Source organism: Stegodyphus dumicola, chromosome 11 (assembly GCF_044657685.1).
Source record: "Stegodyphus dumicola isolate Sdum_Otavi_A_Nest chromosome 11, ASM4465768v1".
Lineage (NCBI taxonomy): Eukaryota > Metazoa > Arthropoda > Arachnida > Araneae > Eresidae > Stegodyphus > Stegodyphus dumicola.
Window position 1 is genome coordinate 52765101 of NC_140778.1, and position 72089 is coordinate 52837189.

General features: G+C 36.7%; 1 long non-coding RNA gene across 1 annotated transcript; it reads right to left on the bottom strand.

The window, feature by feature from the left end:
• Positions 1-18073: 18073 nt before the first annotated feature.
• LOC118205358 (uncharacterized) lies at positions 18074-22844 on the bottom strand. Its single transcript, XR_004760980.2, has 2 exons — positions 20662-22844; positions 18074-18816 (listed from the first exon to the last, which is right to left on the bottom strand). It is a non-coding gene; the product is annotated as an uncharacterized LOC118205358 (long non-coding RNA).
• Positions 22845-72089: the final 49245 nt, after the last annotated feature.

The following is a 72089-nucleotide window of genomic DNA, read 5'->3' on the forward strand; positions in this document are numbered from 1 at the left end:
AATTCATTAATGTGTTTAGCTACTGTATTTTCAATGCAAATGACTGCCAAACTGTTAAATCTTGGCACATTGTTGATCAAAGAAGATAGCTTTTAATCCACTTCAACTTCGAAAAGCTTCTCTAGCATGGAGCAACTGAAACATATGTTGTCAAATCTTTAGTGCCAAATTTAAGTTAGGGACCGATTCTCCCAATACAGACCACATTTTAGCTTCGTCCTTTCTAATAAAGACTTAAAAACTTAAGGTTATTTGGAGGCCTCTCCTCTTAATCAGTGGCTGTTCTGCTCCCCCACTTACACCTCTGCCTAGCCAAAATATGAAAAAGGGGCAGTACGCTAACCGAATTTTCAATTGCTAGCACAACTTATTTCCTATTACACCACGAAGGCATGCAGTAATAAAGGAGAAAATTCCTTACATTCTCCTCCACTTAAAGGGCGACTAGGAAGGTAGGGACCCAGTTGCTAAATCCTGATAGTGACAAATTATAGTCTACCACATTTTACTTCGGGCGTCTATACACCGGAAAAATATACATTGCCCTCGCTGAGTTTCAAACTCCTAACCTCATGATTGCTAGTCAGGCATGCTTCAGACAATACCAGGAAGGATCGCTTTAAAGAGGAAGAAATACCTTACCTTCCTATTAATAATGATTATTTTTTCCCAGCCTTGTTTTTCAGTACATTAAATTAATATGGTATCATGTTTTATAGTTTTATTATATGGTATTAAAAACATTTTTTCTTTTGTTATGACATAAATACAAATTACTTTGGATAGTTAAGTTCCCCACATTAAAGGTAACCTCTCATGTGCATCGACAAAGTACAATTCATCTTTCTGTTATATATGCAATCTGATTCAGAACTTTAACAAAAGTCAAATGAAATAAACCTTATTTATATAGGGCAACAAGGCCAGAAATGGAAAATAGATAAATCTGTATTCTGTGCCAGCACTCTTGGTAGGCACCTAGAGAGCTTTCTGATTACAAGCACAGAGTATATACCATTTTATGAATTCAGAGTTTGCAGACACATTCACTTCATGTATCAAACAGCTGATGGTAAAGGCTGTAAGAATATATAGGAAAAGATGCCCAACCACATGCGTATCATAACATTAATGTTTGCACATTTGATTCAGAACCTGTGTGAATGAACATGGTTTTTTTAGGGTAAGAATGTAGAATGTCAAATGGTAAAGATCAACCCAAACACTCGGCATGTAAGAGGATGGGTCACATGTTATGGAAGCTGTAAACATGCTTACGACAAAATTGAGATGCAGAGACATACATGCAATTATGGCTCCAACAGGAGTATCTAGAATCAATGTATACTATGCAGCTCACCTTACCTTTCCTTTCCTTAATTTCATCTGCAAATGTGCCAAGTTATTGCGAAGATAATATGTGATGTATGGTATTTTTTTGCAGTGGTTCTTAGAGACACCTTCATAATGATATCCAGATATAAAGGTGACGGCATTTTTATAAAGGCCCATCACTGTTCGAAACAATAAAATTCTTCATAAAGGTGCCTTAGCATAAAGGTGTGTGTTCCTTACAAAAATCAGTCTCTAATTTAAAAAAATGCAACCTCTATAAGGATACGGACACTTGATGCCAAGGCTCTTTATGCGAATGTAGTTTTCATTTGCAATACAGATTAATTGATGCAGGAGATGAAATTAATTATCTACACCTTTATGAATAACAAGATCTTTCTACGAAAGCAGCCATTGCACATTTCTGCAGAGGGTACATTTATACAAAGTCCAGTGGAGTGAATTTGCATTAAGGTGCCGAAGATTTATTTGATCGCCTGCTTAATTAACTCATCAGTAATGAAAATGAAAATTGAACTTGCATAAGGATGCACATTTACGAAGGGTGCTTTTCTGAAGATAGAAAATGATACTCATCAGGGATCTACATCTTCAAGCAGGTGCATTCCTAACAAGGTTTCTGCCTTTTCAAACAGCCCCCCCCCACTGATTTGCACATGGGTTCAAGTGTGTTTAAAATGCAGGGTGTTCCTAGTGAGGGTGCACGCGGCTTCGAAAATCAGACATGGCTGGACTTTTGTGATACCATGCCTAAATATTTTAAATTCACTGTAAATCTTTGTCATATGCAAGTACCTGTTATACAATTTGTCATACGTAAGTACTTAGTGATGACAAAATATAAATTTTATTGATCATTGAGCATTTGTTTTAAATTTGGGGGCGGCAATCTTAGAAAAGTACTTGGGCGTACAACGGCCTAGAAAACGACCCTGTTATGATGTACTCCTTATTAAACCATCTTGATTCAAGGCCAACTAGATATTTAGTTGGCTTGCTTGATTCTTTTAAAACAGCTTTGTGATCTAGAATTTCTAAGCTGTATTTATGGATGAAGTGTCCTTTTCTTATAAAAAGGTTTTCGAGATCTCAGCACAGACTATGGGTCTAGACTCAGTCACATGCTGCTTAACATGACTTCACCATTAATATGTAAGTGGATGACTGCTTAATGAACCTATACCTACTACTACCCAAACTGAGTGCTTAAAAAAATAAGATTTTTATGGGCAAGATTTAGATGATTTCTGAAGATGATCCCATGACTCTGAGCTACTGTTTGCGATTCCAACCCAAGGGGCCATTATGTCATTCATGCATGTGAGCATTTAGTGAAACTTTTGTGAAGCGATGGACTGGGGCATGATGAACCGGTGTCGAAGCTCTCATATTATTTAGCATTATTTAGCATGAATTTTTTTCTGGGTAAAAATTTGAAACCAATGTGCATTTAAAGCATGTTGTTTCTGATGTAGGGCTTGCTGAAATAACTGCAAAAGTTGCTACAGTCAAAAGTCGTTAATCCGGACTCGTCGGGACTTCGATTCCGGATTATACATCATCAGTTTAAATCTGATAAGATGGCATGCAGAAATTATAAAATTTAAAATATGAAACCATAATTTATGAAATAAAGAACAATTATGATCTAAAGGGTATCAAAATTTACAAAAAGGAAAAGCTTAATATTTATTTGTTTACTTTATTAAATATTTCTTTCAATATAAGTTGCTTCATTTCATGTGATAATACTTTCTCTTTAATTCTACTAAACAGACATAATTTCTTGTTTAGTTACAAAGTTCCGCAGTTCAAGTCCTATAATTGCTGTGTCGACAATACCGACTAATTTGTCAATCGAAATTTTTTCGTTTTCAATAACCTCTGCGTCAGTTTCTTCACTATCGGACGTGAATTATAAGGACGAGGAACTTGATTTAAATCATATCAAAGGCGGAGTACATCGAGCTGAAATACTACATTTAGTAAGGAATTATAAGCCAAATAAAATAAAAATATCTGCCCTGAAGATAAGGATAGTGCTGACAGATCAACTTCCAATTCATTGCGCGCCGCGTCGTTTCTCTCCCCTGGCAGAGCAGCGTGAAATTGATAAATATATTTCGGAATGATTAGATAATCGAAGGATATGCCTTTATCCATTTTTTGCAGCAATTCCACTTCTGTTTAATGGACTTTGAAACATACTTTTGCTTTATAGATCCATTACATATTAGTAAATATATATCGGAAATTCTATTTGACATAATGGAAAGGTCAAGCTTACTTTTATAAAATTGCTCTAACAGTCTGCAAAAAATAATAAGCCAGATCCAATTCGAAGATTAAGGAACAACACAATCTGCAACATTAACTGAATTAGATAATTTTAGCTTAGCTTATACCGTCCGTTATACATTAAACGCGCATGCGTAAACGTATTATGCGCATGCGCACACACATATTCACAGCCGTAAAGGTCTTATGCGCATGCGTCAACGCGACGCATGCGCAGAAAGTTTGTAGCTTTGAGGTCCGGATTATGGGTGTCCGAATTAACGACTTTTGACTGTACTATTATGATGCCAAAAAAAAGGTGCATTCGAAAATATTTGGCAATCCACGGGAAGGCATTACTGAAAGTTTAAACATGGTTTTTAAAACCCTATTATGTGACAATAAGTTTTCTTAACTGATCTTCTTACATTTATTTAATTAGGCTAAGACTCTATTTATACAGCGCAATGTCCGAAATCCGGACTTCATCGATTCCGGATTTGGGAGTTTTCTGGATATTAGATCATCAGTTTAAATCTAGTAAGATGGCATGTAGAAATTATAAAACTAAAAATATGAAATCGTGATATATGAAATAATGAAGTATTTATGATCTAAAGGGTATGAAAATTTACAAAAAAAAAAGTTTAATATTTATTCGCTTATCACTAAAAAAAGCTTAAACATTTCTTTCAATGCAAGTTGTTTTGTTTTTTGTGCTAATACTTTCTCTTTACTTCTGTAGACAGATATAATCTCTTGTTTAGTTACATTGTTGAAGTTCTGTAACTGCTGTTTCGAAAAGTCCGACTAACTTGTCATTCGAAATTTTCTCATTTTCAGTAACTTCTCTGTCACTTTGTTCACTGTCGGAAGTGATATTTTCTGGATCTATATTCATAGTAGAGATTTCGCCATTCTTTAATTGACTGATGATTGAGAAGCATTGTCATCACAATGGAAAACTTCTTTTATATCATCTTCATTTATTACCGCTGTTTATCAAAACATGACAATTTGAGTAATGACTCATGTAGTGATGCCAAAACAATTTTTTTATGTTAGTCATTGAATAATAAAGGAGTACGGTAACGTTTTGTGTTGACATTACGCTTGGTGATGATTACAGATTTAAGTTAAATGTGCTAAAAAATGTTGACGAGGAAAAGTTATCAAAAATTTCTTTCGACATGCTAAAAATAGATTTTGTTGATGATACTCATAGATCTGAAGATTACATTTAGGGCTATTTGAATTAAGAATAACTGATTTGCTATTCACATAAACCCAGAACCAGCACCAGGGCTCGTATGGCTGCACCGGCAAAAAATGACACCAGGTCGCACAATTTAGGACCCACAGAGACTGCATGAGGTGATAAAATATCTAGCGCTGGTGCTCAATAAGATTTTAGTATATGTAAGAATTTATTTATTCAGAAGTCTGATAAGCATGTGCAAAAAATCAGCATAAGTCTAATAAATAACTAATGCAATTCAGGCTTAATTGTATCAGTGCACGATAGAAGCAAGATAAAATTTTAACATAACAACTTGTGGTTAATCACCAAGCTCATGATGCATAGCCAAATATGTATAGTGAAGAATAGCTAAATTTGATGATGATAACCACTCATTTTAAAGGTTTTCGAATATCACAAAACAAAGGTGAAATTTTCCAATTAATGAATTTTGTAAAGTAATGCAGAGAAGCAGTAATAAATGAAGATGATATAAAAGAAGTTTTTCATTGTGATGACAATGTTTCTCAATCATTAGTCAATTAATGAATGGTGAAATCTGTACTATGGACATAAATCGAGAAAATACCGCTACCAACAGTGAAGAAAGTGACAGAGAAGTTACTGAAAACGAGAAAATTTCGATTGACAAGTTAGTCGGAATTCTTGAAACAGCAGTTACAGGATTATGTAACAATGTAAATAAACAAGAGATTATGTCTGTCTACAGAAGTAAAGAGAAAGTATTACCACAAAAAATGAAGCAACATTAACATCTTACATTGAAAGAAATGTTTAACAAAGTAAACAAATGAATATTTTTTCTATGTAAATTTCGATATCCTTTAGATCATAAATACTTCATTATTTCAGAAATCACGATTTCATATTTTTAATTTTATAATTTTTACATGCCATCTTACTAGATTTAAACTGACGATCTAATATCCAAAAAAATCCGAAATCGCTGAAGTCCCAACGAGTCCGGATTTTGGACTTTGTACTATATTTCACATTCCGCACATTTCACAAAAATGCAATGAAAAGTGGATTCCAGTGCAAAGTGGGAATGAAATTTCCATTCAAATGAAAGTACTCATTATTTCAAGCTTTTAAACAATTCATATGACATTACCTGGATGCAATGAATGTGATATCCATAACATTTCCTGATCCAGAATCCTATACTCTGTCTCTACATTTTCATTGTACGAATATGCTGTTTTAAACATTTCATTACTAATTAAATACCAAAGATAAGAAAATATTGCTTTAAATCTTTAAAATGACTTACCTCATGACCAATGAGGTTTTTCGGCTGATCTTTGGAATATGGTAACAGGTAGTTTGGCAACATTTTAGCGGCGATAAAGGTTACTACCTAGGACTTTGGGAATAATGTGAGAAGTACGGAGTTCCGATTACGCATTATTTTGTGTGAGGGAAATGCATGTAAAAATGGAAATGTAATGTTGTACGAGATATGTCATGTGACATTAATGGACGAATCACTGTTCTTTAATCGGAAAAGGGTGTAAATTTTTAAAAATATCTGCTGTACAGCATTAGTTTCATTCTATGTTCTGTGAAACAGTGTTGTTTAATATTTGGATCCCATGGCCCTATATAAAGTAAATCCGAAATTTTTATTCCGTTTATGTGTAATTGAAAAGAATTGCTTAATTGCGGATAAGTATGAATGTCCAACATGTGGGTATGAAATGAGATTGTGTGAAAGGAAGAATATTACAGATAGTTTGAATGGCGTTAGATAAGTTTGAATGGCGGTGCAAGAAATCTGGTGAAAATGGACATTTTGTTATCTGCCATGCACTCAAGATTCTGTAGAAGATTAGGTAAGTTAGTATTTTTAATTATTTGAGGATATTATTTTTATGCATTGTTCTAAATGTAAGTAGTAAAATTAATATGGTATTATTGGAAAATTGTTATTAGCAATGATTTAGTTTAAAGTAATTAGGATTGTAAGCTAATTTTTATTAATTTAATGTATGTGCTTATTTATATTTTAAGTAGTGTTTTTTAATTTAATATTTTAATTTAATGATCATGATTTTGAGAGTTATATGTTTGTAGTATTTTGGAATACGTTTGAGTAGAAGTAAATGTGCATGGGAAGAATTTAAGTATTTGACACTAAGTATTTGGAACTATTTTTAATGTTTGCGATAGAAATTGGTCGGTGAGGTTTATAATAGATAATTTAGAGGGAAAAGTTTTTGGATATTTTATTTATTTTATACGTGCAAACGTTCATCCTTGGAAAGGGAATATACTTTTTCGCGATCAGGTAATTTCATATATGTCCGTTTTACCGAATTTAAATATTCACAAAATTTTCATGCATTTTCGTGAAATTTTTCGAATTTATGAGAAAAAAGCAGTGTACATGGATATAGTGAAGAGTGTGCGCAATGCCAATTTTGTGCAATTTTGGGATGTTTTTTTAAGTAAAAATAAGTCGACGTGCACATGGCTTAATTATATTTTAATTAAATGATAGTTATTTTGTGAATTATATGTTTGTAGCAATTTGGTATATGTTTGAGTGGAAGTAAACGAGCATGGAAATAATTTAAATATTTGACACTAAGTATTTGTAACCATTTTTAATGTTTTGTTATGCATTCGTTGGTGACGTTTATAATGGATAATTCAGAGGTAAAAGTTTTTGTATATTTTATTTATATTATACGTGGAAATGTTCGTCCTTGGATAGGGTATAAAATTTTTCACGATCAGGTAATTTCACATGTGTGCTTTTTACCGAGTTTAAAGATTCACAAAATTTTCCTGCATTTTCATGCAAATTTTTGTAATTTACGAGAAAATAGCAGTTTAGATGGATAAAGTCAAGAGTGTGCGCAATGCCATTTTTGTGCAATTCTGGGATGTTTTTTTAAGTAAAAATAAGTTTACGTGTACATGGTTACTGTGTATGTGCGATTTTGAAAAACGCGGCAAGGAAAGTTTGCGATTCTGCACTTTTTCCCAATTTTGCAGTTAATATTTGTCATGATAAAGCAGTTTTGTTCCATAAAATTTGTAGCATAAGTGTAATTCGGCTAGTAGATTGTTGGAAAAAGTGTTGAGTAAATAAAAAGAAAAGAAACATGCCTTTACTAGCGGAAAAAAAAACAACAAAAAAAAAAAAAAAAAACAGAGGGTTGCTGTAGCAGAGTTGGTCGCCAAAAAATCGCCAAGTTACCATAATCCAAAGATCAACCGGTTTTTCTTTTGTGCAAACAAATAAATGATTTATTAAGAATTAAAGTGAAAGGATACGTTGAACACACCTCATATAATGCCATTTTTTTATGGAATGGACATGTCATTAATGTACAGTTACATAAACACTCTTATTAATCTAACTTTTCCACAAAAGATGCAAGCCTTGTATTATCTGTAAAAATGCATCTTTCAATTTTTCTATCATCCAAGTGATTTATTACACATGTAACTCACAGAGTTTTTCTCGGGTGTGAATAAGTATATGCTTTTTTAAATTACATTTTTGCGCAAATGATCTATTACATTTCTCACAAACATGAGGTTTTTCTCCTGTGTGAATAAGTATATGGCTGTTTAAGTTACGCTTGTAAGCAAATGACTTATTACATATCTCACACACATGAGGTTTCTCTCCTGTGTGATTAAGCATATGGTCATTTAAATGGCCCTTTCGAAAAAATGCCTTGTTACATACCTCACACACGTGAGGTTTCTCTCCAGTATGAATAAGTATATGTTTGTCTAAATGACATTTTTGAATAAATGACTTGTTACATATCTTACACACATGAGATTTCCTTCCTGTGTGAATAAGCATATGGATTTTTAAATAAGTTTTTCGATTAAAAGACTTATTGCATATTTTGCACACATGAGGCTTCTCTCCTGTGTGATTAAGCATATGGTCATTTAGGTGACTTTTTCGAACAAATGACTTGTTACATAGCTCACACACATGAGGTTTCTCTCCAGTGTGAATAAGTATATGTTTGTGTAAATGACATCTTTCAGTAAATGACTTGTTACATACCTCACAAACATGAGTTTTCTTTCCTGTGTGAATAAGCATATGGTGTTTTAAATGAGTTTTTTGAGTAAACATCTTGTTGCATACCTCACACACATGAGGTTTCTCTCCAGTGTGAATAAGCATATGGTTGTTTAAATGGCTTTTGTGAGGAAATGACTTGTTACATACTTCACATACATGAGGTTTTTCTCCTGTGTGAAGAAGCATGTGGCTTTTTAAATGACTTAATACATAACTTGCACACATGAGGTTTCTCTCTTGTGTGAATAAGTATATGCGTGTTTAAATAACTCTTTCGAACAAATGACTTGTTACATAGTTCACACACATGAGGTTTTTCACCTGTGTGAAAAATTATATGGTTGTTTAAAGAACCTTTGTGAGTAAATGACATATTATATAGCTAACACATTCCATAGCTACACACTAACATTCTCTCCTGTGTGAATAAGTATAGGTAAGTTTAAATGAGTTTTTTGAGTAAATGATTTGTTACATAGTTCACATATGTAAAGTTTTTCTTTTTTGATCATGAATATGTATGTTTAAAATTCTCTTTTGTCCAAAGGAATTCTTATGCAACTTACACAGAAGTTTTTTCTTCTGTACACATATGCGGATGTTTGTCTAAAGAAACATGCTGTGTAAATGCCATGCCATATACCTCACACATAAGGGTTCTTTCCTCTCTCAATATGTATAGGACTACTGAAATAACCTTTTAGGCTAAATGACTTGTTACACTTCACATGCACAAGATTCTTGTTTTAAATGAATAAGCAGATGGACTTCAAACTTGAGTTACAGATAAACGATTTATTACTTACTTGACATTATGATTACATCACATCCTGCATTTAGAAGTAAATTTAGGTTTAATTCCTGCTTCTTTCTAAATAACTTTTACCTACATCACAAATGTGAGGTTTTCCTGTTGGGTGAGTAGGCATGAGCTCTCACAGAAAGCTTTCTTTCTTTCAATTTTCCCGATATATGTCTTTCACACATTTTCCGATACATGTTGTACTCAAATATAGTGGAAAAACTGAGAGGGTAACTTTGGAAATATAACCAAGAATTTGGGACATATTCATGGCATTTTGGGAGATATTACAATTTCAAGATCAAGCCTGGAAAGCTCAGAGTTAAGAAAAGTAAATGGTGCATGCACATGTGATAGGAAATGCTAATACATATTGCACAGAAGACACATCTAGTGCACTATACTAATGGCATGATTTTCAGCAACACATTTCATGAAAAATAAGTTTTTTGTATTTCGGATCAACATGATTTGTCACTCTAGCACTCATGAAGTTTAGTTTGTTCATTCATTGCTTCAAAATATATGAAAGAGATTAAACCATTTAAAACTACAACGTTTTCTGGAAATACTCACGATATACAGGAGAAGAAACAGGAGCTGTTACGATATTTTCTATGGATGTAGAAATATCTAATATTTATCTCTTCGCCAAGTTATTTGCCATCAACTTTTGGCCTCAAGCTCATTTCAAACGGCGGATTGTTCACGCATTTGTCTAAACGACTTTTTTACAAACCTCACAGACAAAAAGACCCATGATTTTCTTCCTCCGAAAGAACCCAATGTAACGAAATAAAAAAAGCTTTGCGTTTTCAGCGTAGTGTTAAATACGACTTAGCAATTTTTAAATTCTTTGCTTTGATGCTCCCCAAGTGCACTGTTGCCAAATGCTAAAGCTCAATTATACATTTATCAGACTTTAGAACAGAAACTTTTAGACAAATGAGTTGAGAAGAACAGGTAGAATGATCTTGTTTGTTTACGTTAGCTCTATAAAAGTCAGGATAAATCTGGAAGAGCAGCCTTGGCACCAAATAGTGGAGAAACAGCTAAATTATCTCACTATGGTCTTCGTCGCTTGACGTACTTCCTGCAGGCAGACACCCTATTTTCTCACTTGGCTTTCAAGATCCAGTGCTATGAAATTATTTATTTTTTCCTCAAAATAATTGTGGTCCGGTGCTTGCTAGGTGTTTAAACTGACACCCTTTCCTGAAAATAATTTCCTTTTTTAATCTGCCATTCCTTCGCACCTAAACTTGAATTTTCGAGCAGCGGGCAGAAAGACTCATGGGATGCAAAACAAAGCATTATGAAAATGCGAAGATTAGTGAAAACTTCTTACGAATCCCTTTTTTTTTTTTTTTTTTTTTTTTTTTTTTTTTGAGTTGGAACATAAGGCGCCAAAGGAAAGCCAAGCTTCAAGAAGAAGAATCCTTTGAAACTAGCTAATTGATACTGGGTTTATTTTAAAAGATGGAATTGAAATTAATAAAGAGCCACTTATTCATATAATTGAAAAGGATAATAAAGAGTTTAAAGTTTTCCCTAAGTTGACTAAGGAACATATATTGTGTGAACGATCAAGGCGCCAGAATGTTAGGTTAGCAGCAGAGTTACTATCCCATAGTACTGCAACTGCTTTGCAGCAATAATTATCTGGTTTAAATTTAGAAAACTGCAAAATTTATTTTAAAAAAACAAATGACTGGTAAACCGACGTTTTAAGTAGTTATGTACCAGAAGTACCATTTCCATTAAAAATTGTGTGTAACGTGTATACGAGCCAGTTTCCCTTAGAAAGTCCTCCACGAAGGCATCCCTCCCCTTAGGCAGATAGCCCTCGAGGCTTTGCCATAATCACACACACACACACCATTAAAAATTGGTTATGGATTACAACACAAAACAATCCAAAACAGCTCAGTTGATGAAATCCGTGAAACTATTAACTTTATGAGATGTAAAAATTAAACTACTACAGATTTTTCAGACAGGAATTTTAGTAACTAGTAAATCTGTACAGCTGCTGCTTAAAAAAGTTTAGTCTTCATACAATATGAATTACACACACACTTAATCAGATGCATTTGAAAATACATGCTCACAGTTAAGGGCTCAGGGTGGCCCAAATGATCACTCAGCACCTTTAAATGCACTAAGCAGGATAAGAATGATAATCTTGGGAAGAAATAATTTTACAAACCAAAACTGTTCCCAAATACTAAAATAATGATTATTTTATTGCTGACATTTCAAGAAAAACTGACATCTCTGCAAAAAGTGCATCTTGAGATGAAAATTTTTCCATTTAGAAAAATAATTGCGAAAACAGTCAAAATTTAGAGGATTCAGATTGCCAGATAAATTGTACCACACCATTGATACCACATGATATCCCAGTTGATCATGCTGATTACTGCATATCCAATACCAGAACTGAAATGGAAAACAATGTGCATATGTAGCTGGGTCGATTGCCAAAAAGCATAGAAAAAAATCACCCTTGGCTTGGAAACCACACGTATGAAATAATAAATTATCATTCATATAGTATCCCATCATGGATATTCCAGTTTTCATATGGTGGACTTATTCAGCTATAAGAAAAATGGGCAAGAGTTGTTCATGAAATGGAACAGTTCTTCATACTTTATAATGCTAAAAAGTTTCGGAAAGGCAGCAGAGTTATAAAAGACTTCGTTGAAAAATTAAAATTAAACTTTGCAGAGCTTTATGAGAAAATAATCCAGACGTATGTAAAAATCAGGACATTTATACAAATTAAATATTTAAATAATTTAATGAATGTGAAAAGTGTAGATAAAGGTATAAAACACAAAAGTGTATTTGCTACAGATGCATCTCGCAAAGCAGTAAAAAAAAAAAAAAACGAGGAAAGTAATTATGTAATTAAATTAATTTTAACCTGCACATTACTTTCAGTAATAATGAATCTTTATAAAACCTGCTTCTACTATTTATGAATATACCTACTAATATATAATATCGCCATTTTATTTTTTCACTGTATTTCCAATTTTTGCATATTGATAGTAAACTATATATTAAGTTTTAGCAATAAATGCACTTTACATCACCGGTATATTCTAAATATTTCTGTTTTGTTAATGCATGAATTTTGTTATATAGTTTATGTCTTCTATTTTCGTATTAAGTTTATATATACAGTTTTATTGTAATCAAGAATTATATAGCTTATAAGAATATTGCCTGAATCAAAAGTTATATATTTTGTAGTAATAATAAATTTAATGTACATAGCTTATTAAAATATTGCCTGAATCAAAAGTTATATATTTTGTTGTAGTAATAAATTGAATGTACAATTTTTACTTGCATACGTATTTGATATCTACATTCAGGTGTTGCAAGAACTGATTCTGTGTATATGAAACATAATTAAATTGTTCTGTTAATGTTTAAATTGTATCATCATGTTATTTTGTACTTCTAATTTTGCTCTCGGGTTTTTTTTTTTTTTTTTTTTTTTTTTTTTTTTTTTTTTTATATAGTTTAAATGTACTTACAGTCAAAAGTCATTAATCCGGACTCGTCGGGACTTCGGCGATTCCGGATTATCGATCATCAGTTTAAATCTGTTAAGATGGCATGCAGAAATTATAAAATTTAAAATATGAAACCATAATTTATGAAATAAAGAACAATTATGATCTAAAGGGTATCAAAATTTACAAAAAGAAAAAGTTTAATATTTATTTGTTTACTTTATTAAACATTTCTTTCAATGTAAGTTGTTTAAGTTGCTTCATTTCATGTGATAATACTTTCTCTTTAATTCTATTAAACAGACATAATTTCTTGTTTAGTTACAAAGTTCCGCTGTTTAAGTCCTATAATTGCTGTGTCGACAATACCAACTAATTTGTCAATCGAAATTTTTTCGTTTTCAATAACCTCTGCGTCAGTTTCTTCACTATCGGAAGTGAATTATAAGGACGAGGAACTTGATTTAAATCATATCAAAGGCGGAGTACATCGAGCTGAAATACTACATTTAGTAAGGAATTATAAGCCAAATAAAATAAAAATATCTGCCCTGAAGATAAGGATAGTGCCGACAGATCAACTTCCAATTCATTGCGCTATATTCATAAATAATAGAGTTGTTTGTAACTCTATAGAGGCATTTTCACTGCGCGACATGTAGCGTTTGATTCTAACGCGAGAAGGGCTACTCGATATTACTTAATAATAATGACAGTAGTCGTGCTTGGATAAATGTTAAGCATTTAAATGTAGTCAATAAAGAACTTTTTTTTTTTTTTACTTTTGTATTTATACTGTATATGTTAAAATATGAAAAAAATAACAGCACATGTAAATAAACTTTTGAACTTAAACAATAGACAGTGCTTAAATTGCACCGGAGCCGAGCTCTGGTACTTCACAATTTTTAAGATAAATTACTATTCCAGCCGGAGCCCTAAATAAGAAGGCTGCTACTTTTATGTAATTGAAAAACAATTTCAGTAGAAATTTTATCTCGAAAATTTTATTTTTAGCAATAAAATTATATTAAAAATCGCTTATTAAATTTTAATTTATATCTTTACATTTAATTTTATTTATTTATTTAATTACTTTAATCTTTAATTATTTCAATAAATAATTATCTAATAATTACCAATTATAATTAATTATATAATTGTTATTGATTAAATAACAATTAAATAGCTATTAATTAATTTGATAATAATTAATTATTTAATTTTAAAATTATTAGTAAGTTTAATAGTCCTTTTATTTATTTATTTACTCTTGTTCCTCTTTGCTGATGGTCTTAGGGCCCTGGCACTTCTAATATTAGAAATTAAGCCCTGCAAAGAAAATAATACAAAAAAAAAAAAAAAAAAAAAAAATTATGTGACTGAAATCTTATTAATTGCAACAACATAAACTTTTATGACATTTTGAATTGCACAAGAGCTCCTTGCTTTTACAACTGCATTTAGTTGTGGAACACTTCCTTTTGCAGTGACAGCATGTACAGTCTTGCCCTCTACTTCTCGAATTAGTTGCAGCTGCTTCTCTCAGCGACATTATTTGAGATGGAATCTCATCTACACAAAGTAACTTTTCTTTACAAATTACGAACTGATTATTGGTATAAAGCTGCTTGAAGGTGTCATTTTTATTTGCTAGTTTATAAAAGCCGGAGTCTTATTCCAACAACTGTCAACACATTTCGGCCATCTGTACGACCATAGTCAACATCAGGGACTTGTATTCGTACGGTATCACCAATTTGAACAGGAGAAAAATTTTTTTGAGGTTTGTAACATTTTCGTTGCTTGCAGTAAAAGATTCTTTTTTGTGATCAATCTTTTTATAGAAATTAACTCGTGTTGTTCAGTCCAGGCTTTTCTGGTGGCTGTTCTTCAGTTTCAAAAGTATTAGCAATTTCTTAACAGTTTTTCTTTGGTTTCAATATATGCTAGAATATTTGTTCGCCAGGCAAAAAAGATGATGGTATGCCTCTTCTTGGTTTAATGCCAAACATAGCTTCATAAGGAATAATCAATCCAGGTGAAGCGAGATGTGTTTGAAAAATAAAAACAATTGTCTTCTCATTTACTTGCAATTAATGCATTTAACTTCTCAAAGAAAAGTTCATGATTTACTGCAGTATCCATTCAACATAAATTACGGTATTTGATTTAAAAAAAAAAAAGAAAAAATGTTGCACGTAACATCAAACCTAGCATAACACTGACAATAACTTGTGTTCCAGAATATAACAAATACATGCTACATAACTTCAATCACAGCAGAGCGAAGGATTTGGCGACAGACTCTCGCCTTTCTGTTCAACTTGACTTCTCTTTTCGACCTCCACCACAGTATATCCGTGATTGTCGACATACACTGGTGATGGTCCGAATGTATAAGAATATAACCAAATATTCGGTCTTTCACCGACGTATTTGGTACATGTTAACATTCACCGGTGAATGTCGACATTCTCCAATTTCGATCTTTCACAGTAACATTATATATATATTGCATCATGAATAAATCAAAGGCTAAGAGACATTTTACATTGTGTTATTTATTTTTACATATGTATATAGTCATCATTTTAACAGTAAAGACATAAAGTAAGAAATACAAGCTATAAAATAATAATATTTTAGATATGTAGCTGCAGCTGCTTTATTGGAAAAGATAATATTATTTTTAAATAGATTTTGTTTTGACCTAAGTATTTAAGAACATGTACTTAATCATGAAATTTAATTCTTTTAAATGTTATTGATATATTTTTTAATCTGGTATATGTTACTTACTATCTTTAATAATGGAAACTCCACTAATATTTCACTAAATAAAAAAATTCTATGTAGTTAAATTGTTTAATTATCTTAGCGTGCACAATATCAGCATCATTTAAAATATTTCTTACTACATTACTAAGAAAATTATGTTAAGTTTATCAGATAAAATTAGTCATACATATTTATAGAGAATAACTTCCAAGGTGATAGCTTGCATTTACAAATAAATTGGATCTTACATGAAGATATCCATTTTAAAGAAGTGATGCTCTGTATCATTATTTATATTCACAGAAATACTTACAGTTTTAGGGGTAGGTATCTTAGGGTAATGGTTGATCAACTATCAGAAATGCACTTGCTTTAGAAGGTAAATGGCAACATGCAGTTTTTGTCCTCCAAATTATGGATAAAGATTGTGATTTGCACAAGAAAATAAACATACTGATTTCAAACTTACAATTTACTTTCACTTTGTATTTATTTCTCTTAACCTTTTAACTGTCATGCCCGAGATCATCTCGGGCACAGCACTGGTGTTCGAAATTGTCACGCCCGAGTATTACTCTGGGTAATTTTTTTTTTTTTTTGAGTGCATCGTATTGTTATACCCGAATATATATCGGGAGACGTTTATTTCGGCTTCATCTCTTTGTCAAACCCGACTATATCTCGGGAAAAGTTAATGTGCGCTCAATTCTATAGATGACAGCACTTTACTGAAGATTTCAAAGGTTTAAGTTCTTTGGTTCAAAGTGCATGGGATCTTTTTGTTGTAAAATGGCGTCCAGTTCTTTGAAACGTTATATAGATGATTTAGATTCTTCAACCGAAGATAAAGGATGTGTGTTTGATGAGCAGTATTCATGATACTTCCATGGTCAGCCTCAAAAATAAAAAATGGAGATATACTCAAGCCGAAGATTGTTTCTAATTGCAGTCTAACTATAGGTGGTGTAGATCGCTGTGATTAAGAAATATCCTTTCATCCAACAATCCGAAAACGTCAGAAAAAATATTATAAAAAGATATTTTTACATTTACTAGACAAGGTACTCTGGAACTCATATTTGCTCTATAAAAATGTAGTTGGGAAACGTATTACATTTTTAGAATTTCGAATCCACGTTGTAGAAGAGCGTTTACATATATATGATGATGCAGCTTCTGGACAAAAGAATATTGGCAGACCACCTACAATAGATAACCCTGCCCATCTTGCTGAACGACATTTTATATCCCATATTCCTCCTCCTCCTGCGAAACGTGAACCTGCAAGACAGTGCAAAGAGTGTTGTTCGAAAAAGGATAAAAATGGGGAAAAGATAAGGAAGGAAACACGTTTCTGGTGTAGTGATTGTGGAGTTGGTTTGTGCTTGGAAAATTGTTTCCAGTTGCACCACACAAGACTGAATTACTGTACTAATAGGTATTCACTTATATTTTTTTTTAATTTTTTAGAAAATAATTAATTATTTTCATTTTTAGAAAATAATGCTCCACTAGAAGTGAACTTTACAACTGCCATGTTGAGTGGCAGCCGCCTTAGGCAAATATGCAGTGGCTACAAAACTTTACAAATTTTACCCATCTACTTCAAAATATCAATTTTTAACTATTTAAGTATATTTTATTTTGTACTAAACATTTGATTTTTGCAATAAAAAAATTTAACAATTTGTGCACCCAAATCATCAAAATAAGTTGACAGTTAAAGGGTTAATACTCTCCTAAAGAAATGGAATTTTTAAGAAAGTTGTACTAGATGCAATCATACAAACAAGGCAGATATAAACTAATCTGAATTTGAAAAGAGTTAAGTTTTCTTAAACATCTTAATTTAAAAAAAGCAAAGGTATTTCTATTAGATAGTATCATATTTTACAGAAAATCACATAGCTCAATTTATAGCTATTACTTAAATTAGATTAATGCTGGCAAAGGCCAACTTGTAAAAACTTATATTCAATAAATTCACACTGCAAAGAGTATATGGAAGCATTGTTAAGCAGTTTTAATTTAATAAAATTCTAGCACAGAATCTCTCTTGTGTTAAAAATAATAAAAGAGACAATAAAGTACAAAATTTTACAGATTCTTTTTTATTCTAAAGTTGCATTATAAAAGAAATGCTATCTCCATAAATTTCAAAAAAAATTTAGGCTCCCATTTCTCATAATGTTGATTTGCATAAACACTTCCAAACAAAACATGAATTATATGATAAATATGAGATTCTGCTTTGGTACATAAGTGTTAATGGACACAGAAAGCCAGTGGGTGTCCTTGAAATTGAAAAATCATGTTTTCATTTGGCACTTTAAACAAATAAAACAAAAAAACTGTTTTTTAAAGACACATTTAGCAAATAACCGTTTCTTACATTTATGAAAAATATATTTTCCAAATGCCTTTTTATATATTTAGGCAGATGGGATTTTTTTACAGCATGGATATATGCAAAAATTGATTGAAAGCTTATTGAAATTGAAAAACGTATTTTCATGTCTCATCACAGAACTATAAATAATTTTTGTGTCAACATAAGAACAGCCAAGTTTAATACAATGTAATTACAAGCTACAGCATGAACATGGTGATGGAATATTTAAACATTCTTCAGAAACTCAGAATAAAGAATTTGAAGGTGGCAACATGACAGTCAGCAGATTCCACAGGAACCAGATGTCAAAACTGAACACTTAATAATAGACGACGAACAGGACCTGAAAAGCTAAAAATTACACATCAGGAGCAAGATGGCAATTTTGGAACATATATTTTAAAAAGATTCCCAAACTATCAATATTTATTGTAAGTTTATAAACAGCATCAATATAAAAAAATGTAATTGAAAATACAAATTTGAATTAATTAATAGGGATCAAGCGATGCATTAAAAATGAAACACATTTTGTTTCAAATCTTGCTGTTATTATTTTACACTTTTCTCATCCTCAAGTACACAGCTATCTGTTTTCACCTAAAAAAAAAAAATGGGAGAATTCCTGGATAGTTAAGTGCTACACGAACCCAATTCTGTACGAGTTCAGGATTCGGTTCATGCAGCACTTAATTATCGAGCAAAAGCATTTCCTCGCTGTCGCAATTTAGAAAATTCTGAGCAAAATTGTGTACTTGCAAAAATGTTACCACAATAATTTCCATTGCTCGCAAATTCTGCATTTGAGTATATTTAAAACTAAGTTTAAGGCAAAAAACAACACGATTTCTTTATAAATCTGTTGTACTTTGGAATACAACAAAAAGAAATGCACAGAAAATGGCGGAATTGCTTGACTGAAGAATAATTAGAAGTATGGTTGCTGGAAGTATAGTTATGGACATGGTTGCCAGATTTTGGGTTTAGTCTATATTTTAGGGTGCCTCTTGGATTATTGCCAAGTTGTTTCATTTATGGTAACCTGAGAAGTTGAATGTTATGAAAACCTTGGTATGATACGATTGCAGTGAATATGACTGACAGGAAAATATTTTTAAGGGCTTATTTATGTGTTCGATGTCAGTTATGAAGTACGTTGTTTATCTTGCACTTTATACCATAAAATGGCTGTGTGATTAGATTAATCTGAAGTTTCTGTACAATCTGCAATGAAAAGAAAAAAAAGCAATAATTGACTAGTGTGTAAATGGAGGTTTACTTGGTAATCATTCTAAGTGTCCTGTTCGTATGAAGAAAATGCATTTAGTCGAACTTAAAAGATCCTTCAGATGGCTTTGAATGGGTTTGTCACAAGAAATGTCACCGACACTCCGGAGGATATTTTTTACTCTTATTTTTGTAAATTTATGTGGTGACAGCAGTATACAGAATTCTAGTCCAAATAATATTAGGAAGGTTTTGGATGCTGTTAAGGAATTTTGTGTGCCACAGACAGAAGACACAAATTTCTAAATAAGGTAAGTTGATGTTTCCTTTTTGCAGGTGTGTTGATGAGATAAATGTATTCCCTTTTATATGTTATTTCATTGTTTGATTTAAAATACAATTTATTGAGATTATACAGTTTTGGTTTTAGTTATGTTTTATTGCAATATGTTTTTGGACGCCATTTTACTAGAGAAAGTGTCAGACAAAAACAGGACTGGCATCAAAAAATTACCAACGAAAATCCCGAAATATATTTTTACAGAATTTGGCATATACCAAAAATATAGCAACTTGTATTAAGGTGTCTGCATTAACACATAAGTACCAGAAAAAAAAAAAAAAAAAAAAAAAAAAAAAACTTACTTCCTCAAGAAATTTTTTTTTTTTTCAACGTCACTACATGTTGCATTTGAGTATCAAAATTAACGTTTTAAACGTACGATACTGAAATATACAAAAATGTAAATTCTAAGCATTCCAACATTAAAAAGGGAGTTCCAAAACTTAATGATTAATTGAAAAATACATAAGTCCTACAGTACTAAAGATATCACAAAACAATATATTTCACATTCTCTACATTTTAGAAAAATGCACTGAAAAAAAGGATTACTGCGTGAAATGTGAATGAAATTTCCATTCATATGAAAAAGTTTAATGTTTCAAACAATTCATGATATTACCTACATGGAAGGAATATGACATCCTTAAAGTTTTCTAATGCAAAACAGTATAATCAGTCTCTTATCTTTTCACTGTTGAATATGCTGCCTTAAATTCTTCATTACTAATTAAATACTAGGGATAAAAAAATGTTCCTTTAAATTAGCAATACTTTAAAATGACTTGTCTGGCGAAAATGAGGTTTTTCTCGTGTGGAAACAAATAAATGATTTATTAAGAACTGAGATGAAATAACAAGGCTAAATGCACCACATAAAAACACTATTATCTGCAGATATGCATCTTTCAATTTTTCTATCATACAAGTGATTTGTTACACATGCAACTCACGGAGTTTCACTTTGCTGTGAATAAGCATATGCTTTTTTAAATTCCAATTTAGAGTAAATGACTTATTACAGATCTCACAGACATGAGCTTTTTCTCCTCTGTGAATGAGCATATGGCGGTTTAAACTGTGTTTGTAAGCAAATGACTTACTACACATCTCACATACATGAGCTTTGTGTTCTGTGTGAAGAAGTATATGGTTGTTTAAACTAAATTTTTCACGAAAAGACTTATTGCATACCTTACACGTATGAGGTTTATCTCCTGTGTGAAGAAGCACATGTCTGTTTAAATTAGACTTTTGAGTAAATGACTTGTTACATACATCACACACATGAGGTTTCTCTCCTGTGTGAAGAAGCATATGTCTGTTTAAAGCACCTTTTAGAGTAAATGACTTATTACATACCTCACACACATGAGGTTTCTCACCAGTGTGAATAAGCATATGTTTGTTTAAATTACCTTTTAGAGTAAATGATTTATTACATACCTCAGACACATGAGGTTTCTCTCCAGTGTGAATAAGTATATGGTTGTTTAAATAATTCTTCTGTACAAATAACTTGTTGCACAATGCACACACAAGATTTTTTTCGCGTGTGAATAAGCATATGGCATTTTAAATTATCCTTTCTTCTAAATGACTTATTTCATACCACACACACATGAGGTTTCTCTCCTGTGTGAATATGCATATGGTTGTTCAAACAACTCTTTCGAAGAAATGACTTGTTACATACCTCACACAAATGATGTTTCTCTCTAGTGTGAATTAGCATGTGTCTTAATGACTTATTACATACTTCAGATATGTGAAATTCCTTTCATGTGTGAATAAGCATATTCCTGCTTAAAGTTTTCTTTTGTCTAAATCAATTCTTACATATCTTACAGACTGCTTTTTTTCTCACCTATATAAATACTCAGATGCTCGTCTAATGAAACACGGTCTAAGTGATGTGCTGCATACCTCACACACTTGGTTTCTTTTCTGTGCGAATAAGTATACCGTGCTTTAAATAACTCTTTCATTTAACTTTCCGCAATAACCAATCGCACAGACGACGTTTCACTTGTGTGTGAATAAGCATACGGACTTTGAAAATAAGAGTTATAAGATATGATTTATTACGTACCTCACATCAGGAATATATATCAAATCTTGCATTTTAAGAAGCAAATAAAGGTTTAATTGACACTTCTGTTTAAATGAGTTTTAAGTACCTCACATACGTAAAGTTTTTTCTGTTGGGTGATTCGGCATAAGATGTTTCTTTCAGTGTATGATATTTTCCAATATACATTGTGCTCAAATATGTTAGAAAAAGTGAGTAAGGGTAACTTTGGAAATATAATCAAGAGTTTATCGTTTATTCATGGCAATTTGGAAGATGTTACAATTTCAGGACCAAACCTGGAATGCTCAGAGTTAAGGAAAGTATCTGGTGCACGCACATGGGGGTGATATAAAACAGGCATATTTGAACAAAGACAAATTTAGTGCGATATACACATGGCATGATTTTTAGGAACACATTTCATGAATAATAAATTTGTTATGTTTGGCACTAATATGATTTCTCACCCTAGGACTCATAAAGCTTGGTTTGTTCATGCTGTAAAGAATAACTACAAACAAAAAGTTAAAGACGACTTTCAGATCACTCAAATGAACTACAAGTTCTCCAGTTGAATGAAACAACTATTTATTCAGTAAAGATGCAGCCTTAAATTAGTATTGCTGAAATAAACAACATCAAAATAAGACGAGAACAGTACGTTCTAAACATTCGTAAAAATGAGAATTGTTGCCATTCAGCAAAAAAGAAAAGTAATAAACAGACAGACAGACAAAGTAGACAGATGTCTTTTCTTGCACCCGCTAAGTCTTTCTACACCGATGGGCGAAAATTCAAGCATAGGTGCGAAGGAAAGGTATATAGAAAGGGGGACAATTTCGTATTTCAGAGGAAAGTAAAAAGGAACTTCGTATATTTTATACGAGTTCGAAAGGCCAGGAAGAAAAGATGGGACAAAATAAAGTAAAAAATAAATGGCCCAAAAGTAATGGAGAGGGAAAAAAACTTTTTATTTATAATTAAAAAAAAAAGGGGGGGGGCTATAGATAGAAAAGGAAAGGAAATAAGAGAATTTTGTTAAAAAAAAAAAAAAAAACATTAAAACTAGGTAACATCATGTATTGCGGTTTCCAACATATTTATATACTCAGTAGTAGTAGTAGTAGTAGTTTTAAGGCGCAAAGCTCAATAGGCCATATGCGCCAAACACAGGATTCTTTTTTTTAACATACAAACTAAAGGAACAAAAAATATAAAGACAACAGCACACTTTTAAAATCGAGGCAAGTAAAAAGATATTTAAATAATGGGATGAAAATGCTGATTATAACTTTGATAATGAGAGATGCAGTATAGATATAAAATCCTAAAACATCTGATTAATTAAAATTCCAACATAAAATCTCAGGACAAAAATCAAATTAAATAATAGAAACCTGTTTCCTTGAGGTAGTGAAACAAATTATTATTGACCTCTCTTCCGATTAAACGGTCGAGAGGCAGGTCGCAGCTATTAAAATACTTTTCACGAAGATTATTAAAATATGAACATTCAATTAAAATGTGATAAACTGAAAGACAAGCATTACAAGTTGCACAAATAGGCTCGTTCTCAGCTTTCAGAAGGTAGTTATGTGTCACTCTACTGTGACCAATTCTAAGGCGAGTCAAAAGAACTTCCTCCCTGCGATTGCTAGTAGTATCCCAATGCTCTATTTTAGGCTTCACCCTTCTCAACTTGTTATGATGTTGAAGGTCCCAAAGTTGTTGCCATTTCTTTCGGATCTTCTCTTTTATGACACAACGGATATCTTTAAAAGGGATGAGGCGGCCGGACATTTCAACAGCAGATTTCGCTGCGATATCCGCCAGCTCATTGCCCTTTATTCCTGTATGTCCGGGGACCCAGCAGTACAGAAGTTCAAATCCACGACATTTCAATTTAATATTCAACTTGAGAACATCCACTATCACAGGATTCTCAGTGCTAGAAAAGGATTCTAAAGCTTTCAATGCACTGTAGGAGTCCGTATATACAATGAATTTTCGATGGTGCAGCGTTGAGATGTACAAAAGCGCATAATATATGGCAGTCAGTTCGGAGGTTAAGACAGAGGAAGCGTCGTGTAAACGTCTGCCTTCCATGTGGTCACCAATTATACATGACATGCCAACATGGCAAGCTGACTTAGAGCCATCCGTATATATGGGAACATAACTCCTGTAACTCTGCCTGTGATCAGCAAAAATTTGTCTGTAGATGCTCTCATCAGTAGTTGTTTTTCCGTAATTGTGGAAAATGTCAAGAAGGTGGATTAGTGCATTTTCCCAAGGTGCAATTTCAAAATGCTGTACTGCCTGTGGGGAAATATCAAACAGGGAGAATTCTTCAATGAGGGGACGAACTCTAACAGGAAAAGAAGGCACACAGGATGGACGTGCCTCAAATAAAAGGTCACAGCTATTTTCACATATACACAAGTTATAAGGATGGTCAGGTTGAGATAAAATATTAAAATAGCGTAAAAGAGACAACTCCTCACGCCTCAAACGGAGTGATGGCTCGTGACAGTCAACATAAAGGCTCTGCACAGGAGATGTCCTGAAGGCTCCAGAACAAATCCGCAGAGCCTGATGATGAACAGGATCTAGTTTTAACAACACTGAAGACCGGGCAGATCCGTAAACAACTGAGCCGTAGTCCAGTTTAGAGCGAATTAGAGCTCTGTAAATGCGAAGCATGGAGCAACTCTCTGCACCCCAGGAGGTGTTCGCCAGGACTTTTAAGATATTTAGAACTTTGGTACACTTTTTTCTCAAGTTTAAGACATGAGGAAGGAAAGTCAATTTTCGGTCGAACATCACCCCTAAAAATTTTACTTCAGGTGCAACTGGAATTACAGACCCATTGAGGTATAATTCCGGCTCAGGATGGAGACCTCGCTTTTTACAAAAATGCACGCACACAGTCTTCTGTTTCGAAAACGTAAATCCTTGTCTTTTTGCCCATTCCTGGATCCTGTTCAAAGCGATTTGGAGCTGTCTCTCTACATGTCTCATATCCACACCTCTACAGCTAATTTGTAGATCATCAACATATAAAGAACCTGAAATGGTGGGAGGAAGTTGTTTTAATACAGAATTTATTTTTAGGCTGAAAAGAGTTACACTGAGCACACAGCCTTGAGGCACACCCTCTTCTTGTTCAAAAACATCAGACAAAACAGAGCCTATCCTTACTTGAAAAGTTCTAGCGTTCAGGAAATTCTGAATGAAATTTGGTAGGTTGCCGCGCAAGCCACTCTCGTGAAGATCGCGAATTATACCGTATCTCCATGCCTTATCATAGGCTTTCTCTATATCGAAGAAAATTGAGACAAGGTGATTTCTTCTTACAAAAGCTTTTCGAATGGATGTCTCTAAGAGGAGCATATTATCTACGGTTGTTCTCCCCTTTCGAAAACCACTTTGATAAGGCGATATAATATTATTCTTTTCCAAGAAGTAGACTAGGCGGCTGTTTACCATCTTTTCAAACAGTTTGCAAACACAGCTGGTAAGGGCAATTGGCCGATAGTTCGAGGGATTCCTCGGGTCTTTCCCTGGCTTCGCAATAGGAATGACAATAGCTCTCCTCCATGCACTGGGAAATGTACGCTCCTTCCACACTCTATTGTAAAGTGTGAGAAGGGCACTCAGTGACTTACAGGACAGATGCTTTAGCATTTCATAATACACGCCATCCAGACCCGGACAAGACCTATGTGTCTGCAACAAAGCTCTCTTTAGTTCAACCATAGTAAAGTCTCTATTGTACGGCTCAAAGTTGGAAGAGTTGAAAGCGATGGGATTTTTCTCAGAGCGTTGCTTGATAGAAAGAAATGCAGGTGAGTAATTTCGGCTGGAAGAAATGGCAGCAAATGTCTCACCAATTGTATTTGCAATTTCTTCTATGGAGCTAATCACTCGGCCATCTTTTTCCAGAAAGGAAAGTGAGTGGTCTTTGTACATTCCGCATGCTTTTCGAACTCTTTCCCAAACCCGCTTACTAGGCGTAGAGGATGTTATTGAGGACACATATGAAATCCAGGAATCCCTCTGGCTCTGCCTTCTTACTTTCCGTGCATTTGCTTTGGCTCTTTTAAAATCTATGAGGTTTCGCAGAGTAGGATATCTACGAAAAATACCCCATGCTTTTTTCTGTTTTTTCAGTGCTTCATGACAGTCGCGATTCCACCACGGTTTCGAATATTTTAGTGTTTTTCCTGATGTTCTAGGAATCGAAAGCATAGCTGCCTGAATAATAGTATTAGTAACAGCTTCAACAGCGTCATCGATATGCACACCTTCTACCATTTCCTCTGTCAGCTCTGCAACGGAAGAGAAGAGTTCCCAGTCTGCCCTGTCCAGGATAAAACGAGGGACTCTCGACACGGGGTTTGCTCCTCTTCGTGCAAGAGACACAAAAATAGGATAATGATCGCTGTTGTAAAGGTCATTTCCGACACTAAAAGTGCTAAATGGCAACAGAGATGGTGAACAGATGGCAAGATCGAGAGCGTGGAATGTCCTTGAAGGCTCATGGAAGTACGTATCTTGCCCATTATTTAGGAGACAAAGGCTATGATCTTCGATCATCTGCTCTATTTGTCTTCCACGGCAATTTGTATCTTTACTTCCCCAGAGTGGACTATGGCCGTTAAAATCTCCTATTATGATAAAAGGCTCAGGCAGCTGCTGTATTAGATTATTTAAATCTTGCTGATAAATGTGCTCATTTGGAGGCAAATACAAAGAAACAAATGAAACAATAATATCAAAATTTATTTGAGTAGCGACAACTTGGAGGGATGTCGTCAAAGGAAGTACATTTGAGGGATAATCCAGTGAGGAGAGGAGACCTACACCTCCACTGGCACGCTCACCTGCAATGTTAACCTTCCTGACGAAAGAAAACCTCCGAAGTTTTGCATGGTGTTCGGGTTTCAAATTTGTTTCCTGTATTGCTAAGCACACAGGATGATACACATTTATTATAGATTTGATGTCAAGGAAATTTCGGTGGAAACCGCGACAGTTCCATGACATGAGGGTGGCCATTATGAATGGTTTTTGTTTTTTCTGTGCTGTTCTTTTGTTTTTCGTGGAAGTAGATGCCTGGGAACTTCTAGACCCTCTTCTACTTCCATAAAGTCTGAATCCGCAGATTCAGAAATCATCTCATCAAAAGAGCTATTGCTGTGACTTCTAATTTTATTGGATATTTTATGTGTAGAAGTTTTGGGCTTACTTTGAATAACTGTTTCTTTCTTTTGTACTATATGGGTTGCATTTTCTTTTTGCTTGTTGGATGTAGACGGATGGGTTTTATTTGCTAGGGTCTGTGTGCCTATTGATGTTTGGGTGGTGACTGTACGAGATGATTTTACAGCCCTGGCGTATGATGTATTTGGTCGAAGCTGTGTGCTCTGGACTAATCTTCTGGCTTCGGCATATGAGATGTTCCTCGTAAACTTTGCAGTCTGCACTTCTTTTTCCAATTTCCATTTTGGGCAGAGGCGTGAAAATGCTGGGTGCTCACCCTTGCAATTTATACAAAGAGGCGCAGCGGTACAATTTTCAGAATCGTGGCCAATCTGTGAGCATCGGGCGCATGTAAGGCTGCCACGACAAGACGTCTTAGAATGGCCTAAACGCTGGCATTGGAAACATCGCATAGGGTTTGGAATATAAGGTCTTACAGGAATATTTAGATATCCGGCCTTAATATTCTTACGCAGATCAGGCGTGTTGAAGGTAAGGATCACGTGTTTCGTGTCTATCAACTTACCTTCTTTACGCATCTTGATCCGCCTTACACCGCAGACATTTTGTTCGGAGAGCTCAGAAGCGATCTCTTCTTCAGAAACATACAGAAGGTCGAATTCTGAGATTACACCCCGACAATAGTTGAGTGACTTATGTGGTGTTACAGTCACATTCGCTTGCCCAAGTTTAGTTATCTGAAGTAAAGAAGCAGACTGGGTGGCTGAGGTTGTATCAATAAGCAAGTCTCCGGAGCGGAGACGCTTTATATTTCTCGGCTCACCAACACAGGACTGGATGTATTTGTTTATTACGAAAGGAGACATCTTATGCATTTCGCCAGAAGGACTAGAGATGACTAGGAAACGGGGAATATTGTTATGATTTTTTTCATTTGTATCTGTACGTAATTTTTTTGCAGTAGACTTTTCAGAAGTAGGTTGAGTGAGTGGTTTAGCAGTAGACGTTTCAGAAATAGGTTGAATGACTGGTTTAACAGTAGATGTTTCAGAACTAGGTTGAGTGACTGGTTTAGGAGTAGAAGTTTGAGAACTAGGTTGAGTGACAGGAGTGATTTGAGTGACTTGAGTGACAGGATTGACTTGAGTGACTGGAGTTACCTCGAAATCTTTTATTAAGTAAATATGAGAAGCCATAGTGAAAGAATAAAGATTCGGGTCCGACGGCCCCGCCCACCACGGAGCCCAACAAGGGAACACAGATTCCTGTGTTAGGGCTAGCCGGACCTATACGCAAACTGAAGCCCCACAGTCGGCTTTCCCGAAAGCAGGTACTCCCGAGAGCTTGACCCCAAGCCACTGACACAAGGACTAGTGACCAGCCGATTGACACCCGTGAGGACGACTAAGGTGCCTCCCGTTTAGCTGAAGCAGAGGCCAAAGCAGTGTGTTGGGGACAGTACCTCGCCCCTCAACTACCAGGATTCTCCTTTCCAGCGACACGGGTCTCCACGCACGGCAAACACGTGGGCAGTTTTCTCCCCACTTGAAAACTAGAAACAAGGTCTGTTCCAGCCTCTCGTGACGAGCCCCAAACTCCGTAGAGAGAAACCACAAGGGAGAAGGGAAGGGAAAAAGATCCAGCCAAGAGGAGAGGAGACGGAAAAGAGGATAGATCACTGGGGCTCCAGGATCGTGACACCCGTCTCACCAAGAAGATGATCCCCTGAAGGGCTAGGGTACCTCGGGATTGCCACACCCGTACTCACAAAAGTGAGCCCCCTGAGGGAATTTATATACTCAGAAAAACCCATCTGATAAAATCATAAATCCAAAACAAGGCGAGAACATATCAGCAAAAATAAATAAGTAAATAAATTACGGAGTTTTTATTTATTTTTTTATTTTAATATTAATTAATTTTTTTTAAAAAATAAGCATTTTATTTATTTATTAAGTTAATGGTCATAATTTATTATATGTGTACTATTTTATCAATTTGAGGCACACTGTATTAATATATGCTTTTAATTTAAATAGATAGGAAATATAGATTAAAGGAGCAAAAACTACAACTCTATACATTCATTGAGGCCCGAGATCGTGTTTTTCCCTCTCGAGAAATTCCTCAAAGGGGCCGCCCCAATGGGTAGTGCTAACACTACTGATAAGGATAGCGTCCCTACGAAATGTTTATCCCTACGAACAAATCCCTACGAACAAAAAAAAACCACATTATTTAAAGCAATTACTAAGTATTTAATTCCAGAACATAATAAAATGAGCATAATAATAATAATGATCATAATAAATAAATACATTTAAAGGTACTTTAGTGACAGATATTTGATATAGCTTAGAGAAAAGAAGTTCTACTTATCTGAACGCTCCGTCTTAGTGCTGCAAAAGATTGCAAGGAAGACAAGACCCCCCAGGTAGAGAAGAACTCCCGGCCTTGAGAACGAGACAATGCAGAGGATATTCGCGAAAATTTTCTTAAATAAATGAAGATTTTCTGGAAAACACCTTTGAAAATTCAGGAGCTCTTCCAAGATCCTGCCTCCATCGTACGTGATCACAGCGCCCTCCGGAACATGCGAACCGCAACCGATGTTTTTCAAAAGTAATAGACAGACAGAAAGATATCAAAATTTCTCATATGGGCACAGTTCAGAGCTTTCGTGAAGAATTTCTTGTTGATCTTATTCAGGTGCTCTTCTAGAGTGTCCAGTTTTAAGTCACAGTGCAGTGTAGCATTGCTCACAAAAAGTGAGCATGGGTGATAAGCCTTAAGACTTTGTTTTGCATGATTTGAAGTCTTTTTATATCCTCCTTGGTAGCCGTGCACCAGGCCGGCGACGCATTAGTCATCAATGGCCACAAAGTAGACAGCTAAATCTTTCTGCACGGATGGGCGAAAAATCAAGCTGTGCCAAGGAAAGGTATATAGAAAGCAGGCAATTTTGTATTTGAGAGGAGAGTAAAAAGGAAATTCGTACATTTTGTACGAGTTCGAAAGGCCAGGAAGAAAAGATGGGACAAAGTAAAATTTAAAATAAATGGCCCAAAAATAAATAGAGGAGGGGGAAAGGACCTATAGAAAGAAAAGGAAAAGAAGTTGAAAATATCCTAAAATACGATTGTGTCCATGAGTGTAGTTAAAAGAAGAAGAAGTTGTCTTCATTTCCAATAAATAGTGTCTCACAGGTGTGTGTGGCTGTAGTGAATGTGTTTGATAATGCTGAACAGATGTGATACTGGAAAAAAAAGTGACAGTGTTAAAATGCTTCGTATCAAGGTATTTAGCATGGAATACAAAGTAATGTATGCTTGCATCCTGAAACACAATAGCAAAAAACCCATAACATCGGACAAAAGTATATGTTAATTTAACTAAACTAACTTATGCTATTTTCGTTCAAAACATTTTCATACCTAGCCATTTACTTTTGCCCCAGTCCTTTTTCCTAAAACTACTATGACTGACGCCATTTTGAACATTTTCCACGTCTTTCACCCCCCTTTTGCTGTAGTCAGATTCCCGCCAACGGACAGTCACTTGACATACTTGACATTGGCTATTGTTTCCCCCTTTCTACGTCATACGACAAGTTGGAGGGCATTGAAAAGCGTAAGGGGAAATGCAAGCCCTTTTCGAGTTTCCTCGTCACCAGAGAAGACAGCATTGTTACAGGTCTGATTTTTATAATTTTTCTCTAAACGTTTTTTCTGGGTCTTAATAAGACCCATATTGCTAGTCGTCCTGTTTATTTTTTCCTTTTTGATTTAAATTTAATTTACGGTTCGTTTGTAAAGTTTTAATTCTTTAATCTCGCAGGTCCAGCCCTTAAGTTATTGTATATTTTGACTAATAGCATACCGCTATTTATTTATTTTTGCTGTACATCGGAATTGCCTTTACATTTTTTACACCTTAATGTGTCAAAATATGTGGGCGCGTCGGGAAATTGGAACAGAGAATTGAGACTAAAGCTTTTAGACAGTTTATTTAATTCATTAAAAAATTTGTAGCGCAAAGATTCAATTGTCTGTTTCAGCGAAACGCGTAATGGAGTTAGCTTGGTTCGAAATTCATTTTTAAAAATTTCCCTTGAAAAGCCAAAATGAACTTCGAATTGGGCTAATTAACCATTTTCCGCTTCTTAATTTTAATAATTTTTGCATTTTACCTTGTTCAATCGATTAGTACTTTACTGTGTTTTTTAATTTATTTTTTATTTAGCATATAGCCTATTATTTTACCTCATTCAATTGATTTGTTTTTTTACTGTGTTAAAATTTCTGAAAATGTTTAGCACATAGCTTTTATTAATTTAACTTGTAAATATACAAAGATTGTTTCCATTTTCACACTTTTCATAGCAACTGAATATGCTTATGTTGGAGTTTTCTTGGAAACACAGCTCTTGGTAACTTTTTGGCGAGCTTACTAAAATTTATCTTCTAATTTCCTTAATTTTGCAGCACAATGCGCTAAAAATTTTGACCTAAATTGGTCTTTTTAGTTTTGTTCTTAAAACCTTTCTTATAATATATATATATAGGAGCGGTACTTTCGCAAAATCAGCAGCCCGTGGCATTTTTTAGTAGAACTTTAAATCAAACACAAAGAAATTATTCCGCGACTGAGAGAGAGGCACTTGCAGTTCTGTTAGCAGTGCAAAAGTTTTGAGTCTATTTTGGAAGGGCGCCAATAACAGTGTATTCTGATCATGAGGCGGTAACTAGATTGTACTCAGGGAAAAACTTATCCCCAAGGTTAATAAGATGGGCACTCAAGTTACAAGAGTATAATCTGGTAATCAAACACCCCCCGGAAAGCAAAATATCGTAGCAGATGCCCTATCCAGAATAAAAATAGATGAAGGTAATACTGTAAAGGTGGCAATGCTCACAGCATGTACGATACATTCCCGAGAAACTGTAATAACCGAACTGGGTAAGGATCCTGAATTTAAAAACATTTATGAGTATTTAAAGGATCCTGAAAATTTTAGCCACCAAGATATTGTGGCGATAAGAAATAGGGCGGCCCATTACGAACTAATAGATGGTCTATTATTTTATACAAAAACTACAAATTCACACAACGAATTTCGACCTGTTATCCCAGCTAGTCTTAGATTAAATATACTGCGGGAGTTACACGATTGCCCTTTAGCTTCTCATGCTGGTATTCGAAAAACCATCCAACGCTTACGCGAAGCAGTTTATATTCCTGAGCTGCAAAAGTTAACAAGGGCGTATGTCCAGTCCTGCCCAACATGTCAAGCAGTTAATTATATTAATTTCCGCCCGGCCGGGTTTCTAAATAGCATTAAATCGGAATTTCCAAATGAAATAATTGGCATCGATTTATTGGGCCCTTTCCCCAAAAGGCAGTTAAATAAAAGTCGGTATCTCCTTGTTACGGTTGATCATTTTAGTAAGTGGACCGAAATTGTTCCCTCAAAACGAGCCTCCGCGATATTAGTTACTGATTCTATTTTAAATAAATATATTTTAAAATACGGGGCGCCCCTAAAATTTATATCAGATAATGGTCCTCAATTTTTAAGTAATAAATTTGAAGACATGTGCCAAAAACTGGGCATACGTCATTTAAAAATGGTCCCGTATCGGCCGCAATCAAATATAGCGGAACGGGTCAATAGAAATATAGTGAAAATTATCCGTAGTTATGTTAAAAATTTTCATAAAGCTGGGATAACTATGTCAATGAATTTGCTTTCGCCCTTAGGACCGCAAAACATGATACAACGGGCAAAACTCCTGCTTAGTTATTTTTAGGCAGAAAGATTATAACGCCGTTAGATAAATTATTTTATAATCAACAAAGACCCCAGAATTTAAAATGGGCGATATAGAAAAATTAATTAAAGAAGCAAAAAAGAACACTGAAGTAGCACAGAGAAAACAGAAGCTTTATTATGATATGTAACGACGGGGAGTAACTTATAAAGTAGGGGATGAAGTGTTAAAAATTAAGCATTCACTTTCCTCAGCACCAGAAGATAAAACTGCCAAATTTTATCCACGATTTGAAGGACCATATGTCATAGAAAAAATAACTCGGGCTATAGTGGTGTTAAAAGCCAGGAATGGTGAAACATGCACCACAAACGTTGACCAGATAAAACCATTTTATAATCGTAATAAAATGCCAATATTTCAAGATCTTTTGCAGGATCCGGCACGGCAGGCACAAGCTCCAGAGGTGGAACAACGACAATCACAAGGGCAAGCCATGAGTAGACAGGAGCAATTGAAAAGAAAGTTCCCCCGTTGGAAAACTGAAGGTAACAAGAAAAGAAGCCGTTCCACCGACCAGAAAAGAGAGGGCACGACCACCCCCAGAATGAAGAAGGGAGAAGTACAACTAATGCAAAGAGAGCCAGGAGAAATGACAGCAACTATAACACGGCTCCAAAACGGAAGATCTACCCATCGGATAGGAGTCTACGAAGCAAATGTCGACGAATTGATGAAGGAAGACCAGCTGCAGAGGCAAAGAAGCAAGAACAATTTGAACAGCCAGCAACGAGATCCAGGCAACAACAAGAGAGAAGTGTCCCGGTTCCGCCAAGACCAGCTGCCATCAAACGGCCGAGACCACAAGCTGATGCTAAAAAGAAGGTCTTCAAGGGTGACCGAACTGGAAGGAAAAGAAAGCTCATGAAGGAAGGACCCGAAGGGCGAACCCGTACAAGACGGAAGATCAACCAGACTAGTCTTCGCCACTTTCCAAGCCTGGGCAGAAAAAAGGATGTCTGAATATCACAAAGATAAGTAAAACTTTATGTTACTCTGAAACCTTAAGTTAATTTTTCATTCTTACTGCAAGTGGCAGAATTCAAGAAGTTTTACCTCGTGTGAAGCCTACCTTTATCGCCAAAAAGGCGAGAAATGATTGTTACCTATTTTGGTATTGTGTTTCAATTACTCGCGAGTAAAACTAAAATTAATGTATAATAGGAATGTGTAAATACTTGAATAGTGTAAAAGCATTGATAATCTTTGAGAAAGGTACCTTAAGAAAATTGTAAAAAAATATTGTATAAAATTTTATTTAAAAGATTCTGGCAAGAAAGAAGTTTTAATCTGAAAGACTTTTGAAATGTAGTATTTCAATGTAGAATTGGCACTTGCTTGGAAAAGAATAGAAGTTAACAGTGTACTACTAATGTATGTTTTAAAATGCGTAAAATGAACGGAATGTTAATATGTCCTTATATACAATGTGAACTGTTATCTTAAAAGTAAGAAATACTGTGATATGTTAAAAGTGAAAGTGATGCCAAAAATTTTAACTTATTCGTGTGACTAAAAAGAGCAAATTATTGTGAATATGTGTTAAAGGTTGAATGAATGTAGTTAGGCTCTCTGACGCTACACTTCAGAGTTAGCCACTTTTCAGAATAGTACCTCAGGGTTTAGAGATGAATATAAGGTGTGTTATGAGGTCTTGTTATGTTGAAATTTAACACGTTAGTGTTTTGATTGCAGGCGGTAGTGTTGAACACTTGTACATAGACACGCTCGTGTTTATTGTTTTCCTTTACAACACATGTCAGAGAGCACGGGGAGATAATTAAATAACGTCATGAATGAAATAAGAATGTTAAAAGAGAAATATAAGTATTCATGTTACTTGCCATTTAATTGTGTAACATTTCAGTAAACTAGTTTTCCTTCCAGATCTCTGGAAGGAACCAGATTGCAACTAAGAAACTCCTGTTTATAGATGCAGTACAGATGAAAAATCTTGTCCATGGAGTTGATAATGTAAAAACTACTTTTTTTAATTTCTAGTTTCTAGTGAGAAATGTTTGTAAAAGATTGGCCTCGCGTTAGATTCTAGAGCTAAAAGTTTTCAACAAGGTCGTTTTAGACCTCAGTTTCAAACTAATTAACTTTGGCGGGAAGTATGTAAGGATCCTAAGTTTTACTAACGTTTATTTTGTTTTAAATCTTTACTATCACTTCTTATTTTCTACTTCCGGCCAGAATTAAAAGCTTTAACTTATTTATGCAAATTTGTCTTGCTAACGCCAAGTATTCAAGTTGTGGCTTTTTGCCAAGCAAGAGAGAGAGGAAGGAGTTATTAGAAGCAGGCCGCTTGCCATAGTAGTTTTACTCGGTTGCTGGTTGCCTTCAAGGCCAGAGGTTTAATCCTCTTGATAGTTCAAACGTATCGTAGTTTTAGCAGCTCTCTGTACTACATACGGATTTTGTTAAATAACGGCCAATCTTGAAGTTAGGTACTTGTTTATTAATCCAAAGTTAGTTTAGTTAGAGTTTTAGTTAATATTTTTATATTCTTACGTTCAGACCACAAGTGGTTGGTCTCTGTATTCCGAAGTTCCGGAAATCGCTGTAAAGATAGAAAAATAAAGGGTTTCGTATACCCTTCCTGTGTGTATTGTCTACTTCACAATTTATTGAACATAGCTTCAGTAAGCTCCCTGTTCCGAGTCAGGACAGTTCATGTTTCCAAAGCAAGTAAAGAGGAATACAAGTCCTGATAAGTTTTGCGTGAATGAGTCAATTAAGGTTGTGAACCTTATGTGGGGAGGATATCACAAGATGCTGTTGGTAAATTTTGAGACTTCGTGTTCTAAATCTTCTGTATTGTTGATGCATGGGTTACCTTGTATGGAGTTATTCAGAATTTCAGAATATTTGATCCAATTTGTAACTCCTATACTTCTGTCAAGTGAGGGGAGGTATTTATTAATGGGGATTTCAAATACAATGGGGTTGTGGTCGGAAGACAGGGCTGAAATTACAGAGATATTGCATCTGTTAGTAATGTTATTTGAGATGAAGAAGTCAATTGTGGTGGCGCTATTGTACAGTCGGTCACAAAAGTATTCTAACACCGGTACCCTATCAGAAAATGACAAGATGGCGTTTTTTTCCCTCTTTCTCTCTGTGTGTCGTGTTATTCCATCCTAGGTTTTCTTCCCCCCCATCTTGGAAAAAACTGGAAAAAAATTGGTTACGATCTCTTTTTGAATGGGGAGATGCCATTTTGAGAAAAAGCTGACGACCCTATCTTGGAGAATGAACATGACCGCTCTACACACCCTTTCACTCTCTCTCTCTCTGAATTGGGAAGCCATTTTGGAAAAAAACAGACAACCCTATCTTGGAGAATGGAAATGAACGCCTCTCCCTCTCTCTTTGAAATGGAAAGCCATTTTGGACCCTCTATTCTTGGGGAGGGAGAAAACTGAAGTCTGCACTTCGCTGTCTCTGAAAAGCGGACCCTCTTCTTCTGATCTTGAAGAACTGGAAATGAACGCTCTACACGATCTCTCTTTGAATTCAGAAGGTATTTTGGGACCTTCTAATGTTGGAAAACTGAAATGAACGCTCTACGCATTTTCTCTCTCTCTCTCTCTCTTTGAGATGAGTAGCCATTTTGGAGGATTCTCCACCACCATCCTAACCCTGGAAAACTGAAATGAACGCTCTACACCTTCTCTCTCTCTCTCTTTCTCTGAAATGGGTAGTCATTTGAAAATTCCCTAACTTTGGAAAAAACAGAAATGAACGCTCTACACCATCTCTCTTTGAAAATGGGGGGGGGTGTCATTTTGAGACCTCCCTCCCCTAAACTGGAAAAAAAACTGAAATGAACGCTCTACACTTTCTCTCTTTGGACATGGGTAGCCCTTTGGGGACTCTCTCCTCTTGGTAGGAAAAAACAAGAACTGAAGTGAAGGCTCTACACAATCTTTCTTGGAATGGGATCCATATTTCGGGAAACGTGGATCACCTCATGCTGGAAAACTGAAGTGAACCACCAAGATTGGACTCTATATAATATTTTTTTTTAATTGACATCATGACCCTCCTCCAATTTGTTATTAAAAAAGTTTTTTTTTTGTTTTGGTTTTTATCCCATTTTCGATGTGATTTCGGAAATGCAATTCCATAACAGTTCAATTTCATTCGAGGTTAAATGATCTAAACAGTCTTTGACCCACTCATCCGTATGATTATTTTCTTCTCCTTCCTGTTGCACCAAATTTTGTAAGTCCATATAATCATTCCATAAGGGAAGGGCTGGATCCTCACAAGGCTGTCTTGAAACACTTGGAGTCACTTTGGGATGAGTGGAGGGATCTAGGATGTCTGGACCCGGCTGCGATTCTACCTCCATGATTTCTAGACCCGTTGGAACTTGTTTACCCGGCTGAAATTCTGCCTCTACGATTTCTGGACCCGTTGGAACTTGTGAACCCGGCTGTGATTCTGCCTCCATGATTTCTGGACCTGTTGGAACTTGTGGACCCGGCTGACACTCTACCTCTACGATGTCGGGACTTTTTGAAGCTTGTGGACCCGTCTGACATTCTACCTCTACGATGTCGGGACAGGTTAGAGAAGAAGAAGAAGAAGAAGAGGATACTGGAAGAGGTTCTGTCTGTGAGGAGTCCGAAAGAGGCTGCCTGTTTGAACAAGTCGGGGAAGAAGAAGAAGAAGAAGCTTCTGGATTCTGAAGCGGATCTTGCACGCCAGGTAGGTTCCGGTAAGTCGACCGTTTTTTAAGAGGTAATTTTTTTTCTTCCTCCTCATCTTCAATTGTGATGACTTCAATTTCATTCCGTTGCCGGGTCGATTTTGTTTCGGGCCATGACGACGGTTTGGTCCAGCTCCTCTTATCATCTAAGGAAGGGATGGGTAAAGGTGGCGGAGGGTTTTCTTCTTCTTTTTCTTGAAACATCATCGGCGATTGGAAAGAAATCTCCTCTTTCAATTGTTTCCAAAGCGAGTACGAGCACCGATCGACGAGAAAGAGACTCTTCTGGGTCGTGACGATGAGATATTGCGTTTTCGGGGGAACGACATAGTTTTGAAAAGGTCTTAGAATATATTTCTTATATTTCATCCTGTCGCTGACTTTAAAACTTCTTTCCTTCAGATTGGGGGACGATGATTCGTAATAGGCGAGAGGAGCGGCTGTGGTTTGAACAATATGAACTTCGTCCTCAGCCGTCGTTCTCACTCCAAACGTAAAATATCGTTTCGTGAGAAAAATATTCTTCCACCGAAAACTCGTGCGCGGATCCGTATATCGCCGGTCTGTTTGAATGGGCCGTCTCAAAGCTCGATCCATCCGATTCCAAGAGGAGGGAGATTCCTCTTTCGTTTGTTGCGATTCGAATAAATTTCTGTATATATTCTGAACGAGCAGGTTGGAGGATTCGACATCTTGGTTGAAAGAAACGATCGCTTGATGAGGTGGTAAATGCGGAATAAATGTCGCACAATGACACGCCAAAAAAATTTTTAAGTTGGAGATTTGCTTTAGCGTCTTCAAATCCTCCCCGTTCGAAATCCGTTGAGTTGGAAAAACATATAATAGCGACATGGCTCCCAATGGAAAAGAAATGATCTCGCCCAGTACTCTCGCCTTTTTATATATATAGACACACACAGACACATATAGAGGCTCTATGACGTCCGTTTTATTTGTTTTTTTTGTTTCTCTCTCTCTTCTTTCCAAGAAATCTTATCTCCATGACCTCTTTTTCTTTTCTTAAAAAGATGAATGTGTGTGGGAATGAGGAAGTGAAAGTAATAATTTAATAAACAAAAAATTATCCAACCATGACCTTCTTTTTTTTTTCAAAGTCACCCTTTCCAATCCAAGGACGTCCAGAGATAGAGGAAGCAGGGGGAGAGGAGGAGGAGGGAAGGGAAGGTCACACTCTCTTTCTCTCTAAAAATAAAAGGGGAGAGCCCCAAAGTCGTATTTTTGTCCAAGTGGATCATGAGGAGGCATCCCCAGCTCACTACATGTATTCCTTTCAAATATAAATATGTTGATCTTTCCTTTTATATCATCCAAGGAGTCGTTTACCTGAAAGCCTCTGATTTTTCAAAATGTGCGGGTTATCATACCGTGGGGAGTTATCAAAAGATGCGGGACGAATTTTTATCCGACGAAAACGTGTTGATGGCTCGTGACATTCCACCTTTGGATGCACAAATTTTGTTAATGAAACGAGCCAAATATTTTTACACGTCCCACTTTCTAACCGTCTCGCAAATGAATAGGATTATGGATCGTCTTGAGAAGACAAAAGGGATTCTCGTTCATTTTAGTGAATGGTTGCACAAATGTTTGCACGAACCTCTCTCGATCGAGAAGACTGGGAAGAATACCTATTATATTCTTCTCGAGGACTCTCCTCCTTCGTCTCATCTTAAAGAGGCCACGACTTTTGAAAAAATCCTCGAGCAAGAAAAAATAGAATGGTGGAACAACTACCCCATCCCTCTCCCCGAGCATCAAGAGGAGCCTGTTCAGAAGAAAAAGAAAAAACCTTTCCAAAAGCCTATCCTCATCCTCCTCGATAATGATGGGGATGAGGAGAAGCCTGTTCAGATTCCTCTCCGTTTGTCAAAACCCGTCGAGGATGAAAAACCTCTCCCTTCCTCAAAACCCCTTGAGGAAGAGAGACCCCTCGAGAAGGAGAAATCTCTCCCATTGTCAAACCTCCTCGAAGATGAAAAACCTCTCCCTTTCTCAAGACCCCTCGAGAAGGAGGGACCTCTTCCTTTATCAAACCCCCTCGAAGATGAAAAACCTCTCCATTTATCAAGACCCCTCGAAAATGAGGGACCTCTCGATTTGTCAAAACCCCTCGAGGATAAGGGAACCAAAACTTCTCTCTCTTTCGAAGAGGAGGGACCTCTCGATTTGTCAAAACCCCTCGAGGATAAGGGAACCAAAACTTCTCTCTCTTTCAAAGAGGAGGGACCTCTCAATTTGTCAAGACCCCTCGAGAATAAGGGAACCAAAACTTCTCTCTCTTTCGAAGAGGAGGGACCTATCAATTTGTCAAGACGCCTCGAGGATAAGGGAACCAAAACTTCTCTCTCTTTCGAAGAGGAGGGACCTCTCAATTTGTCAAGACCCCTCGAGGATAAGGGAACCAAAACTTCTCTCTCTTTCGAAGAGGAGGGACCTCTCAATTTGTCAAGACCCCTCGAGAATAAGGGAACCGAAAATCCTCTCCCTTTCTCAAGACTTCTCGAGGAGGAGGAGAGACCGCTCCATGTCTCAAGACAGGACCCCCCTCTATCTCTTGAGGATCCGAGGGAAACGATTCCTATTGAAATACCATCTATCGACGATCCCCAGAAAAGGTCTTCGGAGGAGATTAGACTTCCATGTAGAAAACGAATCTGCCACAATCATAATAATAATAATAATAATAATAATAATAATAATAATAATAATATACCCCCTTCTCAACAACAGAATCCTACAACATTTGCAGATAAATGCATTCAAACCAATCCCTTTATAGTAACCCTTTTGATTGGAGAACCCGTGCATTAGCCTCGAAAAAAAAATGAGATTGTAGACTGTTTCTATGACCAGAATGTTAAGCCAATAGATAGGTCTAGCTCAGAATTTTTCTTTTTAAAAGAAAATAAATAAATAATCCAAAGACTATTCGTAAATATAAATGGTAAAGTCTTGAGTCGGCTGGAAAAAAAATTTCAGAGCTGAGAAAAATTCTACAACTCAAAAAAAAACTTTTTGTTAATTTTTATCATGTCTTAGACATGATAAAAATTAACGACCCCCTTCCCTTTTCGTCTGGGAATGTTGTCTCACTCTTTTGAAAAACAAATCGTGATTCATTCATGGAATGATTGCCATTAGCGAAAGGATGAGTCATGGTCTATTTTTAGAAAGGGTGAGACATCCTTCCCAGACAAAAAGGGAGGGTCATTAATTTTTATCATGTCTAAAGACATGATAAAAATTAACCAAAAGTTTTTTTTTTTTTTTAATTTCAGCTCTGAGAAATTTTTTTTCTCCCAGCCGATTCGAGACTTTACCATTTTTTTTAAGAATGATTTCTCCCTGATCTATTATTTCAAAATTCCAAGTTTCGCTTCAGAACGATCTATGCTGTTGAAGAAGTAACGTGATATATGTATTTTTTTTAATGAGTTCTGTCAAGATTGAATTGTGCAGGATCGACCTTGCGAATTTCTTCTCTGTGTCTTTAAATAATAATGATACCGAACCGCTTTTTGTAGAGCGCAATGGAAAAAACCTTTTGTATGGTTAGGACAATTCATGTGTTCGATCCCATTGTATTTGAGAATCTCTTGCGTCGATCCCGAAATGCAATAAATGGATCTTTGCAACCATTTTTCTAAAAACTGCCGTTTCATTTCTCCTCGCACCCAAATCATGGAAAAGGGTTCCGTCAACTTCTTTAACACCCATGGAAAATAACTGTACGGAATTTCTCCTTCGTACCACGACAAGCCGTGATAATAATCACTCGCCCACACAGCGGTTCGTTTTTCTTTCTCGGTGAGCATTTGCCATGGAAACGGGGGTTTAAAAACAAATACCCCTCGAGAAGTACCGTCCAATGTGACGTAAGCCAATTCTTTCACAATAAAGGCTCCTTGAGAATCGTAGAAACCTTCAAAGTCGAGCACGAGTTCCATGTTTTTTATTTCTTTTTCTTTCTAAGGTGACCTTTATTATTATTATGATGGATGTGTATTGAGATACGCACCATATTATTCAAAAAACAAATATATATATATACGAATGTGACCTTTCCCAGAATTCATACGACCTGTTACGTGCAACCTTCTCTCTCTCTCTCTCTATAAAAGAGGAGACGGCGAGAGAACGCTATCCATTTTTTCCTTCAGGACACACAGCGAGAGAGAGAGAATTTTGTTTTCTTATTTTCCTCAATTGAAGAAGATGGACATTTTGAGTGCCAAACCTCTCAAAGATTCCTACATTGTTCTGGACATGGAATACTTTCACTGTTATGATGCAAAGACGGGAGATATATGTTTCATTTTGAAAGAACTGGGCTACATCACTTGTGATTTAACCTTATGCGGATCCATGATTTTTCTCCCTCCTGTCCATTACGATGACTTATCGTCCCGCAATCAAGCTGTGGTCAACCAGACTACAAATAACCGACACGGCCTGCAATGGACCGAGGGTCGTCTTTCCTACGAGCATCTTCCTACGATCCTGAAAATGCTGACCGAAAATGTGGAGGTGATCTACGTCAATGGATACGATAAAGCCGAATTTTTCAGCAAGCTCTGTCAGCGATCCGTTTATGAGTTTTACATCCCAGGGAAAACCGAGTGGCGGAACAAGTCGAAATGCACGCGACACCAATATTTCCAAAAGATGATTCATTGTGCCGAGAACAAGGTGAGAAATTTTCGATACCATTTGATGGAGGGTAGTTACGTTTTCCGGAAATTACATTGTTACCCCTCCGAAAGCAAAGCTGTCGAAGACGAAGAGGAGGCGGAAGAATCTCCCCAGGAGAACTCGTGCGACGATGAGGAGGAGGAGGATGAACTTTCTAATAATAATAATAATAAATGTCTAAGTTGGGATGCTTTAGAGACCCAAGAATATTGGTCTCAACCCTTATCTCACCTAGACCTGAAAGAGGATCCTCAAGTGTACTCTTTGTGGTCCTCTTCTAAAATTTGGTCTTGGAGAGAACGCTTGAATGTTCATGAATGAAATGGTATGTAAATCCCTAGAGAAAAAAAATAAAAAAAGTTCCTTTTTTTTGTAATATGTTGATTTCTTTCCATTCCCATTTCTTTTCCATAACTCCAGCCCAATCGACGAGAAGAAGACGAATTTTCCAAGTTACACAAGACGAATCTTCCAAGTTACACAAGACGTAGAAAGATTTCACAAGGATTTATAAATCACACGCTCCCACATGATATATGTATAGAGAGAAAAAGACCCTCTGTTCTCTAGCCAATACGTCAAGACTTCCCTAAACTAAGAGAGATCATGAGTACCGAGGAAACCTTAGCAGAGCAAGTGGAAAGACTTTCAAAGAGATTAGAAGAGTTAAGACGGGATAGATTTACAGTTCCGCCGACTAAAGAGGAAATTATCATCGATTTCAACAAACCGCTGTACTTTCATCCCCTACCCCAAAGAATGAGACGAGTGGACTCGCCGTTGAACAGTTCCAATGAGAAACAAAATGTCACTTATTTGAATAGTCAATTTCAACACATGAATATTTCATAAGTATTTTTTTGTTTTTTTCCCTAAAGCGTAGGGAGATCGGATCAGTAGTTTTTCCCTTTTCATCGTCGAAAAAGTTTGGGAGGAAAAATCTTTCTCAGCTCTCTCAGAAAAATTTTTCAGCCTTTAAAAAAAAAAAAAAAAAAAAAAAAATTTTTTGTTAATTTTTATCATGTCTTAGACATGATAAAAATTAACTCTACCCCCCTTTTGTCTGGGAATGTTGTCTCACACTTTCTAAAAATAGACCATCACTCCTCCTTTCCTAAAGAATAGAATTCCAAGAATGGGATCTGGTCTATTTTTAGAAACGGTGAGACCTTATTACCAGACAAAAGGCGGGTAGAGTTAATTTTTATCATGTCTAAAGTTCAGGGTCCATCCATCTTCTTATGTGAAACGGTGACCCTGACAAGATCGAGATAAACAAGTCCTGTGAGTTGTTTTGTAATCTTGACGCGATCCAAGAAAGACTTTTTATTTTTTTGAAATAGGCGGGGGCTGGGAGAGAAAATGTTCTCACGATCCTCAGATATCTTTTCATAAATAAATTTTTTATCAAAGTGTTTCTTTCATCCCGATCCTTTTAAGAGGTTGGAATGACCCTGACATTTAGATGGGGTCGCGATCCCGACAGATGTCGCGCGAGTATAAAAGTGTGTATCCTCCGCGAGATTTCTTCAGAGAACAGAAGAATACGTGAACTGAGCTGGTAAGTCCCTTTGGTCCTATGAAGATGGTTTAATCATAACTTCATTTAAAAAGACCTTTGAAACTTTGAAACTTCTTAACCCTTTGAAAAGAAAAATGTCTCTTTCAAGACGACGACTCTAAAACGTTTTATTGTTTTTTTCCCCTTTCTAGATCTTGCCTGTTATACATATATACCTTTTCGATTCTCTTTTTTGCTCCTGTTTGTGGGAGACATCACCGTATTCATCGCCATGGCGTGTTCAGAAAACTTTATCGTGCTCGATCTAGAGGGTTTCCAGTCCTACAACCACAAGAAGGGTGAATTTACCTACGTTTTAAAAGAATTGGGCTATGCGACAAAAGATTTTTTGACCGTGGGATCGTTGACGTTTGCTCCTCCTCACCCCTTCCACCAACTGAATGAAAAAAACCAAAAGACGAATGCCTGGCTGACGAGAAACCGGCACGGACTTCGTTGGAACGAGGGTCATATTCCCTACAACCATTTAGGACGCATTCTCCAATCGCTCACTCACAGCTTCTCCACGATTTATGTGGTGGGATGCCAGAAAGCTAAATTCTTTGCTAAAGCCTTGGATTATCAAAAACCCGTGACGGAAATTTATGTGCCAGATGGAATCATTTGGAAGTATCGGGAAAAATGTGCCCGACATCATCAAAGGAGGAAATATTTCCATTGTGCCGAAAACAAAGTGCGCAACTATCGATGGCATATTACGGAAGGAGATTTTCATATCAATCACGTCTATCCAGACAGAACGGAGAATGAGGAGAGGATTCAGGAGGAAGCAGACAATCCTCTGCAAGCTTTTGATAAGGCCTACGATCAGTTAGAGAAGGATCCGTCCCCAAAAGCGTACGATAACCTCATCCAGAAATGGGATAATCTGTCCTGTTTCCAAGTGATGGAACATCCGGATGAGCATACGCCTTTAAACTTGATGGGCTCTTCTACTTCTTCTTCTTTGTCGTCAACTTCCTCCAATAACTCGAGGAAGACGGAGGGTTGGGGAGACATACCTGAAAATATTCCCCATTACGATCCAGCAGCCTGTTGGGACGAACCTTCCAAAGAATCTCATGAGACCCCCAAAATATCTTCAGAGGATCCAAAGACAAAATCCACTGAGTGTTGGGACAATGAACGGACGACTCATGCTCCAAAATCCACTAAGACTATGTCCACTGAGTGTTGGGACAATGAACAGACGACTCATGCTCCAAAATCTACTGAGACTATGTCCACTGAATGTTGGGACAATGAACGGACGACCCATGCTCCAAAATCTACTGAGACTATGTCCACTGAATGTTGGGACGATGAAACCGAAAAGACGACAGAGAATTGGGATGACCGTTCTCAAAAGTATTTGAATTGATATATACATAAACTCAGGAGAAAAAAAAATAAAGAAAATATTTTTTAGAAATAAGTAGGGAAAGGTGCTCCGCTTTCCCTATATTTATGGAAGTGGACTGAGAAGAGAGAGAGACGAATCAGGAGACCAAAAAAAATGGGTCTTGGAAGGAATGAGTGCAAATGCATTCTATTCCTTCCGAGACCCATTTTTTTGGGTCCGTCTCTCATCCAATCTTGGAAAAGAACTTTGTCCTATTTTTCTAGGTCCATTAAAAAAGAAATGAATCTATCCATAAATTTTCTTAAAAGAAAAAAAAAAAAACAAAAAGATCCATTACCTCTTGACGGTCCAAAGTCGAGAATCTTGGAAAACGTCATCCACTCTCAATCCAGTCAAGCTTCTCTGTAGAAAATCTAGTAGGTGCATCTGCATTCTTGAACACCCGGCAGTTATTATTGGACGCGAAACGTCGAATGCTGAAATAGTTAACAGTGATCCCATTCTTAAAGAAACGGGGATGTTTTATTCATCCAGTCGAGTGCGGAAAAATTTCTGAGAGCCGGAAAAAAATTTCTCTGGCTGAAAAAAAAAAAAAAAAAAAAAAATACCCCCCTTTTGGTCTGAAAATTGATGTCTTCAATTTTTCAAAAATTGAAGACATCAATTTTCAAATTTTCAGACTAAAAAGGGGGGTAATTTATTTTTCAGAAACTTTTCCCAGAAGACTCGATGTGAATAAAACTTTACTTTTTTTTTAAGAATGTTATTTAATGGATCGATTTCAACCTATCGAGTTTCGCTTGAGTTCCGGCCGTGCTGTGGGCCCACCTGGATACAAGTTTTCCCCTTTTGGAATAGAATAAAACATTACTGTTTTTTAAGAATGTTATTTAATGGATCGATTTCAACCTATCGAGTTTCGCTTGAGTTCCGGCCGTCCTGTGGGCCCACCTGGATACAAGTTTTCCCCTTTTGGAATAGAATTTCCGTCAAGTTAGTCTACTTTTCCTCTTTTTGCATTTTTCATGTCATTTCATTTGTATTACAATATACTAAAAACGGGCGTTCGAACTGATTTCTAGGCTATTTCTATACAAATGGAGCTCGATCCAAGAAAGAAATGATGTCTTTTTTTTTATTTTGTGGACTGCCAATTTGTATTGGAATATACTGAAAACGGGTGTTTGAGTCGGTTTTCAGTATATTTCAATACAAATAGAGCTCGATCCAAGAAAGAAATGATGTCTTTTTTTTCTTTTGTGGACTGCCAATTTGTATTGGAATATACTGAAAACGGGTGTTTGAGTCGGTTTTCACTATATTTCAATACAAATGGAGCTCGATCCAAGAAAGAAATGATGTCTTTTTTTTATTTTGTGGACTGCCAATTTGTATTGGAATATACTGAAAACGGGTGTTTGAGTCGGTTTTCAGTATATTTCAATACAAATAGAGCTCGATCCAAGAAAGAAATGATGTCTTTTTTTTATTTTGTGGACTGCCAATTTGTATTGGAATATACTGAAAACGGGTGTTTGAGTCGGTTTTCAGTATATTTCAATACAAATAGAGCTCGATCCAAGAAAGAAATGATGTCTTTTTTTTTTTTTTTTTTTTTTTTTGTGGATTGCCAATTTTGTATTGGAATATACTTGAAAACGGGTGTTCACGTTGGTTTTCAGTATATTACAATACAAGTAGAGCTCGATCCAAGAAAAAAATGATGTCTTTTTTTTATGTTGTGGACAGCCAATTTTGTATTGGAATATACTGAAAACGGGCGTTCACGTCGGTTTTCAGTATATTTCAATACAAATGGAGCTCGATCCAAGAAAGAAATGATGTTTTTTTTTTATTTTGTGGACAGCCAATTTTGTATTGGAATATACTGAAAACGGGCGTTCACGTTGGTTTTCAGTATATTTCAATACAAATGGAGCTCCGTCCAAGAAAAAATGATGTCTTTTTTTTATGTTGTGGACAGCCAATTTTGTATTGGAATATACTGAAAACGGGCGTTCACGTCGGTTTTCAGTATATTTCAATACAAATGGAGCTCGATCCAAGAAAGAAATGATGTCTTTTTTTTATTTTGTGGATTGCCGATTTTGTATTGGAATATACTGAAAACGGGCGTTCACATCGGTTTTCAGTATATTCCAATACAAATGGAGCTCGATCCAAGAAAAAAATGATGTCTTTTTTTTATTTTGTGGACTGCCAATTTTGTATTGGAATATACTGAAAACGGGCGTTGACGTCGGTTTTCAGTATATTCCAATACAAATGGAGCTCCATCCAAGAAAAAAATGATGTCTTTTTTTATTTTATGGACAGCCAATTTTGTATTGGAATATACTGAAAACGGGCGTTCGAGTCGGTTTTCAGTATATTTCAATACAAATGGAGCTCCATCCAAGAAAAAAATGATGTCTTTTTTTATGTTGTGAACAGCCAATTTTGTATTGGAGTATACTGAAAACGGGCGTTCGAGTCGGTTTTCAGTATATTTCAATACAAATGGAGCTCCATCCAAGAAAAAAATGATGTCTTTTTTTTATGTTGTGGACAGCCCTATTTTGTATTGGAATATACTGAAAACGGGCGTTCGAATCGGTTTTCAGTATATTCCAATACAAATGGAGCTCTATCCAAGAAAAAAATGATGTCTTTTTTTTATGTTGTGGACAGCCCTATTTTGTATTGGAATATACTGAAAACGGGCGTTCGAATCGGTTTTCAGTATATTCCAATACAAATGGAGCTCCATGCAAGAAAAAAATGATGTCTTTTTTTTATGTTGTGGACAGCCAATTTTGTATTGGAATATACTGAAAACGGGCGTTCACGTCGGTTTTCAGTATATTTCAATACAAATGGAGCTCGATCCAAGAAAGAAATGATGTCTTTTTTTTATTTTGTGGACTGCTCTATTTGTATTGGAATATACTGAAAACGGGTGTTCACGTCGGTTTTCAGTATATTCCAATACAAGTGGAGCTCGATCCAAGAAAAAAAATGATGTCTTTTTTTTATTTTGTGGATTGCCGATTTTGTATTGGAATATACTGAAAACGGGCGTTCACATCGGTTTTCAGTATATTCCAATACAAATGGAGCTCGATCCAAGAAAAAAATGATGTCTTTTTTTTATTTTGTGGACTGCCAATTTTGTATTGGAATATACTGAAAACGGGCGTTCACGTCGGTTTTCAGTATATTCCAATACAAATGGAGCTCCATCCAAGAAAAAAATGATGTCTTTTTTTATTTTATGGACAGCCAATTTTGTATTGGAATATACTGAAAACGGGCGTTCGAGTCGGTTTTCAGTATATTTCAATACAAATGGAGCTCCATCCAAGAAAAAAATGATGTCTTTTTTTATGTTGTGGACAGCCAATTTTGTATTGGAGTATACTGAAAACGGGCGTTCGAGTCGGTTTTCAGTATATTTCAATACAAATGGAGCTCCATCCAAGAAAAAAATGATGTCTTTTTTTTATTTTGTGGACAGCCAATTTTGTATTGGAATATACTGAAAACGGGCGTTCGAGTCGGTTTTCAGTATATTTCAATACAAATGGAGCTCCATCCAAGAAAAAATGATGTCTTTTTTTTATGTTGTGGACAGCCAATTTTGTATTGGAGTATACTGAAAACGGGCGTTCGAGTCGGTTTTGAGTATATTTCAATACAAATGGAGCTGGATCCATGAAAAAAATGATGTCTTTTTTTTATGTTGTGGACAGCCAATTTTGTATTGGAATATACTGAAAACGGGCGTTCACGTTGGTTTTCAGTATATTACAATACAAGTGGAGCTGGATCCAAGAAAAAAATGATGTCTTTTTTTTATGTTGTGGACAGCCAATTTTGTATTGGAATATACTGAAAACGGGCGTTCACGTTGGATTTCAGTATATTACAATACAAATGGAGCTGGATCCAAGAAGAAAATGATGTCTTTTTTTTATTTTGTGGGCACCCAATTTTGTATTGGAATATACTGAAAACGGGCGTTCACGTTGGTTTTCAGTATATTCCAATACAAATGGAGCTGGATCCAAGAAAAAAATGATGTCTTTTTTTTTATTTTTTGTGGACAGCCAATTTTGTATTGGAATATACTGAAAACGGGCATTCACGTTGGTTTTCAGTATATTACAATACAAGTGGAGCTCGATCTAAGAAAAAAATTATGTCTTTTTTTTTATTTTGTGGACAGCCAATTTTGTATTGGAATATACTGAAAACGGGCGTTCACGTTGGTTTTCAGTATATTCCAATACAAATGGAGCTCCATCCAAGAAAAAAAATGATGTCTTTTTTTATGTTGTGGACAGCCAATTTTGTATTGGAATATACTGAAAACGGGCGTTCGAGTCGGTTTTCAGTATATTCTAATACAAATGGAGCTCCATCCAAGAAAAAAATGATGTCTTTTTTTATGTTGTGGGCAATCAATTTTGTATTGGAATATACTGAAAACGGGCGTTCGAGTCCTTTTTCCGACTATTTCTATACACATTCCACTATATTATAATGACGTCATGGTTGAGTCCAAACAGAGTCGTCCCCGGATAGAGTCGTCTCCGGACAAAGTCGTCCCCGGACAATTTTATACCGAATTTGTATAGAAATATACTTAAAATGGGCTTGGAGGGGGGGCGGAGTCCAAACAAAGTCGTCCCCGGACCATCTTGATGACCAGACATATTGCCTTTTCAACAGCCCGTATTATTCTGAACAAAAACGTGGAATACTTTTATAAAAAAGAGAAGAATTGAAAGTGAAAGTCAAAAAGCAAAATGGGATCGGCTGGGAAAAATTTCTGAGAGCCGAGAAAAAATTCTGAGTCAGAAAAAAAAAATATATAATATATATATTATATAATATATATATTATATAATATATATTATATAATATATATTATAAATACTTTTTGTTAATTTTTATCATGTCTTCTAGACATGATAAAAATTAACTCACCCCCTTTTGTCTGGGTATGTTGTCTCACCGTTTCTAAAAATAGACCAGAACCCAGTCTTTTCTTGGAATTTAAAAGGATGAGTCATGGTCTATTTTTAGAAAGTGGGAGACAACATTCCTAGACAAAAGGGGGATGAGTTAATTTTTATCATGTCTAGAAGACATGATAAAAATTAACAAAAAGTTTTTTTTTTTTTTTTTTTTTTTTACATCTCAGAATTTTTTTCTGAGCTCTGAGAAATTTTTCCTAGCCGATCCCATTTCGTTTTTCGACTTTCACTTTCAACTCTTCACTTTTCCTATCCACTGTCGTTGGAATTGTGTTCACTGGAGGCTATTTCTTTTTTTGCAATCTCGCTTTTAGTTTTCTCTGAGATTGTTTAGAAATGGCTATACAAATTTCACCATCTATATAGAGATGATGTCCAAACAAAGTCGTCCCTGGACCATCTTGATGACCGAATATGTATAGAAATAGTCTGAAAATGGGCTTCAGGGCTGGTTTCTGGACGATTCCTCTACAAATTCGGCCGCATCCAGAAAAACAAAAATACATAGTTTCTTTTTGGGTGGACAGGAGATGATAAATTTCTTTTCTCTCTCTCCTAATATTGGAGGAGAGAGTGGCCCAAAAAAATGGGTCTCGGAAGGAATCAAATGCATTTTGAAATGCACTCATTCCTTCCAAGACCCATTTTTTTGGTCTCCTGATTCAACTCTCCAGTCTATGGAATAGGGAAAGCGGAGAACGTTTCCCCTTCTTTAAGCGACTGGAGACCATATCGCATCATCATCATCATCATCACCATCGTCCTCTTTCTGATACTTTTCAACGAAGGCTTGATGTCTCTGGATGATTTTGGGGAGATGATGGATCCCGAATTGAGTGATGAAAAAGAGAGGACTCTTTTTCCTTTCTTGTTCGTCTTGCACAGTCTCTCGGAGGGTGATATACGTTTCCCCGTCCTCCTCAATTTTCGTCAGAGGTCTCATGAATATTTTACACATCCAAGGGAAGAGCGACTTGTTATGCAGGGATTTTGAAGCGACGAAGGCCGCTTCATTCGAAGTGAGGACAATCTGGTTCGGTTGACCCCATTCTTTGGAGTAGTTGTCCAAATCGCCTAGTCGAAGAAAATGGTGTCGATTAGGAAAAAAGACTTGGAGAACACTCGTCGTATGCGAGACGTTCGTAGGCAAGAGAGTCAAGATATCTTTGGCATTCCAGTACAGGAATCCTAGATCCACATACGCGTGCACGTAATAGTCATCGTTATATTCCAGTTTGAGCAGCATGGCTTTTGTATTTTTTTTTTCCGTTCTCAAGGCGAAACACTCGTCTGATATGAACAAGAGCTCGCTGGCGATCCGTTTATATAGACTCCTCAGAGAGAGAGAGGGAGGGAGAGGGGAGGAGGAGGAACAAGGTTGATGAATTCTAAAATAAAAAAAATGATAAAACATGAGTGTTTGTGAAGGTCATAGAGAGATGATTATAGAGTTGTTTTATTTTTTATTTTCTCAAAAGAAAAAACCAAAAGGGTTCCATTCCATACGACATGGCCTTTGAGAAGGTGATGGGGTCATGTGTCTACAAAGTTGATAAACTTTAGAATAAAAAAAAAGCTTTCATCACGTAGCTCTCGAGAAGAAAATGACAGGGGTCTCTAGGAGAAGGTCGTAGGTAGTATACAAAGGATGGTTGTTTTTTTTTCTTTCGTTCCTCTCAATCCCATGACCTTTGAAAAGGTGACGGGGTGTTCTTTAGGAAAAAAATAGAAGGTCATAGAGAGAGAGAGATAGACAAAGTTGATTTTTTTTTCTAGAAATCAACCGTCACGTCGCCCATCACGTGGTCTTCTCGTATATATAGAGAGGCGAGTGGAAGACAGACCCTATTTCCCAGAGAGAGAGACTGCTGTGCGTATCCATATTTCTACTCAAGATGATGATCCGCGTCTTATATAATGAGTTTGTGAGCATTCGCTGTTATGTGGATGACGGAAGATTGTTTTGGAACGCTACGGACATTTTGCCTCTGATTCATACTTCCAGTAAAAGAACCTGGGACATTCTCTCCGTGTTTTTCGACGAACACCACGTCTTCAGGAAAATAAAAGATCTTGAGAGTCTCGGCAGTTCTCAAGAGGGATATGTCCTCTCCAGCGAAGAAATGTTACATCTGGCCGAAAATAATCCTAAAAATAATCAGCTTCTGGCCTGGGTGTATAGCATTTTAACTCAGCCGCTGGTTCGAGTTGTACCCAATCAACCCGTTTACCGACTGCTCTATCCGGGGGAGAGATTTCCCTTCATCACCCTCTTTAATCTGGGAGTGCGCTACATACCGCCTCATCCAGACAGACTCTTCTACTTACCCTAAACAATATGCCAGCGCTTATTGCCAGACAGACCCCCATCAAGAAAAGGTCGTCGAGACTCAAACGGATCCTCTGGTGGTCTCTTTAAATGTCACTAAAGTTATCACCTTCTAAAAAAAAACAACCACCACCACCCAAAAAAATTTGCTCCTCCTCCAAATTTTTTTTTTTATCTTCTCGAAAGAAAAAAAAAAGAAACTTTTCCATCTAGCCTCTTTCTTTCAATCCCTCTTAAGAGAGAGAGGGAGGAGAAAAGAAAGAGAGTTCTGAGGAGGTAAAAGAAATGGGTCTGGAAGGAAACGGGTGCATTGCGAGAAAAAGAGGGTCCTCTTTTCTTTTCTCGAAATGCACTCTTTTCCTTCCAGACCCATTTTTTTGATCACTTCTTCAAACCAATCTTGGAAAAAGGGGGGGGATACAATAAATTGTGTGTAAAGTCCATTTCGATCAAGACTGGATTTTGTTTTTGAAAAGAAAACATAATGTTATATATAGATAGCTAAATTTTTATCATGATATTCTTTAAGAATTTCTTAGCCATTTGTCAAAGAAGGGGACTATAATTGAAGAATTTATGAATTTGGGAACATGTCACCCATGGTAAATCTAAAATCTTGGAAGTGGATACTGGAAAGCCCCGCTCTGATTATAATTCTGAGTTCTAGCATGGGACATTTATTAGATCAATAAACTAAACTATTTTTCTAGTCTCATATTCTCTCTTGACTAAGGTTTCAGATTTGGGTAGAGAGAGACACTGTTCTGAACAGAAACGTGGAATGCTTTTATAGAAAAGTGAAGAGTTGAAAGTGAAAGTCGAAAAACGAAATGAGATCGGCTGTCAAAATATTTTCAGAGCTCAGAAAAAAATTCTGAGATGTACAAAAAAAAAAAAAAAAAAAACTTTTTTTTAATTTTTATCATGTCTTCTAGACATAATAAAAATTAACTCACCCCCCTTTTTGTCTGGGAATGTTGTCTCCCACTTTCTAAAAATAGACCATGACTCATCCTTTTAAAGAATAGAATTCCAAGAAAAGCCTGGGTTCTGGTCTATTTTTAGAAACGGTGAGACAACATACCCAGACAAAAGGGGGATGAGTTAATTTTTATCATGTCTAGAAGACATGATAAAAATTAACAAAAAGTTTTTTTTTTTTACATCTCAGAATTTTTTTCTGAGCTCTGAAAATATTTTGCCAGCCGATCTCATTTCGTTATCATTTTTTTTTATTTTAGAATTCATCAACTTTGTTCCTCCTCCCCTCTCCCTCTCTCTCTCTCTCTCTGAGGAGTCTTTATAAACGGATCGCCAGCGAGCTCTTGTTCATATCAGACGAGTGTTTCGGCTTGAGAACGGAAAAAAAAATACAAAAGCCATGCTGCTCAAACTGGAATATAACGATGACTATTACGTGCACGAGTATGTGGATCTAGGATTCCTGTACTGGAATGCCAAAGATATCTTGACTCTCTTACCTACGAACGTCTCGCATACGACGAGTGTTCTCCAAGGCTTTTTTCCTAATCGACACCATTTTCTTCCACTAGGCGATTTGGACAACTACTCCAAAGAATGGGGTCAACCGAACCAGATTGTCCTCACTTCGAATGAAGCGGCCTTCGTCGCTTCGAAATCCCTGCATAACAAGTCGCTCTTCCCTTGGATGTGTAAAATATTCATGAGACCTCTGACGAAAATTGAGGAGGACGGGGAAACGTATATCACCCTCCGAGAGACTGTGCAAGACGAACAAGAAAGGAAAGAGTCCTCTCTTTTTCATCACTCAATTCGGGATCCATCATGTCCCCAAAATCATCCAGAGACATCAAGCCTTCGTGGAAAAGTATCAGAAAGAGGATGATGGTGATGATGATGATGATGATGCGGTATGGTCTCCAGTCGCTTAAAGAAGGGGAAACGTTCTCCGCTTTCCCTATTCCATAGACTGGAGAGTTGAATCAGGAGACCAAAAAAATGGGTCTTGGAAAGAATGAGTGCATTTCAAAATGCATTTGATTCCTTCCGAGACCCATTTTTTTGGGCCACTCTCTCCTCCAATATTGGGAGAGAGAGAAAAGAAATTTATCATCTCCTGTCCACCCAAAAAGAAACTATGTATTTTTGTTTTTCTGGATGCGGCCGAATTTGTAGAGGAATCGTCCAGAAACCGGCCCTCAAGCCCATTTTCAGACTATTTCTATACATATTCGGTCATCAAGATGGTCCGGGGACGACTTTGTTTGGACATCATTTCTATATAGATGGTGAAATTTGTATAGCCATTTCTAAAGAATCTCAGAGAAAACTAAAAGCGAGATTGCAAAAAAAGAAATAGCCTCCAGTGAACACAATTCCAACGACAGTGGATAGGAAAAGTGAAGAGTTGAAAGTGAAAGTCGAAAAACGAAATGGGATCGGCTAGGAAAAATTTCTCAGAGCTCAGAAAAAAATTCTGAGATGTAAAAAAAAAAAAAAAAAAAAAAAAAAAAAAAAAAAAAAAAAACTTTTTGTTAATTTTTATCATGTTTTCTAGACATGATAAAAATTAACTCACCCCCCTTTTGTCTGGGAATGTTGTCTCCCACTTTCTAAAAATAGACCATGACTCATCCTTTTAAAGAATAGAATTCAAAGAAAAGAGGGGACGACTTTGTCCGGAGACGACTCTGTCCGGGGACGACTCTGTTTGGACTCAACCATAACGTCATTTTAATATAGTGGAATGTGTGTAGAAATAGTCGGAAAAAGGACTCGAACGCCCGTTTTCAGTATATTCCAATACAAAATTGATTGTCCACAACATAAAAAAAGACATCATTTTTTTCTTGGATAGAGCTCCATTTGTATTGGAATACACTGAAAACCGACTCGAACGCCCGTTTTCAGTATATTCCAATACAAAATAGGGCAGTCCACAACATAAAAAAAAGACATCATTTTTTTCTTGGATGGAGCTCCATTTGTATTGAAATATACTGAAAACCGACTCGAACGCCCGTTTTCAGTATATTCCAATACAAAATTGGCTGTCCACAAAATATAAAAAAGACATCATTTCTTTCTTGGATCGAGCTCCATTTGTATTGAAATATACTGAAAACCGACGTGAACGCCCGTTTTCAGTATATTCCAATACAAAATTGGCTGTCCACAACAGAAAAAAAAGACATCATTTTTTTCTTGGATCGAGCTCCACTTGTATTGTAATATACTGAAAACCAACGTGAACACCCGTTTTCATTATATTCCAATACAAAATTGGCAATCCACAAAATAAAAAAAAAAAAAAAAGACATCATTCTTTTCTTGGATCGAGCTCCATTTGTATTGGAATATACTGAAAACCGATGTGAACGGCCGTTTTCAGTATATTCCAATACAAAATTGGCAATCCACAAAATAAAAAAAAGACATAATTTTTTTCTTGGATAGAGCTCCATTTGTATTGGAATATACTGAAAACCGACTCGAACGCCCGTTTTCAGTATATTCCAATACAAAATAGGGCAGTCCACAACATAAAAAAAAGACATCATTTTTTTCTTGGATGGAGCTCCATTTGTATTGAAATATACTGAAAACCGACTCGAACGCCCGTTTTCAGTATACTCCAATACAAAATTGGCTGTCCACAACATAAAAAAAAGACATCATTTTTTTCTTGGATGGAGCTCCATTTGTATTGAAATATACTGAAAACCGACTCGAACGCCCGTTTTCAGTATACTCCAATACAAAATTGGCTGTCCACAACATAAAAAAAAGACATCATTTTTTTCTTGGATGGAGCTCCATTTGTATTGAAATATACTGAAAACCGACTCGAACGCCCGTTTTCAGTATATTCCAATACAAAATTGGCTGTCCACAAAATAAAAAAAAAGACATCATTTCTTTCTTGGATCGAGCTCTATTTGTATTGAAATATACTGAAAACCGACTCAAACACCCGTTTTCAGTATATTCCAATACAAATTGGCAGTCCACAAAATAAAAAAAAGACATCATTTCTTTCTTGGATCGAGCTCTATTTGTATTGAAATATACTGAAAACCGACTCAAACACCCGTTTTCCGTATATTCCAATACAAATTGGCAGTCCACAAAATAAAAAAAAAGACATCATTTCTTTCTTGGATCGAGCTCCATTTGTATAGAAATAGCCTAGAAATCAGTTCGAACGCCAATTTTAGTATATTGTAATACAAATGAAATGACATGAAAAATGCAAAAAGAGGAAAAGTAGCCTACCTTGACGGAAATTCTATTCCATAAGGGGAAAACTTGTATCCAGGTGGGCCCACAGCACGGCCGGAACTCAAGCGAAACTCGATAGGTTGAAATCGATCCATTAAATAACATTCTTAAAAAACAGTAAAGTTTTATTCTATTCCAAAAGGGGAAAACTTGTATTCAGGTGGGCCCACAGCACGGCCGGAACTCAAGCGAAACTCGATAGGTTGAAATCGATCCATTAAATAACATTCTTAAAAAAAAGTAAAGTTTTATTCACATCGAGTCGGCTGGGAAAAGTTTCTGAAAAATAAATTACCCCCCTTTTTAGTCTGAAAATTTGAAAATTGATGTCTTCAATTTTTGAAAAATTGAAGACATCAATTTTCAGACCAAAAGGGGGGTATTTTTTTTTTTTTTTTTTTTTTTCAGCCAGAGAAATTTTTTTCCGGCTCTCAGAAATTTTTCCGCACTCGACTGGATGAATAAAACATCCCCGTTTCTTTAAGAATGGGCTCACTGTTAACTATTTCAGCATTCGACGTTTCGCGTCCAATAATAACTGCCGGGTGTTCAAGAATGCAGATGCACCTACTAGATTTTCTACAGAGAAGCTTGACTGGATTGAGAGTGGATGACGTTTTCCAAGATTCTCGACTTTGGACCGTCAAGAGGTAATGGATCTTTTTGTTTTTTTTTCTTTTAAGAAAATTTATGGATAGATTCATTTCTTTTTGAATGGACCTAGAAAAATAGGACAAAGTTCTTTTCCAAGATTGGATGAGAGACGGACCCCAAAAAAATGGGTCTCAGAAGGAATCGAATGCATTTGCACTCATTCCTTCCAAGACCCATTTTTTTTGGTCTCCTGATTCGTCTCTCTCTCTTCTCAGTCCACTTCCATAAATATAGGGAAAGCGGAGCACCTTTCCCTACTTATTTCTAAAAAATATTTTCTTTATTTTTTTTTCTCCTGAGTTTATGTATATATCAATTCAAATACTTTTGAGAACGGTCATCCCAATTCTCTGTCGTCTTTTCGGTTTCATCGTCCCAACATTCAGTGGACATAGTCTCAGTAGATTTTGGAGCATGGGTCGTCCGTTCATTGTCCCAACATTCAGTGGACATAGTCTCAGTAGATTTTGGAGCATGAGTCGTCTGTTCATTGTCCCAACACTCAGTGGACATAGTCTTAGTGGATTTTGGAGCATGAGTCGTCCGTTCATTGTCCCAACACTCAGTGGATTTTGTCTTTGGATCCTCTGAAGATATTTTGGGGGTCTCATGAGATTCTTTGGAAGGTTCGTCCCAACAGGCTGCTGGATCGTAATGGGGAATATTTTCAGGTATGTCTCCCCAACCCTCCGTCTTCCTCTAGTTATTGGAGGAAGTTGACGACAAAGAAGAAGAAGTAGAAGAGCCCATGAAGTTTAAAGGCGTATGCTCATCCGGATGTTCCATCACTTGGAAACAGGACAGATTATCCCATTTCTGGAAGACGTTATCGTACGCTTTTGGGGACGGATCCTTCTCTAACTGATCGTAGGCCTTATCAAAAGCTTGCAGAGGATTGTCTGCTTCCTCCTGAATCCTCTCCTCTTTCTCCGTTCCGTCTGGATAGACGTGATTGATATGAAAATCTCCTTCCGTAATATGCCATCGATAATTGCGCACTTTGTTTTCGGCACAATGGAAATATTTCGTCCTTTGATGATGTCGCGCACATTTTTCCCGATACTTCCAAATGATTCCATCTGGCACATAAATTTCCGTCACGGGTTTTTGATAATCCAAGGCTTTAGCAAAGAATTTAGCTTTCTGGCATCCCACCACATAAATCGTGGAGAAGCTGTGAGTGAGCGATTGGAGAATGCGTCCTAAATGGTTGTAGGGAATATGACCCTCGTTCCAACGAAGTCCGTGCCGGTTTCTCGTCAGCCAGGCATTCGTCTTTTGGTTTTTTTCATTCAGTTGGTGGAAGGGGTGAGGAGGAGCAAACGTCAACGATCCCACGGTCAAAAAATATTTTGTCGCATAGCCCAATTCTTTTAAAACGTAGGTAAATTCACCCTTCTTGTGGTTGTAGGACTGGAAACCCTCTAGATCGAGCACGATAAAGTTTTCTGAACACGCCATGGCGATGAATACGGTGATGTCTCCCACAAACAGGAGCAAAAAAGAGAATCGAAAAGGTATATATGTATAACAGGGAAGATCTAGAACGGGAAAAAAAACAATAAAACGTTTTAGAGTCGTCGTCTTGAAAGAGACATTTTTCTTTTCAAAGGGTTAAGAAGTTTCAAAGTTTCAAAGGTCTTTTTAAATGAAGTTATGATTAAACCATATTCATAGGACCAAAGGGACTTACCAGCTCAGTTCACGTCTTCTGTTCTCTGAAGAAATCTCGCGGAGGATACACACTTTTATACTCGCGCGACATCTGTCGGGATCGCGACCCCATCTAAATGTCAGGGTCATTCCAACCTCTTAAAAGGATCGGGATGAAAGAAACACTTTGATAAAAAATATATTTGTGAAAAGATATCTGAGGGTCGTAAGAACATTTTCTCTCCCACCCTCCGCCTATTTCAAAAAAAAAAAAATAAAAAGTCTTTCTTGGATCGCGTCAAGATTACAAAACAACTCACAGGACTTGTTTATCTCGATCTTGTCAGGGTCACCGTTTCACATAAGAAGATGGATGGACCCTGAACTTTAGACATGATAAAAATTAACTCTACCCGCCTTTTGTCTGGTAATAGGGTCTCACCGTTTCTAAAAATAGACCAGATCCCATTCTTGGAATTCTATTCTTTAGGAAAGGAGGAGTGATGGTCTATTTTTAGAAAGTGTGAGACAACATTCCCAGACAAAAGGGGGGTAGAGTTAATTTTTATCATGTCTAAGACATGATAAAAATTAACAAAATTTTTTTTTTTTTTTTTTTTTTTTTTTAAAGGCTGAAAAATTTTTCTGAGAGAGCTGAGAAAGATTTTTCCTCCCAATCTTTTTCGACGATGAAAAGGGAAAAACTACTGATCCGATCTCCCTACGCTTTAGGGAAAAAAACAAAAAAATACTTATGAAATATTCATGTGTTGAAATTGACTATTCAAATAAGTGACATTTTGTTTCTCATTGGAACTGTTCAACGGCGAGTCCACTCGTCTCATTCTTTGGGGTAGGGGATGAAAGTACAGCGGTTTGTTGAAATCGATGATAGTTTCCTCTTTAGTCGGCGGAACTGTAAATCTATCCCGTCTTAACTCTTCTAATCTCTTTGAAAGTCTTTCCACTTGCTCTGCTAAGGATTCCTCGGTACTCATGATCTCTCTTAGTTTAGGGAAGTCTTGACGTATTGGCTAGAGAACAGAGGGTCTTTTTCTCTCTATACATATATCATGTGTGAGCGTGTGATTTATAAATCCTTGTGAAATCTTTCTACGTCTTGTGTAACTTGGAAAATTCGTCTTGTGTAACTTGGAAAATTCGTCTTCTTCTCGTCGATTGGGCTGGAGTTATGGAAAAAAAAGGGATTGGAAAGAAATCAACATATTACAAAAAAAAGGAACTTTTTTTTATTTTTTTTTCTCTAGGGATTTACATACCATTTCATTCATGAACATTCAAGGGTTCTCTCCAAGACCAAATTTTAGAAGAGGACCACAAAGAGTACACTTGAGGATCCTCTTTCAGGTCTAGGTGAGATAAGGGTTGAGACCAATATTCTTGGGTCTCTAAAGCATCCCAACTTAGACATTTATTATTATTATTATTAGAAAGTTCATCCTCCTTTTCCTCCTCATCGTCGCACGAGTTCTCCTGGGGAGATTCTTCCGCCTCCTCTTCGTCTTCGACAGCTTTGCTCTCGGAGGGGTAACAATGTAATTTCCGGAAAACGTAACTACCCTCCATCAAATGGTATCGAAAATTTCTCACCTTGTTCTCGGCACAATGAATCATCTTTTGGAAATATTGGTGTCGCGTGCATTTCGACTTGTTCCGCCACTCGGTTTTCCCTGGGATGTAAAACTCATAAACGGATCGCTGACAGAGCTTGCTGAAAAATTCGGCTTTATCGTATCCATTGACGTAGATCACCTCCACATTTTCAGGATCGTAGGAAGATGCTCGTAGGAAAGACGACCCTCGGTCCATTGCAGGCCGTGTCGGTTATTTGTAGTCTGGTTGACCACAGCTTGATTGCGGGACGATAAGTCATCGTAATGGACAGGAGGGAGAAAATCATGGATCCGCATAAGGTTAAATCACAAGTGATGTAGCCCAGTTCTTTCAAGATGAAACATATATCTCCCGTCTTTGCATCATAACAGTGAAAGTATTCCATGTCCAGAACAATGTAGGAATCTTTGAGAGGTTTGGCACTCAAAATGTCCATCTTCTTCAATTGAGGAAAAAAAGAAAACAAAATTCTCTCTCTCTCGCTGTGTGTCCTGAAGGAAAAAATGGATAGCGTTCTCTCGCCGTCTCCTCTTTTATAGAGAGAGAGAAGGTTGCACGTAACAGGTCGTATGAATTCTGGGAAAGGTCAGATTCGTATATATATATTTGTTTTTTGAATAATATCGTGCGTATCTCAATACACATCCATCATAATAATAATAAAGGTCACCTTGGAAAGAAAAAGAAATAAAAAACATGGAACTCGTGCTCGACTTTGAAGGTTTCTACGATTCTCAAGGAGCCTTTATTGTGAAAGAATTGGCTTACGTCACATTGGACGGTACTTCTCGAGGGGTATTTGTTTTTAAACCCCCGTTTCCATGGCAAATGCTCACCGAGAAAGAAAAACGAACCGCTGTGTGGGCGAGTGATTATTATCACGGCTTGTCGTGGTACGAAGGAGAAATTCCGTACAGTTATTTTCCATGGGTGTTAAAGATGTTGACGGAACCCTTTTCTATGATTTGGGTGCGAGGAGAAATGAAACGGCAGTTTTTAGAAAAATGGTTGCAAAGATCCATTTATTGCATTTCGGGATCGACGCAAGAGATTCTCAAATACAATGGGATCGAACACATGAATTGTCCTAACCATACAAAAGGTTTTTTCCATTGCGCTCTACAAAAAGCGGTTCGGTATCATTATTATTTAAAGACACAGAGAAGAAATTCGCAAGGTCGACCCTGCACAATTCAATCTTGACAGAACTCATTAAAAAATACATATATCACATTACTTCTTCAACAGCATAGATGGTTCTGAAGCGAAACTTGGAATTTTGAAATAATAGATCAGGGAGAAATCATTCTTAAAAAAGATGGCTTAAAAAAGAAGTTTTGGTTCCCTTATCCTCGAGGGGTCTTGACAAATTGAGAGGTCCCTCCTCTTCGAAAGAGAGAGAAGTTTTGGTTCCCTTATTCTCGAGGGGTCTTGACAAATTGAGAGGTCCCTCCTCTTCGAAAGAGAGAGAAGTTTTGGTTCCCTTATCCTCGAGGGGTTTTGACAAATCGAGAGGTCCCTCCTCTTCGAAATACCTTCTGAATTCAAAGAGAGATCGTGTAGAGCGTTCATTTCCAGTTCTTCAAGATCAGAAGAAGAGGGTCCGCTTTTCAGAGACAGCGAAGTGCAGACTTCAGTTTTCTCCCTCCCCAAGAATAGAGGGTCCCAAAATGGCTTTCCATTTCAAAGAGAGAGGGAGAGGCGTTCATTTCCATTCTCCAAGATAGGGTTGTCTGCTTTTTCCCAAAATGGCTTCCCAATTCAGAGAGAGAGAGAGAGAGAGAGAGTGAAAGGGTGTGTAGAGCGGTCATGTTCATTCTCCAAGATAGGGTCGTCAGCTTTTTCTCAAAATGGCATCTCCCCATTCAAAAAGAGATCGTAACCAATTTTTTTCCAGTTTTTTCCAAGATAGGGGGGGAAGAAAACCTAGGATGGAATAACACGACACACAGAGAGAAAGAGGGAAAAAAACGCCATCTTGTCATTTTCTGATAGGGTACCGGTGTTCGAATACTTTTGTGACCGACTGTCTGATTATACTGGGAGAACCATAAAATCGGAAAAGCGATGGGTTTCACAGTTAACGAGGCAATCAAAGACAGACTGGGAAAGAGAGATCCTTTTTTTAGCTGAGAAGCAGATTGCCCTGGAAATCCGTGACTCTGACCATATAATTTCTCCATAGACTCTTTGAACGGTATTCAGGAGACATCCTCCATGAGGGAATAAAAAATCTCCCCTTCCCCTTCTAAATCGACTGGAAAGAGAATGAGGTGGAAGAGATCCATCCACGAGAGATCATACTCTTGAACGTCAGACAAATATGAAGTCGAATAGCTTAAACAAAAAATGCTTGAAATGTCATCGAGTCTCGAAAATCTAGGCCTCTCTCTCTCTGAAGGAAATGAGAAAATGGGAATCTGCGTTTTTCTTCCTCAACGGCTGACATTCATCTGAAGTGACACTCGAAATGCTTAAATAGATAAACGAGAGTCCATTCTTAAAAAAAAATGGCGCTGTGTCGTCAATTGGAGAATCGAGTCGGCTGGGAAAATATTTTGAGAGCCAGGAAAAAAATTTTCTAACTCAAAAAAAGAAAAAAAAAAAAAAAAAAACCTTTTGTTAATTTTTATCATGTCTTTAGACATGATAAAAATTAACTACCTTCCCCTTTTGTCTGGGAATGTTGTCTCACCGTTTCTAAAAATAGACCATCACTCATCCTTTCTAAAAAGAATAAAATTCCAAGAATGGGTTCTGGTCTATTTTTAGAAACGGAGAGACAACATTCCCAGACAAAAGTAGGGTAGAGTTAATTTTTATCATGTCTATAAGACATGATAAAAATTAACCAAAAGTTTTTTTTTTTTGAGTTAGAGAATTTGTTTTCCCGGCTCTCAAAATTTTTTCCCAGCCGACTCGATTCTCCATTGACAAGACAGCGCCATTTTTTTTAAGAATAAACTCTCGCTTATCTATTTAAGCATTCCCAGTTTGGCTTTAGATGAGTGTCAGCCGTTGAAGAAAAAGCATCCTGTCACTTGGGAGAGACATATTTTGAGGAGTCAACATGTTGTGTGGACTGTTGAGATCGATTTTTCTCTTCCCATTGTGTGGACATTGTTGAGCGTTTTGTGAAGCTTTGAAAGAATGGAGGGGTTTTGATGGAGAATATTTCTTTTTATTGAATTTTTAAAAAAAGATTTAAGATTGACATTTTATAACAGGTTTTACATGGAAAGAAGGTTTTTCTTCTAGTTTGACGACTTCTTTTTCTTGGGAGATGTTTCTATTGGAAAGATGGAAGGAAAGACGATTCCCACATTGAAGAAGGTTCATGAGAAACTCGTACGGATCTTGGTTCTCTTCTCGAGCCGATATATCATACGGAATCCGGGACATGTTTTGCAATCGCTCCAGTTCCTCCTCGTATTTTTGCTTGCTCGCCAATTTCATGCGGGGACGAAACTGGTCCAGAATATACAATCCCTGGGGTTGAGTCACTCGAGAAAAAGCGACATATTGTTGAAATCGATTAAAAGGTCCGTGCATGTAAATTGCGATCGACGGAAAGGTGGCTCCTTGGGCTTTATGAGCCGTAATCGCTTCGGCTAACATCAAAGGAAACTGTTCGCGATAAAATGCGAGTGTTTTCGTCGAACAGGTGTCAATACGAATGGAGACGCGATCGATAGGAGCTAGACTATTCGAAAATTGCAGCCAGACTCGCGTCACAACTCCGTCTTCATCCTGGTCTATTTGGTGTAGTGTTCCAATCGCTCCATTCATCCATCCTTTGGATCTGTCGAGCGTTTTAGTCAATTGATATCGCGCTCCTCTTTGTAAATGGAGGACGGATTCGAGATTCGCCATCTGAGATCGATGTAAATGTCGACTCCGTTTCATCATCCTCTTCCGCAATTTTTCGCTCTCGGAATAAATCACGTCTCGAGCCAGACACGAACAGTACGTCCCTCGGGATTGGAGACGTTTCATATTATATTTCTCTGCATCCTTGCTCGAAAAACAGAGAATAATAGCTTCGCGAGGAATTTCGTCGAAACTGCGAACGCGGGACTGGAAAAATGCCACATCGTCCGGTTCTAAAAAGTGATTTCTCGTTAAACGATCGAGTCTCTCCTCGTAATCCAGAGAGAATCGCATACATTCCACTAGTTCATAGTAGAGCGTGGATTGAGGCGTCCACCACCCTTCAGAATAAAAAATGGGCGTGTCGCGAATCGGTTGGAGCTGCTGCAAATCTCCAAATTTAATCATATGCACATTCCCAAACGGTTTATCCGGCACATGACACAATTGTCGAAGTTGCTGGTCGAGGCGCGAAAATAAATTGGATCCGATCGTGGAAACGTCATCCAAAATCACCATCCGTAAAGGAGCATACAGGCGTCTGTAATAGTCTAAAGTCTCTTGGGTCAGAGGTCAACAAAAGTCCCGTTCATTTGAAGACGCAGGGCATGATGCAGAGTATCTCCCGTAATGTAGACCGCTCCTTGAGCACTGAGTGCGAGTTTGAGAACCGAGCACGCTTCGCTAAAAAGAGGCGTTCGAATCAGAGTTTGGTATAAAGCTTGGATCAGGAAAGATTTACCCGTTCCGGCAGATCCTTGCACAATAATATCCAGAGGAGGGGGACGTTTCGATTCAGGTAACGCGTAATAAGTGTACAAACGGACGAGAACGTAGATCAGGAAATTGTATTGCTCTTTATTACATTGTCGAATACATTTTTGATAGGCTTCTTCGGACCACATATCCTTATACTGCAAATTCGTATAGCTTTCCCACTGCTTGGGAGGAAGATGTTTCTTTTGCGGTCGGGAGTTTTTTTAAGAACAGCATAACGTTCCCTTTGAAGTATTCGTTCTCGCTCTCGATTAGCTGAATTGCTTCGCCAGCGTCGTTTCTGTTCACGCATTCTTTCCCTAAGACGTTCTCTACTGGATAGGCTCATCGCGACACCACTCAAAAAGGTGAAGTGTGTGTATAGAAAATCACTTCCTTTAATTTATATACATACACTTTTTGAGGAGGGGGGATGTGAAATGACTTTGTCTCGAAACGAACCAATAGCACTTCGAGAAGACTTGGAACGAGATAGGTTTCTTAGAGAGAGAGAGCGACACAAAAAATATATAAAACATCAGAATGATTTATCCGTCGACCTCTGTGCTAAAAGTAAACAAACAAAATTTGAAAAGGTCAAGGTGAACTCACTGAATTCATCTTAGAAATCAGATAGGAAAAAAAATGAGGGTACCCATGTTTCCTCTTCAACAACATAGACTCATCTAAAACGAAATTCGGAATGCTTACACAAATAAACAAGAATCCATTCTTAAATAAAAAATGGGGACGTCTTGTCGATCGAGTGGGCTGGAAAAAATTTCTGTAACTCTGAAAAAAAAAAAAAAAAAAAAAAAAAACTTTTGGTTAATTTTTATCATGACTTATAGACATGATAAAAATTAACTGTCCCCTCGTTTTGTCTGGGAAGGATGTCTCACCCATTCGAAAAAAACAAACCATGACTCATTCTTGGAATTGTTGCTATTAGAAAGGGTGAGTGATGGTCTATTTTTAGAAAGAGTGAGACATCCTTCCCAGACAAAAAGGGGGTTCATTAATTTTTATCATGTCTAGAAGACATGATAAAAATTAACCAAAAGTTTTTTTTTTTTTTTTTTTTTTTAACTCAGAAATTTTTTTCCCAGTCAACTTGGCTGGACAAGACATCTCCGGATTCTTTCTGGAATGGACTCTATGATCTATTTAAACATTTCGAGTTCCGAGTTTCGCTTCAGTTGAGTGTGAGCCGTTCTAGAAGAAGAAACCATCCTGTGACTGGATAGAGAGAACTATTCCTTTTTTCCATTCACCCGTTGTGTTGAACCGTTCAGATATTTGCTTTTATTAATATTTTTTTTTCCTAACCCACGCGTCTTTAAACAATGGAATAGTTTGAAAGGGTCAACCCATTTTATAGATATCAACCTCATACCTTCATCTCAACGGGTCTCGAGTGGGAGGAAGGAAGGAGCAGGCGACGAGAACTAAGCATGTCTGTTTATCGAGTAGACGCATCGGGGAAAGAACGATACCCGACCGACCCCCAACATCCTCATTACGAATTATACGTTACGGATCCTGAAGGAAATCCTATCTTGGCTCGAGACGAAAACGGTCATGAGTATTACGCAGTAGATTTAAACGGAAACCAATACATTTTAGCTCCTCGACGGTATGCCCGAACGTCTTTTGGACGAGAATACTACCCGAAATTTCAAAATGGGGACGAGTATTCGCTTTATACGTCTGTTTTATTCCCTTATGCCAAAGACGAATCGGGGCATGAAATGTATCCTAAAAATGCGGATGGAGTCGAATATTGTTTAACGGCCGGCGATCGAATTCGTTATGCTCGCGATGCTTGGGGAAACGAGTTTTATCCTCGAAGAGCGGATCAGCAAACGGAATACCTCTGTGAAGAAGTGGGGTATGCGAAAAGAGCCGACGGATCCGAAACGTATCCTAAATTTTATATCTACACTTCTGGTTAAGATCTCTCTCTCTCTCTCTCTCAAAAGAGAAGAAAATAATAAAGAGTGTGTTACTGCAATGGAGCATTCTGACGCGGAACCTATTTCTTATTCCATTTGGTGTGTGAAATGCCGAACCAAGACCGATACGGTCGACGTCCACTATCGCATGTCGAAAAATCGACGGCCGATGGTCACGGGAAAATGTCAGGCGTGTGGAACCAAGAAACAACAGTTTATTACAAATGCTTCCGTTCCACCTGGAATTGAGTTCCTGGATGAGGAGGAAGAAAAAGGAAAATGTTCCGAGTAAGAAGAAACAAGTATACAAATCAAAAATTGAAAAAAGATGGATCTTACTATTCTCTGCTCTCCTAAAGCGGGTGGTTCACCTTTACAGTTTGGCATACAGACGGATTCGCATAATCCGGTTCCAAGACTCGTGAATTTTCCTCAACCGGCAACTCCACCCTTAGATACTCCTTTGAATGAGTTTTCTAGCATTCTGAAAGAATATCTAAACGTCGTGAGAGAATTGATTCTTCCCCTGCACGAAATGTTGAAGAAAAGAGCTCTGAATGAAGCAAGGACACGGATCCAAACCCAAATTCGGAGGGTTGAAAGGGATAGGTGAAAATCCATTATTAAAAAAAAACAATGGTCATGTCATGTCATGTCGATCGAGTCGGCTAGAAAAAATTCTCTAGATGAGATTAAAAAAAAAAAACCTTTTGTTTAATTTTTATCATGTCTTAAGACATGATAAAAATTAACTCTCTCTTCTTTTTTGTCTGGGAAGGATGTCTCACCCTTTCTAAAAATAGACCATCACTCACCCTTTCTCAAGGCAATTATTCCAAGAATGAGTCATGATCTATTTTTAGAAACGATGAGACAACCTTCCTAGACAAAAAGGAGGGACAGTTAATTTTTATCATGTCTAGAAGACATAATAAAAATTAACCAAAAGTTTTTTTTTTTTTTTTTTATCACTTAGAAAATTTTTTCCAGAGCTCTGAGAATTTTTTTTCTCAGTCAACTCGATGATCCAAACAACAAGACATCGAAAATTGTTTCTAGAAGAAACTCTCGCTTCTCTAGTTAAACCCCTAGCGTTTCCAACTTCAGATCCGTGTGTGCTGTGCACTCAACCTAGTTACGCGCTTCTCCTCCCTCCTGGAAAAAGCCTTTTTTTTCTTAGCTCTTAGCATTTTTTCTCAGCTTCATTTCCATTCTCCAGGTTTCTGTCTCCTCCTTTCCGTTAACACTGCAAAATTTCTAAATTTCTCATCACTCGGAGCTTGGAAATCTGTCATAAAAAAAACATGACATAGATCTGCTTTCAAGGAGTCGGTTTAGATTCGTCAGGGTCATGGCTGATTTTCCATGACGGCTCTCCAACCTCAATATTAGAGTTTGAAAGGAATAAGGTAAAAAAGTTCGTCCTAGATATCCAACGAAACGTAAAAAGAGCGACGAGGATCTAAAAAAGCTACGACCCTTTCCAGAAGGGGAGGGAGCAATGGATATTCAGGTGAGTCCACAGCATGGACTGCACGAAAATGAAACGGCTTCCGCAGATAACAGAATGTTCGAGATGTCTGTCGTCGATCAAGTCAGCTGGTAAAATTTTTGGATAACCCATCAAGAATTCTTCAACAGGTTTTTGGAAAAAAGAAATCGTCAAGAAGTGAGTATTGATTTTGATATTTTCTTTTAAACCTTGGGTCAGTTTCTAGCACATTCCTATACTAATTCCATTGTATTTAAAAAAAATAATGTCAGCACGGACTGATCTGACCCGAAACGCTTGCCCATCCAGTTGGCTGCTGGAGGGAGGGAAAAAAAAAGAAATTTGTTTTGAAGGATATGTCAATTCTTTTCTAAAAATAGATTTTTAAGAAAAGAATGAACCTTTGTTGGAAATCTATTTTTAGAAACATGTCTAGACAACATGTTGACAAGAAAAAAAATTCTTTTTTTTTTTCCTGAGAGCGAAATGATTTTTTTCTTTCCACCCACTTTTCTTATTCTTTGGGAGGAAGGAAGAACTTCTCTTCCCCCCGCCTTTTTTCCTCTAGTATTTATATAGATCCGAGTTTTTCTGCCTACAAGGTTCATTCTCGTTCTTCCTTCTCAACCGAGCAAAACTAAAATGTCGACCGATGCCGTTGCAGTTCTACCTACCCTGGTGGAAATCACGCCCGTCTGTCATCTCGAAGTAGCTGATCAATGGGAACCGCTCTCCCGTTTCGAAGAATGGTTTCGGGACCCGGAGCGTATGGAACAAATCGTCCAAGAAACCATGCGCTATTTATCCTGTTACGATGGAAAAATCTTGCATTATTTTTCGTCCATCGAAGTTTTCAAGCACTTTGCTTTCCAATCGATGATGGAGGCAGGAACCTTTCGCTTACACGCTTATCTGCGATGGGAAAATGTGATCGCCGTCGATGCTGGAACCTTTTTAAAACTGTTTTACGTTTCACCCGAGTGGGTTCATATTCTTCAAACCGGAGAAGCTTCTATCCGTCTTTATGGATGGGAAATGGAATCAGAAGCCGACGGGTATCGTATGATTCCCTATCGACTGCGAGCTCGCTCCGTGTATATTATTCACGGACCTCTTTACTACCAACTCCAATTTCATGACAAGACGGTGTTTGCCGTAGACGCCCTCTCCAGGAAGAAAATGGAGGCTTTACGAGCGTTGCATCCTGAACAGCATTTCCAATTCCCTGCTCGCGAGGAAGAGAGGAGAAGGAAAAGATCCAGAAGGAGGAGACACCTAAAGAGGTACTAAAAAGAAGTCGGAAGGTAGAAGCATATTTGTTTTTTCATTAACGGAAAAAAAAACTGTGGCTCATTCTTTGTATATTTCTTGGAAAAAAAAGAAAAAGACTAATAGTCATAATAGAGGAAGTTAGGAGGGACCCTATCTATATATAGCTCTCTATATAAATCGGAAGCGTCAACAGGACGGTCCACCGAAAACAATCTATCCTATCTTTCTCAGAGCAGAGTGGAAGAAAGGCCAAGATGCGTGGACTCATTGGAAGCAAAATTCGAGTGGTTTAAATAGATAAGTGAGAAAAGATTTTGAGAGGTGTTGTTTTATGGATGGAGCTGGCTGGGAAAAAAAATTGGCAAAGCTCAGAGAAAAATTTCCTGAATTGAAAAAAAAAAAAAAAAAAAAAACTTTTTGTTAATTTTTATCATGTCTTATAGACATGATAAAAATTAACTCTCTCTTCTTTTTGTCTGGGAATGATGTCTCACCGTTTCAAAAAATAGACCATCACTCATCATCCTTTCTAAAATAATAGAATTTCAAGAATGGGATATGTTCTATTTTTCGAAACGGTGAGACATCATTCCCAGACAAAAAGAAGTGAGAGTTAATTTTTATCAGGTCTATAAGACATAATAAAAATTAACCAAAAGTTTTTTTTTTTTTTTTTTTTTTTTAACTCAAATTTTTTTCCACAGCGCTGAGAAATTTTTCCCAGTCGACTCTCTCATCCAAACAAGACATCTAAAATTGTTTCTAGAAGGAGCTGTTATTTTTTTCTATTTAAGGAACTCGAGTTTCGGCTTCCCATCAGTTTGTACTGTGCATTCAACCTGGATACCCATTTTTTGGAGATAGGGGGGGGGAACTTTCGCAGTTTTTTTTCCTGAAACTCTCTATGGATCAGAGAATCTCACACATATCGTCCTCCGTGGATCGAAATGGACTGACCGCCACATCTGTTTTACATAATAGTTTTGAATTTTCCACCTCCTCCCCAAGATTGGACTATCTCAATATTTTTTTTAAAAGAAAAACGAAATTATTTTTTATAATTATTCTACAATTTTTAGTTTTCCCCCCACTCTTTAAGAAGAATAAAAACATAAAGCACATTGAAACAGTTCCGATAAATTTTGAAACTGAGAATCCATCACCTTGTTCTCCACGGGACTAAAATAAGTTTCCCCGGTCTGAAAATCTTCTTGGATTTGAAGAGGTTCTCTCATCACACTCTGAAGCCAGGTCGAAAAGAGGAGAGCGTCTGGACCCAAATCGTTGAGCAGTCTTTCCAGGGAATCGAAGGTGATAAAAGGGGTATAGCGGAGAATCCGGCTGGGGCGGTCCGACGTATCGATCCAGAGATCCGTCGTTAAGGATCGGTAAGGGCAAAAAGGGGCTCGAGAGATCCATTGCTGAATAGTCCGTTGACTTTTCGGACTCATCCAAGTCCCTTGCTGGGAAAGGCAAGTCACGAGTTCCGATCCTCGAAAATAGAGCGTGCCCGACCCCAAGTAAAACGTGAGGGGAATTGTCTTGGCGAAACGGAAACGAATCGTGAGGGAAAAAGACTCTCGCCGTAACCACTCCATGGCATTTGGTTTTCTCTCTCTCTCTCTCCTGAGGACAAGATGGAAAA